The sequence below is a fragment of the Gossypium hirsutum genome, chromosome D12 (assembly GCF_007990345.1).
Source record: "Gossypium hirsutum isolate 1008001.06 chromosome D12, Gossypium_hirsutum_v2.1, whole genome shotgun sequence".
In the NCBI taxonomy this organism is placed as follows: Eukaryota; Viridiplantae; Streptophyta; class Magnoliopsida; order Malvales; family Malvaceae; genus Gossypium; species Gossypium hirsutum.
Window position 1 is genome coordinate 46,507,398 of NC_053448.1, and position 72,089 is coordinate 46,579,486.

Sequence of the window (72,089 nt, forward strand, 5' to 3'; positions counted from 1 at the left end):
CTAGATCAGATCCTAAGCAAGCATCGCTGTGATAGCCGCCATGGCCAGGAACACTGCTCATAAGACCGAAACTCTCTGTGTAACTTCTACCGCAATAACCATAAAAGCCGCCACCGTCACTGCTACCGTGAGGAAGATGTTGTTGTTTAGAAAGGTTTCCAGCAGGAACCATGATCATATCTGATAACCAAGATACCCAAACAGCCTGTTTGGACTATAACGATAAGAAAGAAGAAGAAGATGATGATGATGATAACGACTCCCCAACTTACTCTTGATCTCAGCATAAGCCATGGATGAAAAAAAGCTTTTCAATCTGTTGCTTAAATTGGATAGAAGAATCTAAGGAAATTGCCATAAGCATATTTTTGGAGTGGAGGAATCAAGAAAGCGAGAAATACCCATTAACCACAGGGGAATTGTTGTTGTCTTGTGTTTCATTGTGAACATAACAGAAGACAACAAGGAGAATAAACATTGTAAATCTCACTTTCCATTAATTCTCTTGGTTTGGAAGCTTGTGGAAATGAAATAGTTGCAGCAGGAGGAGGAGGGGAGATAAAGAAAGAGATGGTGGTCAGTCAGTCAGTCAGTCAGATTAAATAAAGTTAACAATATTGTACATTATATTCTTTTTCCTTTTTTTTTTGGGGGGGGGGGGGAGGGGCTCAAATCGCATATATACTCTTTAGGAGGTCGAACCGTAATAGTTTTTTGACTTTATTAAGACGAAAATATAATGAGAAATTAATTATTTCAAAGGGTCCCCAAGGAAAACACCTTTAGGGCATGTTCCAAGGAGAAAATGACTGTAAAGGCTCTTTCTTTTTAGAACGTCCCAAAAAGGTCCTTTTTAAGACTTAATGGGAGGTTATGGAGAATGTCTATCCATCCCTACAAATATTAACCTACAATTGGAATGTTTAGTTTAAGACAACAAAAATGCCCCATCACGTCCCCCCTTTGCTTCCATCTGCTTCACCATTTGCTTAAAACATCCCACCCTTATCATGCCTTTTTTTTTTCCTAATAAGATTTTTGGTACACCCTACCCTAGTTATTTAACTTTATTTTCTCTGTTGACAATATTGAATACCAAAACTCTTTACTAAACGTTAATCGCATCTCAAGTTTTAGATGCTCCCGATTGTAATCATTACTATTAGTTCAGAATTTTATAGTATTGGTAATTGTAACATTTTTTGCCCTAATGTCTCCAGCTATTTAATTCTCCTCGAACAAGTTACAGAAAGAAATGTGCAGCAGCAGCCAAGCGCAGGATATGGAAAACATTTCCCCTGCAAAGCCTGCTCAATTGTTTTTCTTTTAAAAACTTCAGTGTCAGGTGTGTGTTGGGAAAAACCTGATTATAATTAACAGAGTTCAAAAACATTGCATGCTAATGCGAATTGCCCTGGACATGAGACAAGTGGAGAGGATTGGCATGGCATAATGACATAACCTGTCAAATAAATAACATATTAACAACATTACAGTATGCTATCAACAGTAATTAAAGAAGCTTAACCTCAGAAAAGAAAAGAGTAAATAAAGAAACAGAAGGGGGGGGGACTTTGGCATGCATGATGGTGTTTCCCCACAACTCGAGAATCGAAACACAGCGACGTGGGCTTAGTCGGGCATTGGTTGTTAAAGCATGTGCTTCCCACCCTCCCTGCAATAACTGTACCGGGAGACCCCTCTCATTTGTCAATATGCTGCTTATGTGCTCTCTCTCTCTCACTCCATTATATTGTTATAGTATGGTCTTTCGTTTTAAAACTCCGAAGAAGTGATTTAATAATATATTCACAACAATGGCTGCAGGTAGCAGACTCATCTTTTCCTGAAAAGCTGCTACACTTTCTTTCCAGCGCATCAAACATGCCCTGTCTCTCTCTTTCTAATATAACAAGAAACTATATGACTTTTCAAAGATGAGTCAATCAACGCTTTCTCTTCATTAACATGTTCTTTTCAACGTTTACAATTCTAGCAATTAATAATATTATCATTAACATTCAATTTAAATTATTCTCATGAAAATAAATAGACATTTGTTATATAAAAGGATAATTTTTAATAGATTAATCAAAAGATAACATATTATTAAATTATTAAAAATGAAGTTGAATAAATTTAATTCTTTTTACAAATGGCTTTGGGTTTAATACATTATCTATGTACATTAATTACAAATAATATTTTAATAAAAATTCTTAACATATTTTATTATACAACTCAGAGTTAAACTTAAATTAGGATCATTGTAAATTGTCACCTTTAGACATAAAATAATAACATGTCACGTCATATTTTTTTAAAATGCATGAATAATATAACGCATCAAGAAACATTAAATCAAATTAACTCTTATTACTATTTTTAAGGAAATTATTTAGTACACTACTAATGAAGTTTTTAGACTCTACAAATAGGGTGAAGGGGTTGATAAGTATTCTATAGGGATATAGTAAAATATTTTAAAAAAGAGGCATATATTAATTTTTTAAGGCTACTTGTAGAATAAAATAAGTATATTGTCAGTATACTAAATATTCACCCCTATTTTTATAAAATTCTAATATCCTAAACTTGAAAATCTTAAACCTCTTTAAACCCTAAATCTTAATCTAACATTTTTCCTAAAATAATAAATATTAAAATTCTAGATTCTAACTGACCAATCATAAATCATAAATCTAATTGAACAAAAAAAAGTAAACATTGTATTACTATTATTATTGTTAATTTTATTTAATTTGCTTATATTAATTTCATTTATTTAATCAACACTAATTAGGGTTAAAATATTAGTGCTAAGAAGTGTATGATATTAATTAGAAATACTTTTTTAAAATTATGAAGTGGCATGTTATTATTGGGGGCCAAAAAGTGACTTTTTAGGATCATTCTAATATAATTTAAACTCTATAATTAATCGTTAGTTTGTTTAATTTTGGGTTAATGTGATTTTGGTCATGTACTTGGTAATGAAGTTCAATTTGACATATGTACCTTTTTTTTTGTCTACTTTGGTTCTTGAATTTGGTAACTAGATTCATTTGACTCCCTAATGTGTCATGAAACTTCAAAAAATATAATTTTTTTTTATATTTTAGACATGTATTTAAAATTTTTAGGGGATTGAGTAGCACAATCACATTATCACACTTTTACAAAATCCAATAGGCTCAATTGCCAAGTTCATGTACCAAAATGAATAAAGAAAGGGAACTTAATTGCAAGTTTAGGGGCCAAAAAATAAATAAACCCTTTACTTTTAGAGGGATAGGGGTAGAATTATGTAGAACAAAAATGGTACTTATGATTCCGTGGATTAATAGATAATGCATAAGTGAGAAAATATTAAATATAAAATCCTGTAAAAACGTGAATGGTTAACATATTGAAAAGGTATTGTTGGTTTTTAAGGTTATAATTAGAGGAGTTGGGAAATAGTGGGATTAACGTTCGGCATTGGCAACAGAAATGGTGGGCGAATAAAGAAATTAGAGGAGGTTGCATTCATGAGGACACAAAGTTTGATCACCAAGATTCTAGAAATGAAGTGGAGTCCCCAGTTTTCTCTCGATTTAAGTGCTCCTATTAACACAAAAACTTATTATCATTTTCGTATAGTATTAAAAGTTGCTTTTGTGTATACACACGTTTGTTTTGATGAGAATGATTTCATAATTTTCAAAACTTTTCCTCAATTTCACACCCACATGTATTAATATAATTAATTCAACCGTGCATGGTCTAGGATTGCACACATGGCTCATTTGATCATGCTATTCTTTTTTCCAATCATACTAATTATGCTCTTTAATTATATTGATAAACTGGTGTGAATATATATATGTACGTCCAAATTCCATTGTGTTATTATTTATTCCCATGTAAATCATCATCTGTTAAGTGGCTAATTTCTTCTCAATAACGTGATACGCACGTCTTTTATTTTTATAGCACCAAACTGGCAATTAATATCACCAAGTTTTGCTTTTATAAAAGAGAGTGCGTAAAAACTCTCTCATATTGTCTCAGAGAAGTGGGAATGTTTGTATGAAAGTATTGATGGCGAGGGATACTGCAAACAGAAAAACATAAAAGAGGTGAAATTTGTATGATTATGGAAATGGGGCCCTAAAGGATATGGCGAGTCCTCTGTGTATGATGAAATGCCAAACGACTCAGCCAACAGCATACCTTTTCTTTTTCTTCCTTTCACAAGGGGAGAATATAAGAAAGTAGCAAGTATTTGTGTATACGTAATAATCATGCATGGCATACCATCGCATGGGATCCTCCATCTCTCTCCAATGAACACTTTGTGATAACACACACAAAAATATTAGATAGAAAGAAAGATGATTGCATGTGTCACTTGAGGTAGGCACACTAGGTTACGGCACACATACGAAACATGGAATGTTTAAAATTTCGATATCTTATGTTCAAATCTCACTGTTTATGGAATTTTATATGAAAATATTTAAAAACAAAAACAACCCCATAATAATATAATTTACATTGTAAAAATAATGCTTAATTTTCTAACTAAGTTGGTGTCCCGATTGACTCATCACACCAACTCAATCAAATATTTAAATAATAACAAATATATTTATAAAAAATTATATAAAAAAAGGTTGAATGGTAAAGTACAAATGTTTGAAGGTTATAAAGATTTGGGTTCAAATCTTATTATATGTATACATATCTTATATAAAAAATATAAATGACAAAAACAGCCTCAAAATAATATAGTTACTTTATAAATAAAGATATTTTTGTTATTATTCAATTGAGTTGGTGCTCAATTAACCCGTGATATCAACTCAATCAATTGATTTATATATAGTATAAGATTATATATATATACACTAGTACTATTTATATTATTTTCAAATTCAATCCAAATAACTCAAACTTGTAAATAGATGTTACAAACTTGTTTACATCATTCATATTATTTTTCTAAGAAAACATGTATTTTTTTTATCTTTAATGATTTTAAGTATTTTGTTATTAAATATGAAAAAGAATAGTGTTTACATTAGATTTAATTTTTTTTTACTTGATTCATAATTTGATTTTTGAAGTAAAAGTATTACTCCATTATAGGTTTTGGTCCAATTTTATGCATTTAAAAAAAAACATTGGATGACAATTTTGGATAGTTTTAGCCAATGAAAACGCACCACCACATGAGTATCTTCTATTAAATATTTATAAACTTTCAAAAATTATAAAAATAGAAATGTATATATACTAAAGTCCATAAAATATATAAAACTAAAAAATATATAAAAACCCAACCATGCCACACAAGATCTTTATAATTAAAGATATATAAAAATCCAAAAAATGGGCATGTTTCAGAGATAAATGGGAAATTAAACCATAACGTTTATATGATGTAAATTTTATAATATATTATATAATTAAAAGAAAACTAAGTCAAGCTAAATCGGATTTAGAGTTTGAATATTAGGAACTAAGTGCTAACCCTTTTCTAATTAACACATTTTCTTTTACATAAACCATATTTGGAAGTTAGCATTTTGGACCCAAAACAAATTACCCAACTCTGGAATAGTTGTAACCAGAGTCCATGCAATAAAATGAATGTGTTGAATCACTTACTTGCGAAGTATAGGGGCCGGGGTGAAGTAACTTATCATAGCTTTTCCAACGTGCGTTGCTCGCATTAGAGAAAGTGGATGGTGGGGTTCCCCTCATGTCTCTCACCCCCACTAAATAGTTTTCCCGGAGATAATTAACATTAACAGGCTTAAGAAGTCATCAACGAATCCAATTAATTAGATTGCATGAGAAAGTGACAAATTAGTGGCATTTACGAATAAACCAAAGAGAGATGGGTGATTGCATGTGCATGTGGGATAATGAGTAGCGATGTCAGTCAATGCATGTGAAGAAGAAGTGGAAATTTGATTTGCTGAAACCAAGGCGAACAGAAAGCGAGAGAGAGACTGGAGTGCATGGTGTGGGTAGGCTTTGTCAGGATTTCAAGCACGACTTATATTGGGCTTTGAGTTTCTATGCATGTCTCCCTCTTCCTTCTTCCTTTTATATCTATTTATGATATGAATTATTCTCTCATCATACATTAAATACTAATCCTATATATATAGTTATATTATATACTGCCTGTTCTTCAGTCTTAGCCAATTATGGAATAGTCATCAACAGACTTGGAAGTTAGAACCCAGCCACGTTGCTACCTTAGTAAATTGCCATCATCAACAACTATGTCTTTCTTTCTATTAAAAACAAAGGGTAAAATGATTGTGGAGATGCGAGTTTCGGTCCCCGCACCTCTTGCATCTCTCCTGAGGTTTTGGCAAAGAATGACTTTAGCGGCGAAGGGCATGTTAATCCGGGTGGTACCCTTGGGGACCGTGCGGGATCAAAAGGGAATCATGGTTCTGGTGCATGTAGTGGATAGAGGCAGCAAAAGGATGAGGCAACTGTTTGAGGAGGATGACGATGGTGGCGACATGGTGATAAATGAACAGCAAGGAGACCAGGCATCTTTTAAGGATATTTTAACTCCTTCAAATAAGTCGTTATCACGGAAAGGAATTGAGGATGGTGATATTATTTTCAAAGAGGATGATGTGGTTATTCAGGTTGAAAACAGTGTACCGTCCATTTCCTTTTGAAAGGGTTCATATTTTGGTTAAATAGTCTGTCAAAAACAATGATTATTAAGTTGTTGGAGAGAATAATTGGCTTTAATGCATTTTGGAATGAGATTTTTCGTGTATATGGAAATCTTCACAATCTTTTTAATTGGTGGATTTGGAGAATGATTATTTTTTAGTTAAATTCCAAGTAACTGAGGATTATACTAGGACATTATCTAAAAGTTTGTGGATTATCTGTAGTCATTATTTCACCATTCAACCATGGATGAAGACAATATCTATGGTTCAAGATTATCCTTTAAATTTAGTGTCATGGATTTGGCTTCTCGGTTTGTCAAGCGCAATGTATAAGAAAAGTCATGTACGTGCTATTGGCAATGTAATTGACAAGTGGTGAAGATCGATTACAATACTAATAATGAATCTCGGGGTCGGTTTGGGAGGATGGCGGCGAATTTTGACTTGTCAAAACTGTTAGTGTCGAAGGTTATGATAGATTGGAAGTTGTAGCAAGTGGAATATGAATCATTGCCAAACATCTATTTTGAATGTGGTTGCTATGGGCATCTGAGGGAGTTATGTTCGGCAGCTCGACATAAAGGTGCTATGGATGGTAGGGAGGAAGTGGCTCCAAAACCGATGGAGAAGATGGAATCTAGAGTGATGAAAGAGGCATTCAGACGTTGGATGATTGTCTAACGAAAGAAAAAGGCTTAATAATAGGGATACACATCCCAAACAGGAAATTGATAATAATTGACCATTTTCTATATAGGTACAATTATTGTCCAATGTATTGTTGGGAAACGAGCTAATATGCAAATTGCATGAAAGATTTAGCACGAAAACTCGAGTTGGCGAACAAGATTCTTCGATTCAAATGATCATTTGCTGCGACACTTCCAGTCGACCCTTTTACTTTCTTAAGGTTTTTTTTTTTTTGGTTATGTACATTTAAGAGAGTAATAATGGGGGAGGCACTTGTAGCTCACAACGACCAAAACACCACTTTATTTCAATGAAATTCCTTTAATTATTTTTTATCTTTCTTTTGATTGTTCTTAATTTATTTTATGAATTAGTTTGATATAACTTTAGGTCAATTTTTAATCCGATTTTTGGAACTGTGACACTCAAACCATACATAAATTTCTCTATTTTGATATTTGTTATTTCTCTCGTTTAGGAGATAGACACCATTGTCTCATAAAATTGTATTGGCATCAAGCCAAAAAGAGCTCATTGGTTAGGTGTTGTGCAAAATACAGTTGGAAGAACTGATACAACCTATAATTATTGTACTCGATCTATCGAGGAACACATTGGCATGACCAACTAAGTGAGTGGTTGGATCTATCAACAAAAATAACGGTTGGATTTAAATGACCCATGTGGTTACGGTTGTTGATTCGAGCCGGGTCTTTCTAGCTCACAAGGCTATTGAAGAGTTAAATAGTTGACACATGTTTCAGGGTTGTTTTGGTCGTTGTTGGGTGTTCTCGTGATTAATTTACACATGAAAGAGCTGATGGTTTGAGGCGTCCTCGACCACTATAATCGACTTATCAATTGAATGAGAGAATTCATTGTTCGGGATCAATTCAAAATTTGAGCCTAAATTGAGCTTGAAGCTAAAGTGTCATCTTTTCAATTTATTTAATCTTACTTCGTTCTTTTTATTTTACTACAATTTTGATTTTTTTAATTTTATTCAAATTAAATCCCTTGTTAATTTTTCATACAAGTCAACACACATCGTAGGCACGGTAACTACCTACCGCACAACTTGATTAAATCGAACGATAATTTTAGATATCACTGTCCCTATGGGATTGACCTTACTCCCTATATTGTTATTTACATATTGTTTAGGTGTAGGAATATTATTTTTGGTAGATTTGACACCCATCAAATTTTGGCACCATTGTTGGGGTCTGACACTAACTAATTTTGTGTTTTATTTATGACCAAGTTTGGAGATGCCAACCCCTCAAGCACGATCTAGGAATAGAGAAGACTACTCGTGCCCAAAAAATGAAAAAAAAAGTTTATGAACAATCAAATGTATTTCACTATGGCTATGAACTATCAACCGTTGGGGTTTACGCCTGATTACATAATGAGAACAGAAGAGGTAATTGTGTCCTCCATAGAAAGTAAACTAAGTGATATTGCTAATATTGTTCATCATATTGGTGCAGGAAAATACGATGTCGATCACGGTGTGTGCTATATGTACTGCACCCAACCATGCGACAAAAATATGTCATGTTTATGAGGACGATTATCTGAGACAATTTAGCACCGTTGGAAATTTCTATGGACCACTTTAAAGGTGATACGACTCATTCTCCGAGGCATACAATTATGGGTAGAGAGATCACTCCAATTTGGGCTATGAAATGAGACCCCAATTCGATTCATATCATTATCCTAGTCCACTAATGCAACAACAATAGTTTTCAAGTATGACTTTAGAAGAACTCGCAAATACCTTAGTTGCTAACACTCTTGAATATCATTAGGAGTGAAAGAAAATAGTGAAACTGGAGAACCTAATGAGTCAGTTTACCTTCTCAAAGGGTGAATGGGACTCCTAAAAGGATTTGTCAACCCAAATTGAGCTTAACTCGAGCCAAAACATGAGTTCGATAACTCATAAAAGTGGAATAGTTTTGGATCCTCGTTTAAATAACAATCATGGAAAACAATTACGAAAGGAAAAATAAGATGACGAGCCATAAAAAAGAAGTAGAACCAACACTTCCCAAATTGGTTGTGATTCCATCTCCTTTTCCTGGAAGGTTGGTGAGAAACATAAGCGAAAAAGACAATATAGATTTCTTTTGAGATTTTCTGCAAAGACGAGGTAAACATTCCATTATTGTACACTATGAAAAATATACCTCATTTTTTCCAAAATATTATAGGAATTTTGTACCAACAAGAAGAATCCCACATATTTCAAAATGGTAAGTATGGGGAAGAATGCATCCACTCTTATTCAGAATAAGATATCCCCAAATGTGAGGACCCATGTATGATTTCAATTTCATGTAAAATAGGTAATGTAGGCATTAAGAGAACTATATGCAATTTGGATTCATCTATTAACATAATGTCATTTTACAAATCACTTAGTGTCGGTCCTTTGAAAGATATAAAGATTAGCCTCTGGTTGGCAGATAGCTTTATAGTCTACCCAGACGGAGTGTTGGAAAATATTTTGGTTAAGATCATGTAAGATGCAAAATCAGGATAAAATATGACAAAACAATGAAGGTAACATGTTAGTTTAGAAACTGAGATTAGATCATGATTAAAATCACGTATATAAACTACATTAGTAAGGGTATTATCTTTAGAATGAGAGTAGGTCCCAATATGAGTTATGAGTGCAATTTTACCATTTGGCATGTGGGCAACATTTGAGTTAGAAGAACATGCAATTTGAGATTGCAAGCTATGTAAGTCAAATAACATATGATTAATTGCTCTAGTTTCCAATTTCAAATTCAAAGAACCTAATTTAATATGACAACTAGATACTATACTTGTTAAATTCATTGTAGCATCAACTGAAGGTCTTTGATTTAATAATTCCAAAATTTATTGTTATTTTTTCATATGTAAACAAAGGAGCTTAGTGATTTGACACAATTGTATTTATATACACAAATTCTTAATTAACTGACAAGGCAGCTTGACTTGACCTTTTTTTTCTTTATAAACTTGAAATCTGCAAGATATCTAATTAACTTATAACAATTCTTTTTTATGTCCTTTGATTTTTACGATGATCACACACCCCCGTTAAACTTCTTACTTGGACCAATTTGCTGACTATTTGATGAATAAAGAGTAGTAGGTTCCAAGAATGTTGGTAAAGAACATACTAAATAAGCTCTTTGTGCCTCTTCTTGCACTAAAATAGAATATGTCTAATTAACTAATGGCAAAGATTGCATCAAGAGAACCTGACTTCTAATTGCAGAATAGGCATAATTTAACTCCATTAAGAATTGAAAAAGCCTCTATCGTGTTAAATGCTGAGTGTTTTTTTCTAGAAACCTCACAATCACAAGATGCCAAAGGGACAAGTGCATCATACTCATCCTATAATAACCTCAACTTAGTGAAATAAATTGAAACTAATGAAATACCGTACATGTGTGAAACTATTTCTTTGTGAAAAAAATACACTATTGAACCATAAACCTTATCAAATCTTTCTTTTAAATCTTGTCAAACCTAGAAAGCATTAGAAGCCAAAAAAAAATACCAGCTAAGAGTTCTTTGCAAACTGTATTCAAAATTCAAGACAACACAATTGCATTACATCGCTTCCATTGTGAATGTAATGTTGCATTGTATAAATCTTTTCTTGCAACTACCATCAACAAACCTTAGTTTGTTCTTAAACAAGAGAGCAATACGCATAGACCGAATCCAAACATTGTAATTCTTGAAACTAAGCAATTGATGTGAAACCAGCAACATACAAGGTGTATTTGAGGGATGCAAAAAAGTGGATGATTGTAATCAATGTATAATGATGGATCATTATTACAAGTTGTGTCATTATTTTGATTAGTACTAGTGCTTTGATTTGTTTCAACAATCTTTAAAGCAATAATCCATAAGCAAAAAGAACAAAAAATACCGAAAAATTACCAAGAAGAACCATTAAAGAAAAGATAACTTTAAAAACCAAACATGAACTAAGTTTACTTAAGCAAAAAAAAAACTCAACAAATAGAACAAATAAACTAGAAATAAAAATTAAAGTCATGTTAAGCTCTGATACTATGTTAAAATGACGATTAAATGATGAACAAAAAAGTAATAAACTATAGGAATAGCAGAGAAAAACATAATGTCATTAAAATGTATTAAAGTCTTTACACTCATAACTATTTATATACAAATCGATTAACTAATTAACAATATAACTAACTTTTGTTATACCTTTATTTTTAACTTCATGTTATTTGAATTGTAGAATGGTAATATTTATGTTTTTTTTATATTAAAGCGATCTCATGCAAAGATTTATAAAGTTATCTAATGATTTGTCAATACAACATCTCTTATGAGTGACAGTTCTTGTTCTTCATTTGATTCATTGAATGAAAAAGAGATTTTCCAAGCATTATTATAGCATCTTTGCTCCCTAGACCAACAAACTCAATATAGAAAAGCTATTATATCATCAATCATAAGAACCAATCAACCATAAAATGTAGAAAGCTTAACTTTTTTTTATCATTGATGGTGTCTCAGTTTCACAAAGATCTCTACACATTAAAGATAAATAGTAAATTATCATAAAATTTCTATTTGGTATTGATAAACAAGATATGTAGAAAAAAAATCATACCAATCAAAATAAAGCTTTGTTGAATGGTAAGATAGCTTGATGGATTTTGTTTCACACACTTAACACTATATCCGTTAGGAACCCACGGAAGTGCAAAACACAATCAAAATCTTTCTAGCTTCTTGAGTTTTCCATTTTTTCTAATAATGTTGTCAAACAAAAATGCTTATAATCGAAACAATATAAGTTTTTAGGTATCAGCAATAAGTTAGAATAACAAAATTATCCATAATTATTTTGGAATCTCAAAAGATATAAATGATTTGACATAAAAAAAGCCATAGAATAATAAAAATCAAACAATTCATATACATAATAATATCTAAAAACAAATAACATTGAATAAACTAGCATTTTAAAAACATGTGTATGTGTGTGATAAATAATAACCATGTTTAATTATTTAAAATAAAAATTACTTAAGATTAAGATATTTTTCTAATAAAAATGACTTGAAATTTGGTTACATCTCTTTAGAATGTATTTGGGCTCAGAGGTTGATAAATTAGACTAGGATAGATTGTGGCTTGTGAACATAATATGAATTGTAAGGTTGTTAGAGCTTGTGTTGTTGGATGCTCTTTGATACTTAAATCATTAAGGGTGGAAATGGATGAGATGAGATCCAAAATGGAAATAATACAGTGATAGACTGGAAAAATGAATCCTTACAAAATAAGTATACCTCTTTTTTCATACCTATGCTTATCGTTCATTTCTTGAGCTACTTGTAAGTTGTCCCTTTACATGAGAGTATATGGTCCTTTTTTGATTGGTTGAGGCGTCCTTATCCTATTGCCTTGCTTTCTACTTTGCACCAAAGGCTTGTCAAAGTTATGATGTTTACTTGTAGCATCAAGTGTAGCATTATGTATGTGTCAGTTGAGAGTATATGGAATTTGGGCTATTTCAATAGCTTATTCCTTGAGGCTTTAACCTTTTTATGTTAGGTTGGTATAATAATATCTCTCCCTTAAGTTTGAAAAGGATTACAAAGTGCTTTGATGAAAGACTTATATCAAAGCTCGCATAAAGAGCATTAGTTATCAATGGGAGTCAATTCCTCATGATATTTGAAGAGATATATCTCTATCATATGGCATGGGAGTAAAAAGAAACTGAACTTCCATCTAATTAACTTGAAGGTCATGAGAGAGTAGGCTTTACCACGTAGCGTGGGAACAACGAAAATAAGAGTTGATTTGAATAACTTGATAGTATCCCTAAGAGAATATGTTCTACCATGTGGCATGGGAGTTAAAAAAATGAAAGTCAATTTGTTTAGCTTGAAGGCATCCTCTGAAGGACTAAACTCTACTACATGGCGACGAAGAATAAATAAGAGTGAACCTCTCAATGTGGTCCTTAAACTTTGATTCAATTAAGATATGATAATGTAACACTTTAAAATTGTATCACACTTTAAAATTGTATCACACTTTCACATAAATTTTTTTAAAAAAATAATATTTTTGTAGTTTTAATGTTTTTTAGATTTTATACACAAAATTTTAAATTTTCAAGTGATGACATAACACTTTGAGAGATCAAATTGGGAAAACTTGTCAAGGTTTAAGACTAATGCGGACCAAAAAACTCAGGGAACAAGTTTGAAAAAAATGTCAAGCTCAGGAACTAAATGTTGTTTTATCCCTAAAATTTTTTACAATTATTTCAATAAAAAATAAATCTTAAAATTATACAAAAACTTTAGGGTAATTTACCAATAAAAGCCCTTTTTTTTCAAAATTTACCGAAATGGACCAACTATTTAACTATTTACCGGAATGGTCCATTTTCCGCGAAATCGCGTCCACGTCAGCGCGATGTCAGGGTACGCGCCAGGAAATCGCGTCCACGTCAGTGCGACTTGCTGACGTGGACGGAAATCGCGCCCTAGAGGACGCGATTTGCTGACGTGGCATGAACAGTTTATGTTTTTTAGCTTGAAAAACTTTGAAAGGCCATAACTTTTGGCTCGGTTGTCTGATTGAGACATTTTTTTTATTTTGAATAAATTTTCAAGATCTACATGCTGAAAAACTGCTTAGAGATGAATAGGGACTAATTTGTAAAGTATAATTTATTGGTTACGAGTTTAGGGACTAAAGTGTAATTATTTCAAAATTAGCATGAAATTTTTGTATTTAAGAATATTTGAATGTTTTGGAAGGATGAAATTGAATTTGAATTGAAAAACGAAGCTTAGATTTGAAAATATGACTATTTAGGTTTTAGGGACTAAATTGAATAAAATGGAAAATTTTAGGGAACTTCTCAAAAATGGAATGAGCTGACTTATACCTATAACAGGATGATATAAGACAATTCTGTAAAAAAAAGATCCGGTGTTTACTTCAAATAAATAAGGAAAATAATGATTTAAATGTTTCAAAATTCAATTTTAAACCGAAAAAATTGAAATTTAGGGGCAAAAAAGGATCTTTTTCGACGAAAACTACGGAAAACGACCTTCGACATTTTTTCAGCGCGTAGATCTCGAAAAGTTATTCGAAATAAAAAAAAATCGTCTCAATCGGACAACCGAGCAAAAAGTTATGGCCTTTCAAAGTTTTCCAAGCTTAAAAACATAAATTGTTCATCCACGTCAGCAAATCGCGTCCTCGTAGGCGCAATTTGTGTCCACGTAAGTAAATCGCGCTGACGTGGACGCAATGTCCTGACACGTACCCTGACATCGCGCTGACGTGGATGCGATTTCGCAGAAAATGGTCCATTCCGGTAAATAATAAAAAAATCGGCCCATTTCGATAAATTTTGAAAAAAAATGGCTTTTATTAGTAATTTACCCTAAACTTTAATCCAACCTGAAATGTATATATACACACATCACTTTTTTCTATTATGATAATTAAGATAAAGATAGGCATGGATTGGGATTGAATACAAGCATCTTGTCACTAGGCCTAAAAGTCATTAGCTTGTAACAAAAAAAATTATGTTGGTTCAATTCTATAAATGGAATTTTAATTTTGGTTCAATTATACACATAAACTTTGATTTTGATTCAATTGTATAAAATTTTAAAGAAACAAATACACTAGTTTGTTTTTGTATGCAATATGTAAGCGTTAAAATTGTGTTACGTTGATAATAGTGTTAGTAATTTGTAAAAATTGACTCAAATCAAATCAAAATTTCTTATATACAATTACACAAAATCAAAATTCATGCTACGTTACACATTAAACAAAAGTTTAAAAATAGTTTTGAAAATTATGAAGCTCGCATAAAGTTGTAAGTTGCAAGTAAAAAATAAAAATCAAATTTGAGAAATAAAACCAAGATTTATTTGAAATAGCAATTAGAGCTCTGGTCTAATATTTAAATAACACATTCAAATCTTACCATCCTTTTTTTAATATTGAAAAATAGAGTTAGCTTCAAAATTGCAAGGTTTGATTTTGTCACGTTTCATCAGCAATGACAAGCTTATGAAATCACATAGCATGCTCTTAGAAGCAAAAGATGTTTGCTCAAAGTGGGAACTTAGCTTCTAAAATTAGCAAACAAAAAACACAAGGCAAAAACTATAAAAGTTTACCAGAAAAAGGTCCCATCATTACCTTTTCCTTTCATTGCCCAACTCCCCCAACAGAATGCGAGATTAGTGGGCCACACTGCTTCTATCGGTGTAGCTTCAATTGCAAGTATAGCATTCCAATGTCAGTAAGATATTGAACCTGTTTTAGACTCTTGTATCTTTGGTGCTTATATGCTTAATTTAGTCGTTAGCTTGACTGGAGCTCCCTTACATTGCATGACGTAACTATATGGGTTCCGTGAATATGAGTATTATGAGAGCGCTATGAAAGGAACAAATCTACCACAAGTATTAACCTTTCCCACGGAGGACTGTTAAATTTGCATGAACATGGCCATCCATTTCAACACAGTTTTGCCAATAAGTCCGGTACAAATTTGCCTAGCCAAACACGTGCTTGGTATGCATCTGCCATTGAGGATCGCAGAGCTCTTTAATACTCCTTACAAGGGCAATAGAATTCACCCACCCCATATAATCAGACAGCGTCTAAACCACTATTGAATTATTACATTCAAGAATGATTGATTATACCTTGCACCCATGCTAAAGTAATGCCATCATACAAAGGCAGCCCAAAGCTCAGCCTAAATCGCTCTGCATATGCCTACATTTTGCTAAAACTCACAATTCACTAACCTGTACTGTCACCAATTATCTCCCACCTTCACATCTCCATCCGTATTGATTTTGATCCAACCCTCCTCAAAAGACTTCCATCCATGAGATACCACTTTGGAAACCTTGTTTCAAGGCCTACAAGCCAATGGATAGTCTCTGGTTCATAGATTCTACTAAGTGTAGGCCTCCCAAGGTAACAGAGACATGCAAACGTTTCCTTGGACCAATGAAACTGCAAAGGTGAAAGAGAGCTTGACTGTAAGACCTATTTGTAGAGCAAGGACGAAAGTCGACCTTAGTGATTCAATGGTGCACATATTACATATTTTCCTTGCTGATTGAGAGTCGTTATTAGTGGCTACTACTGTTTAACTAGTCTATTTATCCTCAATTATTGCAATTTAATCCATCTATTTAGCCTCAATAATTAGTTCTCATTGACCAGGTCTCATAGGGATCATCTAATCAATAGCAATAAGTCGTGTTTGAAGAGGCTCATAAACGAAATGTATCCAAATAATAATCTGTGATTCAAAAGCTAAAATAGCTGTTTATTAACAAATTTCCTTGTCAGCCCTGTATAAAATACTCGTTTTTTTAACTTTAATCACTCTAATTTAGTTAAACTACAATTCAAGACTGAAGGGAATGATAAAATAAGTATTAAAAAAAAACAAATCAAAAGAAATAAACCAAAAAAAATGCTTCGAAGGTTTTGCTGTAGTTTCATTTGATCAAGAAAAAACTACAAACCCCACTGAGCAAGGAAGTTATACCAAACTAACAAAACCGTTGAAACCATTTACAAGTCATTCTATTAACTAGAACAACGCCAATTCATCACATCAAATGCTAAACTGAAAGAATATTATAAGGAGGATAGAATCTAAAAGATAATCTAAAGTATCAAATTATCTTATATATTTGATTGAAAACAAAAACTCTAGCCCTCCAAGAAAGACGTACCTGAATTACCAGTAATCACCACAAGAACAAATTCCATCATGGAAGTCATGGAACCGGTTCATGTCTCTGATAATAATATCTCGCTGCACAATCTTTGATATTAATTTCATTGCAGCATGGCAATCCACACAGATTCGGAGGTTCTTTATTATACGGATTTGGCTTCCTGATGATGTCCTAAATAGTGCAAAAGCAAGAGCTAACCTTTCACTGTGAACCCACAAGAGATGCTCCTTTTCTTTAGTATCAACGTCAAGCAAAACAGCATTACAATCAGGAACAAAGCCTGCTCTCCTGGTTCTCACATTCAACCATTCCAATATCCCATTAATCACCTTCATGTCAGGATGCGAAGTGTCTCCCGCGCTGAAATAATGTACTCTTCCCTGGTTCTCAATCCAACTCAAACCGGGTTCCTTCTTCATTCCTTTCTTTTTCATGCTTTGCCTAATAGCAGTGACATTATCCCACCTCCTTGCAGTAGCATACATATTCGACAATAGTACATGGGTTGCATCATCTTCAGGTTCCATCTCAAGAATGCGCTGTGCAGACATTCTACCAAGCTCAACATTTTTATGAATAACACAAGCTCCAAGCAAGGCACGCCACACCATAACACTAGGCTTAAATGGGATCTCCTCAATCAACTTCAATGCCTTGTGAAGATGACCTGATCTCCCCAAAAGCCGGACCATGCAAGAATAATGCTCAATGCATGGCTCAATGCCATATTCCTGTAACATAGATGAAAAATAAGCTTGCCCCTCGTCTAGTAATCCTGAGTTGCTACAGGCTGATAGCACACCGACAAAAGTCAAAGTGTTTGGTTTATGCCCTCTGTCCTGCATCATCTGGAATATTTTTAAAGCTTCCATGCCAAGCCCATGCATAGAATACCCTGAGATCATAGTATTCCACGAAACTTCATCTCGTTCGTTCATCATATCGAATACCAGACGAGCATCTCTGATCCTTCCACACTTGGAATACATATCAATCAATGCATTATGAACAACAGTATTTTCAGCATAATTTGTTTTGAATGTTAAGGAGTGAATTTGAGTTCCTAGCTCCAATGCTGTCAAACCGGCAGAAGCACAAAGGACACCGGAATATGTTACTTCAGTTGCCTGTGCTCGATTTTCAAGCATTTCCAAAAACAAGCTTAATGCCTTCTCAGCATCCCCACAGTTAACATAGCCAACAATCATGGTGTTCCAAGACACATCATTCCTATTCAATGACTTCTCAAACAGCTCCAAAGAATCCTCAATCCTTCCACACTTAGCATAGACATCCATAAGGGCATTTGATACAAATACATCAGCATCAAGACGAACCTTGAGCACAAGGCTATGCATTTGCTTACCTAAATCAAGATCTCCTAAAGTTGCACAAGCTTGAAGTGCACTAGCAAACGTGTATTGATTAGGGACCACAAAAGATTGCCTCATACGACCAAACAAATTAACAGCCTTTTCACTCTGGTCACTCTGTGCAAACCGTGAAATCATGAAACTCCATGGAATAACATCTGTTTTAGGTATCTCCTCAAAAATCTGTTGAACATCGCCAATGTCCCCGCACTTGGTATACAATTCAAGCAATGCAACCCCTACATAAAGATCATACTCATAACGAGTTTTTAAAACACAGCCATGAACACCTTTTGCTATATCTAAAGCTTCAAGTCCGATACAAGCCTTAAAAACACCGGTAAAAGTAAAATTATTTGGCTTAAAACCGACTAACCTCATTTGAGAAAAGGCCTCTAATGCCTCTTGAAAAAAGTGGTTCTCCGCATAACAAGCTACCATTCCTGTCCAAGTAACCATATCCTTGCATCTAATACCGTCAAAAACTTCTCTTGCGAAGTCAACACACCCACAAACAGAATATGCATCAATTAAAGCAGTTCCAATGAAGGCATTAGACTCATGGCCAAGCTTATAAATGCAAGCATGTAAGTTCCAACCCAACTCAGCGCATTCCATACTGACAAGCACCTTCAATATGGAAGTAAAAACAAATGGGTTAAGCTCATGACCTTCCCTATGTAGCCTAGTAAACAACCCCACGGCTTCAGAAAACTGCAAACACTGCGCATATCCTTGGACTAAAGTAACAAAAGAAACTGTGTTTCTCTCGGGCATTACATCGAACAGAATTTCAGCCTCGGACAATAATTCAGCTTTTACGTACACATTCAAGAGAATGTTTGTAGCAAATAAGTCTAAGCAGTTACCCCTTTTTAGGATCTTACAGTGAAGACCCATAGCTGAAATGGGGTCATCGTTTTGGAGACAACGTTGAAGCAAGGCACCATACATGTGAGAATCGAAATGTGAAGACGGTCTGTTTATGGAACTCGGGTTTTGCTGGGTCTGGTTTGCTGCTTGGGCTGAGAATCCACATAATGAAGAGCAAACAAAAGAGTTAATCTTTTGGTGCACAGCAGAAATATTAGACGGCCGCGGTGCTCTAGTGGTTAACAATCGGATCATGCAAGCGCCACTGCCCTGAAAGCAATGAGGAAGAAAGCGAAACGAGAAGAAAGAAGCAAATAGACGAATGTAATGTTATAATTTAACAACCTACGAGCTTTCAAGGAAAAAGAAGCAGAGTTGTTGAATCAAATGTGTGCATCTGACACTCGCCCTCAAAAACAGAACAAGTCTACTACTACTATACTGCAGGATGGTGGGTGAACCGGTGCGTTTCAAATTCAAAACATAAATGTTGTTGAAACGGCACCGAGCTAAAACGGCGTCACTTCAATCGTTCCGTGGCAAATGGCAATTAGGGTTTCCAAGGCCCATTGTGCACTATATATACGGTGCTAATGGCGCTGCTGTTCTTCAACTTCAACCGTTGCTCTTTCTTTCTTTTTGCTTTGTGCTTGATGGATGGAGAACTAGAGATCTGAGCAAATGATGAATATGTTTATTATGTGCTGATACTCATCCGTGAGGCTTCATAATCGAGCTTTTTAAAACTGATGCTCAGATTTCTCTTGTCCTCTCCTATCTCAACTCAACAAATCCAGTCTGTTTTTAGCTTTGAAAATGATCTCAAATTTCTGTAAAAATAGAAATATAGTTGAAATCGTTCGGATTTGTTTGAAGTCTTGATGCGTAAGGTACCAAGTATTTGGGTTTGTTCTTTGATTTTGGAATGTAAAATGAGAAAGGAGTTTGCTTTTCACGTACTCAAAAAATTGTAATTTAATTCATGAATGGGATTGTTGCATCTCCAGACACCATTGAAGTCGGATTTCCACTATTAATTCAACCAATTTGTGAAAGAAAAGAAAAGCTTGTTGGTATAAATTCATATATTTTTAAACCCTAATTGAATCAATACAAATTTCTGATTTCTCATTCTTTTTATTCAACAAATGTAATTTTTAAAATTAAAAAAAGAATGGAAAGTATAGTTGAAGATTGTTGAACCTGACTGCTTATTCACATGTCTAATAATGGACGTAATTATCATATGAAAAAGTAAATACATTAACATTAAGGTTTAAATACTTTTTGGATCTGAATTCTACAATTGGTTTCATTTTTTTCTTAAGTTAAAAGAGTTTAAAAAAAGAAAACTCATACAGTTGCTGGTCAAATTCAAACATCAATATGGGTAAAAATAAATTAAAAATATTGGCCAAAATGGGAACTCCATCGAGATTCCATGTGTTGCGGATGGAGAAGTTCTCGAACAACAATGGGAAGAGTGTCCCAAATTCCTAGATGATGTTATTGCCAATGAAAATAGAGAAACGAGAAGAGTGGGTTGTTGAAGCTAACATTATTTCTTTTCAAACAAATGTTTTGGGCATATATGTTGACCATGGGTTTTTTTAACTTTTATGGACAAAGTTTAAAATGCTACCAGAAAAAGTTGATGGTGATCATAATTAGATTAACATTGTTAATGAATTTACTAATTATTATTAATTTAACTTTTTTTCTTTTTTTTTAAAAAAAATTAAAATAAGTATCACATCATCACCTCATTTTTAAATATATATTAAAATTATATGTCCAAAATAAATCTAGATAATCAACATTTCCAAATTTATTTTGAATATAATAACTATATATTTTATTATTTCAGAAGATAATAATTTCAAAAGAAATTTTCAACTTTAGTTTTTCCTTTTTCGAATTTTGATGAATGATCCTAGATGTGCATAGTCCGAAGTTCATTTTTATGTTCATTTTGTAGCAGTGTTTTTTAAATTTTTCAAAAAATTATGAAATTTATAAAAATATATGTTTAAAATGAACCTGAACAAATACATCAATTTTAGAAAAGAAAAAAGCTAAAGATTGTGAAGTTATTTTGAAATTATAAAAACAATTAAAAATTACGTTCAAACAAGCAGGATGTCTAGATTCAAATGATATTGGACTCCAGATTCATTCAGAACAAATATTTTTAAATAATTTTAAAAAACTTTAAGGCATTCTCATCATCTTTTATTGATGTTAAAAAAGAAAAACCAAAATTTTTGATAGAATCTAAATTTGGTAAAATATAGAACGGATGTTTTGATGGTGAATGGGCCCAAACTGGAGCAAATCAAGCACTTAGTTTAGGCCCATGTGAAGTTGAATAAACAATTGGATTTAATTAAGGTAGGCGGAGAGAGAGAAAATAGTAAAGAATAGAAGGCAACTGCATTGGGAGACCGCAAGTGCAGGCCAGGGAATGAATTGGGAAATTAAACAAACTACAACAAGTAGTGCCACAAATTTTAAATATTACGCTATTGAGTCTTTATATTTCTTTTTTTTTTAAATTCATCCCTCTGTTAAAAGCTAATCATCTTTTTTGAAGTAAAATAAGTTTGATCAATTTAATCCTTACCCTTTAAAGATATATAACAATTATTTCTATTTCAAATAAAAACATAAAAAGTATCATTTTTATTTAAAAATATAAAAAAATTAAAATTCAATTTTATTTAAATCGAATAAAAAGTAAAAAAAATATAAATTGAATTTTTAAATTTTAAAGGAGTATATTTAAACTGAAAAGAAAAGAAGTGAAAGTAAATCCCAAGAACCATAAGTGGGAAAGACAGAAGAAAAGAGAATATAAGTGCAGCGGGGAAAGAGAGAGAGAAGGGAGGGGGTGTCAGGGAGGGACTGAAGAGATTCCGCATCAGAGAAATTAGGATAGATAAGTGAGCCTGTCCTCTCTCTACTCGCTACTTCTACAACTATTATTCCTATTCCAACACACCACTCGACATCCATTTCCATCTCGTGAAGTTTACTCTACAGTAATACGTGCCCAATCTGCTCCTTTCCTTTATATAAAAACAACAACAAAAGTCAAGTCCCCCCTTCCAAACAAAATATCTATCTGCTTTTCTTTTTTATAACTATGATTTCATAATAATTATCATGGTTTATTAGAATTCTAAGTAAATTTAGACTAAACATCCAAATAAGATCTTGGCAATCCTATTATTAATATTAAGATGCATTTTTAAGGTTTGTAACAACCATGCTAAATTTGATTTAAAACAATAGTTTAATATAAACAAATAATTAGCTACCCAAGATGTGTATTTTTGTTTTGAAATAAGATATTTAAATGATTGCTTTTAATTTTTATCCTAACGATCCAAAATGGCATATCAAATAATATAATTAATGTACCAACAGTTTTACAACATATATACATGAACCATTATTATGTAAGAAATTTAGAAAGTGGGGCATTTGTCTTTTAAAAATGGTTTGACTTTGGGTGAATGTTACCATAACAAAAATATTAATAATGTGTTGTGAGATTTACAAATTGGGTGCGACTAGAAATAGATAATTAGAGGACTCAACTTCATCACCATTTCTCATCCTAATCTCGTAAGCCCCACCATTAAAAAAATGATATTATTTATTAAAGATAGATTTCAAATTAAATTTTGGTTCAGTTTAGTAAATAAATAAAAATAAACACCAAAAAACACAAGGGTGTAATTCAGTTCAAGTCTATATTACTCGAGGGAAATTCTAATTATAGAGGTTGTCTGAAGCTGTAGTGAAGAGCAGAAAGGACATTGCGCGCCCAAAAAGCGAGTGAGGAACACCGGCATTCCAACCAATCTCTTTTCTTTTGGATCTAGCATTCCACCCAATCTCAATTTAGAGCTTCATCCTCACCTTCTCAAACCCTAAAAACAACCCCAAAGTCACTAAAATTTCGTAATCAGCGGAGGAGGAGTATACCTCTTTTGCATCACGCGTCTCCACTGCGTGTGTGAGCTGTTACATGCCAATACATAGACGTGAGAGACAAAATGCAAGCCGCAGTGATTCCCTGGTGGTGGCAGATGTGGGCCAACCCAGGGGTTATTCGCTAAACACCCACGCGCATTAATTTACGGAGGGGGAGCATGAGGCTTTTGTGTTTCTAGTTTTACCCACCCAAAAACAATTTCTTATTAAGTATATCATCTCTCAAACACTCGCTAAAACGCCTTCTTTCCCCTTCCCGGCCCCTCCCTTGGTTTTATGCTTCTCCATTTCGAATCCCTTTTAAGCTCCCACAGCCCTAATCTCTTTATTTCCTTTTTTTTTTCTGCACTTGTTTGAATTGGTAATCGTTTCATTAAATTGGGTTATCGATGAGAGCACCAAACATGGCAACGATCACAGAATCATTGGAGAGGTCCTTACAGAACTTTTCTTTGAACCATGAAAGAAGCAACGAAGGTGGGGCTGAAGAAGGGATAATAGGGAGGTCTTCCACATCAGGTGACAACAACAACCTTCCAAACACCGTTTCTGACACTAGCTTGGAGCTCAACTCTCATCTCTCTCTTCCTTACCATTGGGAACAATGCCTTGATCTCAAGGTTCGTTCTTTTTTTTCTCTTGTTACTATATGTATTTTTTACTTCTATCTGTCTTGTGAAATGGTTACAACAGTTTATAGTCCCTTTCGTGTTTCAGACGCAATTAATGCGAAACTCATGGCAGATCTTGGTCTTTCCTTTGTTGTGTATTTTTGGTTTTTGTTCTTTAATGGCTTTTTCTTCCCTGTTCTTTGTATTTATTGCTGGCTTCGCTGTTGGTCTCCCTTTCTCCCACACGCATGCTAAGCCTAGGGTTTCAGACCATAACCCTAAATATACAAAATTAAAAAAAAAAAGCCTTTCTTCCGCTATTCTCTTTTGGCATTTCCTTCATCTCTTTCAGTTTACAGTTAATCCCTGGTTGGTTTAGAGCCCAGATAAGTTCCATCTATTTTGATTCAAAAGCATCAAACTAGCACTGTCTTTCCGGGTTTTTTTATTATTAAAATCATAAATATAAAAAGAAGGATTTAAGCTGGCTTGGGGGTTTTGGTTGTAAATTTTGAAAAATTCATGCGAATATGTGATTTCTTTGTTTAATATATGTAAATACATATCGTGGTATAGCAGTCATCCTAGTTGGTGTGATTGGGAATGGTAGAGTTTAGGTATGCGGGTAGTTTTAACAAGCCTAAAACATGAAAGGGTCGTGCACTTGGGTCTAGTTTACTGATGCAATAGTGTTACTGTTACTGTTTGATGGGGGGTAATTGGCAGACAGGGGAGATTTACTACGTAAACTGGAGGAACGGAATGAAAGCAAGTGTGGATCCAAGGACAGCAGCTGAATATAGTGGAGATTATTACTCGGAAGAGGAAGAAGAAGAAGAAAACGATGATAGTTTGTATGACAGTGAAGAGCTATCATCGGAGTCATCACCTTCTTCTTCAAGAGAGAGAGGGCATTATAATAACAACAGCAGCAGCAGCAACCACCAAGGAGTAGAGAAAGAGAAAGATAATGTTTTGGTTGTAGCTGGTTGCAAGAGCTGTCTTATGTATTTCATGGTCCCCAAGCAAGTTGAAGATTGCCCTAAATGTAACGAGCAACTTCTTCACTTGGATCGATCCCAAACTGGCTTTCCATAAACCCACATTTGTCTTTTCTTCTTTAGTATGGTTGGTTTTGGGGGTTAAAAGGAGGAGTTTTAGACAAATGAATTAGTGGTTCAAGCTGTGATTCTTCTTCCACTTCTTTTCCAGGCATGGTGTTTGGGGTTTGTTTTGAAGTCGCAGCCAGAGACGAGTCTACCCGTACCGTGCTGTGCTGTGCTGTGCTGGTGACTGTGTCAATGGTTAAACAATGAATAATATTATTTGCAATGACTGCGACATCTGGCTTTCCTTTTATTTGTATTTTTGTTTTAGTTTCCCTAGACATTCTTTATTTTAGACATCCTCTCTCTCTCTCTCTCTCTCTCTCTCTCTCTCTCCACCTGCTGTTGCCCAGACTAATTTTTCTGTATTAGTTTTATGACAGATGTGCATTATTCTTTTCTTTCAGTTTCTCCTCCAATCCTATCACGTTAAGAATGTCAGTTTTCAAAGTTATTTCAATCATAGTATTGTAAGCATTAATTAATCAGCTGCTTAAGCCCCTTGTTTCTATATCTTTTGCTACTATTTTCCATATTTGGGAGGAAATAAATGTTTCAGACCAAAATTAAAGATAATGGGGAGCAATTTTTTGCCTTTTTTCTCTTCTGCTAATGCTGGTTTTTAGATTTGGCAACTTCAAATATGGTGAAAGTATGTAGATTGTCGTAGTGTTAAGCATAATAATCACGAAACTAAAAAAAATGGAATTAATGAGAATTCAGCAACTTTGAAAAGGTAGTCCTCCAATCATCACGGGGAACAATTGCATTTCTGATGATGTCATATGAAGATGAACTTTTTAACATAGAGAAGTGAAGCAATCAAAACTCTGGAGATTAGCCAACTTTGGGTTGAGGATGACCAGGAAATCAGTAAGAACACGTTCCAACTCTTCATTTATCCATTTTTCTTCAACTACTAATACTCTCCCACAAGCCTTCGTTTTGAAAACACCCTTTATTCCATATAGATATTAACACCGGACTAACTAATACTCTCCCATGTGGTCTTTGTATATAACAAGCTGCATGCTAATATGCCAAATCATTGGATCAATCTAGTTTTCCTTCAATGTAAGCCAAACCCTGCATCTTTGGGTTTCATTATCATAATATAGACTGCTCCAATCCCATTACTAATGCTAAAAGTTAACACATCCACAGGTGATTTTTTAAGCAATTTTATTTATAAAAAATAATATTTTTTATAATGATTACTTCTATTTTAAGTAAAAAGTGTAGGTAATTTTAATTTATTTATTTTTCGTGTAAATAAGAAAAAGGGTTAATCTCTTTATCCTATAACAATTTTATTGTTTATTAAACCTTATTCTGTGAATGTGTTGAAATTAGTGATCAGAGTTATAATGAGAGTATAAAAACGAAGGCTACTACAGGTTTGTATGTTATGGAAAGCCGTTTATTAATGTTGTTATTTAAGCGGGAGCCGGGAGGTGGAACACTGCTCATTGTGGTTGTGCTGAGGTGAGGTGCAGCCTTTGCAAATTTGTCTCCCTATTTAACCCCACAATGCCAACTTGGAAAGATAGGGTGGTTTGTTTGCATTCTGCTTTCACTACCTGCTTAATACGTGACAACTCACAGTACCAGGGCCCCCCAAATTTACCAAAGTTGATATTACAAATTATGAAATCAAGAAATATTGTATACTTTGTCCCCTAAATTTAGCTCATACTTAAAATTCTATTTTTAGATTTAATTGATATTTAACTTTGGATTTCGCCACACTGTTAGCATTAGCAATCAATAATACACTATTCCCAACTTTGTATTATGACACATGGAAAACTTTATAATATCTTTAAAATATATAATTTTATATATATAAAAAAAAGCATAATGATAATTTTAACCTCTAATATTTATACATTTTTGTCACTTTAGCCCTAATTCTTTTTTATCACTTTGGCCTCTTAACCTTTAAAATTTAGTCAAATTGCTTTTTGTTGGACAGAAAAGCTAATTGAGCTTTAAAAATTTAACAATACTGATGTGACAACTTACATGATAGTCAATGTGTATAATATACTTTATAAAATTTCAAAAAAAAGAATAAAAATCAACAAATTTAAAATGTTAATAAAATTTTAAACAAAAATCACGTTAACAATGAAGTGCATGTGGATTGCCACACAAGCTAACACATCAATGATGTTAAAATTTTAACAACTCGATTAATTGTATTGTCCCACAAAAAGCAATTTGACTAAATTTGAACATTCAGGGGAAAAATGAGAAAAAAAAATTAGGCCAAAATGATGAAATAGATATGTTAAGAGCTAAATTTATCATTATGTCTAAAAAGATAATAAAAATTATTTCACATCCAAAATGAATCTGGACAAAAAAGATGTCTAGATTCAAATGAATGTAGACATCATTTTGTCTAGTTTAATTCCTAACGTGTTTTTAGTGACATTATCTATTTTAACTATTTTACAAAATAATAAATTTTCTTAAATTATTATTTTAAAATTAAAAATATATAAAATCTAAAAAATCTAAAAGGTTTATAAAAATTATTTCATACCCAGAATGAACTCGGGTAAATGAATTTGAAAACTAATTTGTTTGTATTTATTTTGTATGTATTTTTTAGCATATATAACTAGTTTTTTATCTCGTGTGATCCATGGGCTAGGTTGCATGTATCAATTCAAAGATTGTGGCTAGCATTTACTCCTTCAATTGGATTACAGAACGTAGAAGATTAATTATTTAGCTTGCTCTAGTGAATATATTAGGAAACCAAAAATTCAAAAATTATAATAATTAATATAATATTAGTTACCATAAATTCAAAAGTGAATATAAATAAAATTGTTTAATACAAATAAATGCAATATGGAAGTAATTAATATAACTAAAAAAGTGAACATTTTGGAACTCAACTCAAAGTTTTCATATATGCTCTCATATATTCTTTTACATATTATATACTAGTTTTTTTTTTATTTCGTGCGATGTACGAATTGTTTTTATGTTTATAAATTAAAATATATTTAATAATTTTAAAAAATTTTAGATAAAGTTTTAAAAAAAAATTTAAAATTTCACTTAAATGAAGTTTTAAATGAAATTTTTATTTAATTAAAGTACAATAAAAAATATTTAATTTGTAAACATGTTTAATTAACAAGTCGTAATTTGTTTTAACATATTTTACCCAAATTTTAAATGTTTATATTTTTTTATAAAATTTGAAAATTTAAACCATTTATTTTAAAATATGTATATTAAATCATTAATTAAAAATATTTATTCTTTAAAAAATAATTATGTGATTTCATAAAAGCATGATATTAGTAATTAAAAATGAAAACGACGTGATTAAAGTTAATTATTATTGAAAAATTTATTATTATTATTATTATTATTATTGGCAAGTAAACTATATTTAAAATTTAATTTAAAAATGAAACCCAGTTTAAACATAATTAAAAAAAAGGAAGTGTGTTGTAACTCAAAGAGCTAATCCGGATCTCAAAGTTTCCATTTTTGCTTCCGTACATTTTATAATATATATGATGAGTTAATGCATCATTATACTTGTTTAAACAATCAAAAAAATTTGATCATATTTTCAGTTATGTATGTTTGACAAGTTATAAAACTTGTAGTTATAGGGTAATAAATTTTTATCTTGTAATTATATATATTTTGAAAAGATTTTGTAATTATATTTGATTGATAGGTTAAGAAATATAAAATCAATGATAATTAATTGATAATGATATATTGTATTAGTTGCAATTTTAAACCCTTTATACATCGTTATTATCATATGATGTTTAATAGTCGTGTTGGTTAATGAGAACCTTTTTAAGAAAAAAAATTATAATGTTCATATATTATCAATAAAGCAAATATATTTATCATTATTGGTTGTTGTGTTATTACATCATTAATAAAACAAATATAATTATAAATTTAAAATTAATATATTTTAATGTCTACACTATCATTAAAAAGTATAAAAAATTTCTAATTAAAAATAGTAAAAAATCATATTTAAAACTTAATTATAAAATCAATATCCATTTAAATATAAAAACATTTTAAAATTCAAACAACTAACTCAAAATGTACCATGTTTTATATTATATATAAAATATATAAGTGTATAAAATCCAACACTTGACAAAACTCCAAGAATTTTTTTTTAAATGACATAATACAGTAATAAACGGTTTTCTTAAATATTTCTCCCACAAACTAATGATAACCGATTAAAACCAAAAATTTACTTAAACCAAAAAAATGAACAATTAGTGAAGAAAAAAAAAAGGGCATATCAACAAGGTGGATTAAAATTACAAATGATTTATCTATTTAGTGTTGTTGAGTAATATTTTTCGTATCTTTTATTGATATGAGTATCAGGGTATTTATACATGTTGTTGCTGGTACTATTACAGCTCATGATAGGGTCCCACTATTTTGTCTTTACTCTGTTGCCTCCAATATTGACATTTTTTTCCCTTAGTACTGATATTCTCCATGAACTTTAGACTTACTGGGCACGTGCTTACGGAGTACGCGGTCCTTTCTGCTATTGGAGTGGCGTTGTGGGCGAGCTTTGTACCTACTAGGCATGTGTCTGAGTGGCCTGTGGAGCACGTGGCACTTCCTACGAGTTCCTTGGATACATGCGAAGTGAGACTGCGACCTTCGCTAGGTCCCCGCGAGCTGGGTCTATAACCTTATCTCGCAAGTTGAGTCTATGAGTTGTACTTGTGATCCTGCCTTATGAGCTCATGCAAGGTTCATGCGACCTGGGTCTGTACCTTTGCCTTATAATCGGGTTCACATTGTTGTCCTCTCGTGTTCGGGTCATGGGTCAGATGTTCGAATCTTTTCTAGGGTTTAGGTCGCAAGTTATTAACGTATAACAATCTACTCCCACCCTAAAATGGGCCTAAGGGGTATCATAAAGTGTCTCTCCTTAGGTCCATCATATCAGTATTAAATGCAGCTTACTGGGCACGCTTACGAGCGGTTCTTGCGCGTGCGTATCTGGTCATTGAAAATTGAACTATTTTTGTCCATTCGTATTTGGGCCGTTGATTTCTTTTGGTCACACAAATCATCTAACAGGAAGGAAAGGAACTTCTTCTCTAAAAGGATGTCTCTTTGAACCCTAAATCATTCATCTTCAGCATTTTCTAGAATCAAGACAAAGGTAATTTTTTAGGAACCTTGCTTTTTCTTTTAAAATTTATGTTTTCTTCTTTTACTTGAGTTATGGTGAAGATGAGGGGCATCAGTAATCGAATAGTTCAACCCCATTTGTCACGAGAATGGTCGTCTCCGGTTTTAGTAACGAATAAACTCTACTTCTGTACCACCAAGTCAGAGGATTTACGACTAGTGTTGGCCATCCGAGGGATGAAACTTCATAATTTCGCATACGAAGTATCCATTCCAGGAGGGTTGCATCAGTTGTGCGAGACCACTGAAGATAGTTTCCTACTCCATTTCCATGTGCTTGAGGCTAGGTTGCACTTGCTGTTACATCCCTTCTCTTTTACTCTGCTCAAGGACTACAACTTTGCCCCTAGTCAGCTCTCGGGCTTCACTTGGTGGATAGTCATGGCATACTTTATCAACTGCTCTCAATGCGGCAATGTTCCCTTACTCACAGTTTTTCAGCATATATATTAGTTGAAAGGCCATAATTAGGAGAACTCGTTGGGGTTCTACTATTTCTCTCATCACAAGCAGGTGAAGACTATCATTGTGAACCATTGTTCGAACCTTCATCCAAATTGGGGAAAGTATATCCAAGTTCGCAGTAAACTTGGAGAGGATTTTAGGTTCCCGATAAGGTGGTCTTCGTCAAGTCAAGATATGTCTCGTTCTAGCAGAGTCTCCCCTCGAATGAAGTGGTGGCTCAGTTCCAAAGACTTTGTGCTAGACGCCTATTGGTTTTAAAAGATCTGATCATGTAACACCCCTAACCCGTATATGTCGATAAATTAGGGTTACGAGGCGTTACTTGACAAAACACAACTTAACACAGACATTCAGTAGAATTCAAAAATTTTACATCTATGTTAAATTATTCAAATATTAAGTAATTATAATTATAAATTCTACTTTAACCTTTTATAACAAAACATAACATTTCTGTTCAGTTAAACCATAAGAAAAATAAGCTAATTTCGTATGGCTATTAATTATATATATACAGTACATTAAAGTACAACTCCCAAAATATTATCTAGCCTATACATGCCATAAGTTAAAATTTAAACATTTCAATACTGAGACAGTAGATAGAGTGATGATCTTCGCTAACGATCCCCGAGTCTACAGCTTGATTTTTATCTATAAAACAAATGGACAAAAACAATCAAAGTAAGCTTTTATAGCTTAGTAAGTTTATAGCATATCTAAAATACATAAAAACTAACATATGTATAAACATTATATGTTATAAATCAAGTTACAAACATAATCATTAATTGCATATACTGATTGCTAGTATACTTATCATTTGCATTTCATCGAATGCATATCTATGATCTTTCAAATACATATGTCAAAAGCTTATATTGTTACTTATCAACTACATGAGCCAAATGCACATCTATACTTATAATCCACATATGCCGAATGTATACATATATTCAAAAATTTTCATAACAACCAATATATGTGCCTACTAACTAAACACAAAGATCCAAACGTTTATATGCCCATCAAATACATATAAACAAATGTTCATATACTTATCCATTACATATAACCAAAATCATATATATATCAAATGCATATAATCACTTAATTTAACAGATTCACCGGCACTTAGCCTGCTAGGCTTATAGCCTGATTTAGATCATCGACACTTAGCCTGCTAGGTTTATAACCTGATTCAGATCACCAGCACTTAGTCTGCTAGGTTTATAACCTGATTCAGATCACCGGCACTTAGCCTGCTAGACGTATAGTCTGAATAATTTCACTGGCAATAAATCCGATTGGTACTGAGCTTTAACAAAAGAATCTCAATTCACAGAAGTTGTATCTCATATTTGTATATAAAATCCACATAAAATCCAGCTCAATATTCATAACTTATATCTTTAAAACACATGGATATATATATATAAATCCCAATCATCAAATCTAACTTAAATAATTCAATAATTCAACCGAAACACATTTATATATATATAACCTCATACTTTAGATTCCACTACTAATATCATAAGATTTAACTTATAATATAATATGTACTTTTAACATTTGAATTCCATATATATCTATATAATTTCATATACCATTTCAATACAAGATCTTATACATGTACATATATACATATTCGAATCTAACAAATATATATTACTCTATGCTTATATTCGAAACAAGAACATATACCTATATACTCATACATAATCAAATTTAACATATATATATGTATAAATATAATTTCATACTTATACTCAATATAAATATTTATTCATAAGTATACATGCTTATTTGCTCCAACTTATACAAATATTTTATACTAAATTCACACCTTATTCACACATACATGCATATGTTCGAATATATCTCATACCTTTGTAATTTCATACCTAAATTCAATACAACAAAATTTACATGTATACATATGTATATTCGAATATAATTTATACATGCATATATGTTCATACCTAAATTTATTACAAGGACATTTATATGCATATTTGCATATTTATAGTCATTCAAACCTATCACACACACACATATATATAATTTCATACTTTCAATTCGAATTTTATACTTTTAAATTTAACTCAACAAAAATAAAATTGATGTACATACACATATACTAATTTAATAAAATTAAATAGCTAATAGACTTACCTCGGATATCAGCGAACACGATCGACTATTCAACTACTTTCGTTTTTCCCCGATCCAAATTCGTTTTCTTCGTTTCTCGATCTAAACATATTCAAATTTAACTTTTTTTTATTCATCAAAATATTCAATTAAATCCAAAAATACATAAATGGGCAAATTACCATTTTACCCTTGATATTTTACACTTTTTACAATTTAGTCCTTTTTGCACAAAACACAAAATACACAAAATTGGCCCACACTAAGCTAGGGCCGAATGTTCCTATACTTTATACAAGTCCACACATTTCTTTTATTTCACATTTTAGTCCCCCAAAAATTTATTTTCACAATTTAACCCTATATATTCAATTTCACCAAAAATTCAAAGATAAAACATATTAATCTAACACCTATATTTCATATTTCATCAACTAATATCATAAAACTCAAACATTCATCAATGGCATATTCCAAAATCATCATCAATTCACAAAATTGAAACATGGGTTTTGAAGAACACAAAGCAACGATTCCAAAAACGTAAAAATTATCAAAAACCGAACAAAGAACTAACCTCAATTAAGCTTCAATATTGCCGAATAGAACTATGTTTTTCTTTATTTTTCTCTTGTTTAGTTTCGGCTAAGGAAGAAAAATAATAACCATGGCTTTGTTTAATTTTATTATAACATATATATTAACAATTTATTAGTTTACTAACTTAACCTTTAATATAAAATATATATAACATATGATTCAAGGTCCTTATTGACCATTGTCACCCACTACCAATAAAATGGTCTAATTGCCACATAAAGCCTCCATTTTATAAAGTCAACAACAATTAAGTACTTTCTTATTTAACCATCAAATTTTCAGTTTACACGATTAAGCCCTTTTTATCGAATTGAACATCCAAACGATTAAATTTCCACACGAATTTTTCACACCTATAACTTAACATATAATAAACACTAAAAGTAATATTAAAATATTTTTTGATTCGGATTTGTGGTCCCAAAACTACTATTCCGATTAGGGTCAAAACCGGGTTGTTACAGATCATGACGAGAAATGTCTTCCAGTAATATTTAGAGGGTTACAGCCCTAACGGGTGGAGACCTAGTGGTAGAGAGAAAGTTGCCCTTTCTGTTGGTAAATTTCCTGAGTAACGCACATGGCCTCACTACTCTTGTGATGAGTTAGGTCTAATATTGACGAGTCACCCAGAAGAACTAATAATTTTATTATTATTATTGTGAGAAGAAGCTGCACCCATTCACTCTTGCGAAGTCTTCGCATGTGAAAGGTGGTAGTCAATAGGTTAATTTGTTAGTTGCTCCTATTGATCATTAGGGTTATTACTGGTGTAAGGGTTGGTCAAGGCTCAAAGGATACTTCAATCTAGACCGATAGCATTTCTCGCGAGCTCAACGAGGCTATAGACATTGATTCGTTGGTTACTGAGGCGCGTAAGAAGTGCAAGACCACCGCGAGGGCTGTGTGCATCAGTTCTGCGATTGAGGAGGAGAGAGGCAACGCAAGGTTGGAGCGTCAAATTGAAAGAATGTCAGATTCTATTAGTATTTTTCCACCGTCGATGGGACTCCAAGTCCTCGCAACTCTCTGCGGAAGAGCTCGTTAGTTATTCCCCTTGTGAGCTCATCGATCGCCATAAATGAAGATACCCATCTAGCTATCTCTAAGTAGCACCCTCGACAATGAGTCTTTTTTTGTCTTTGTAATTCTTACTGTCTGAAGCTAACACAATTGTACTAAAGTATTAAGAAGTTCGTTAGAATGAGCTCGCCGAGATTAAAGTGGAGTTTATAATGCGATAAGATGATGGAGGAGAATGTGATTATTAATAAGCAAAACGTGGATCTTAAGGAGTGTTTGTTCATCATGGAGGTTAAAGATGAGGGGTTGGAATAGGAGTTGATTGCTAAAAAGGAGAGTAATGAAGCTCTGCAGGCTGAGCTAGCTAGGGCTGCAAAAGAGCACACTGTCGAAAAAGACATGATTATTCAGGAGTGTCATGACTAAGTGGACAGCACAATCAATGAACAATATCGGGTCTTGTAGGATTTTAAGAAGAAGACAATTGAGAATATTATAAGTTCTATTTCTAAGCTGCAACTAAATACACTGCTCCATGCCCAAGTCGCTACTAGTCCCTTTGATGTTCGCAAAGTGGATCTCGAGGCTCTCGATGAGGTGGATATGAGCAAGTTGGGTTTCGATGTGTTATGCCCCTTGAGTGCTGCATGGATTCTTTTGTGTCAACTTGGAAGAATTCTCCAAATTTCTACTTAGAGGAGGATCCACTAATGCGAACATGACCCCTTCTACGAATAGTTATGCTACCCCTGTTGATAATGTGAACCAAGGTGTTAGTGGGGAAGACAATGTATTCTAAGTGTGTTATAATTTGTTTTCCTCTTTTTATTTTCTTTAATTAAACAAGAGTTTACTTTGAGGAAATCTGTCTTTTGCGAACTTGTTATACTCGTCACATAATTACATAATTATATGGACTTTAAGTAAATCTTCAAAAATCATCAGCTGCAAATATAGATTCGCGAGCTGTTTTGTACTTGGGAAAATTTTGTAAAGTAATAAGCTTGGAATGCGACTCCGCGAACTTTTTTATACTTGGAAAATTTTCTAAAGTAACAAGTTGGGAATGTGAAGTTGCGAACTTTTTATACTAGTAGAATTTTAGAGGATTGTAAAGCTGTGAGATTTTAACTCTAGGTGATTGTGCTGATGGTTGCGATTTTTCACCTGCTAGCATTAATGTGGTAGTTAGAAGCTTTGCTCTCGTTGACTACGTTTGAGGCTGCGGCTCTTCGCCTACAAGCGTCAGTATGACAACATTCTCACTAACTGTGTTGGGCGATGTGGATCTTTGCATACGAGCCTTAATATGACAGTTGGGAGCTTTTCTCTCGCTAACTATTTTGGAGGCTGCGACTTTTCGCTTGTGAGCCTTAGTGTGATAGTTGGAAGCTTTGCTCTCGTTAACTGTACTGGAGACTGCGGCTCTTCGCCTGCGAGCCATAGTGTGACAGCTGAGAGCTTTGCTCTCGCTAACTGTGCTGGAGGTTGCAGCTCTTCGCCTGCAAGCCATAGTGTGATAGTTGGGAGCTTTGCTCTCGCTAACTGTGTTAGAGGTTACGACTCTTCGCCTGCAAGCCTTAGTGTGACAGCTGAGAACTTTGCTCTCGTTAACTATTTTGAAAGTTGCAGTTTTTCGCCTGCGAGCCTTAGTGTGACAGTTGAGAGCTTTGCTCTAGTTAATTGTGTTGGAGACTGTAGCTCTTCACCTGTGAGCCTTAGTTTAATAGTTGGGAGCTTTACTTTCGCTAATTGTTTTGAAGGTTGCAGCTTTTCGCTTACGAGCTTTAGTATGACAGAAATGCTAGTTGAAAAATATTGTTATTCATAGGGAAAAGAGTCATACATAGTATTTTTTGAGATGTCAGGCATTCCAGGTTCATGGTATTTATTGATATGGGTATCATGGTATTTATACATGTTGTTATTAGTACCATTACAGCTCATGATAGGGTCCCACTATTTTATCTTTACTCTGCTGCCTCTAGTAATGACATTCTCTGTCCTTAGTACTGACATTCTCTACGAACTCCAGGCTTGCTGGGCACATGTCTATAGAATACGTAGTCCTTTCTGCTACTGGAACTGGCATTTTGGGCAAGCTCCGTACCTACTGGGCACGTGTCTGGGTGGCCTGTGGAGCACGTGGCACTTCCTACGAGTTCTTGGGGTATATGCGAAGTGAGACTACGACCTTCCCTAGGTCTCCGTGAGCTGGGTCTGTAACCTTATCTCGTGAGTTGGTTCTGTGAACTGTACTTGCGATCCTGCCTTATGAACTCACACAAGGTTCCTGCAAGATGAGTATTGCTAGATGAGTCTATAGCTTTACCTTACGATCGGGTTCAACTTGTTGTCCTCTCGTGGTCGGGTCACGGGTTGGAGGTTTGGATCTTTTTTAGGGTTCAGGTCTCAAGTTATTGATGTATAACAAGTGTATAAAAAAGGAGTAAGGATAAAGAGAAGATATCTTAGTAAAATTGAAGCAAAGTCTATGGCTTTGTTGAAAATGAAATATTTTAGCTCCAAAAAATTATATTTTAGCTACTAACATTATCAATATTTGATATGTTTGTCACTCAATTAATGGAATGCTAATGTGGCATTTCTTTTATTAGCATAATAACAAATTTAGTCCTCCAATATTTACAGATTCTTTAGTTCTAATTCTAAAAAATTAAAAAACTTTAAAAAATAGAATTTTTTTAAAAAAAATTCAATAAAAATATTAAAATTTTATAAAAAAATACTTAGAGATTTCAAAAAATTATAAAAATATTTAAATATATTTGGAAACTAATATCAAATTCAGTAAAACCCTTTTTGAAAAAGAAAATCAAATAACAAAGTTAAGTGGGAAAAAATAAGATGAAAGGAAAAAAATAGTGGAAGGTAAGTGATATTTTTTTATAAAAAAGAGTGAGGTTTTTACTTTAAAAAAGTTAAAATAATCCACAATTTAACTTAAAACATCAAAAGAACTTGAAATAGAAACCCCAAAATAAAAAGTCCATCTATTAATTTTAAAATATTATGTTATTTTTGTTGATTTGGAATTGTCACGTCAACAAGCAACGTTGATGTGTCGTTTGTTAATGGTTATATTAGAGTTGCCGTTAAATATTAATGATCAACGTTAATCAGTGGGCATATTTGACTAGTTTTGTTAGTTTAGGTACTCAATTGGGCACAAAAAGTTCGAAAGGGTTTCATTGATTTTTTTTAAAGTTTAAGGGCTTATAATACCATTAAACCATAATTTCAAGACATAGAAAAAAATGAAACAAGAATAATGTTAAATAATATTAAAACATAAAGGATAATATATGTAACATTGCTAACACCCCTGAAATGAGAACAGTGTCAATTCGAGTTTACATGTGTTAGAATTTTTTGAAGTAGATAAAATAAAAATTTTTAAAATTTTTGTAAAAGGTAATTGGATCTTATAAGAAATTAAAAAGGCTTTTGGATTTAGAGAAAATAAATTGAGGTATTAACTAAATCGTAAATGTGTGAGAAGTGTTGGCCAATAATGTAAAAATTAGAAATAAGAAAATACTAGATTAGATGGATAGGAAAAAGATCAAAGGACTTGAAAAGTAATTTGACCAATGAAGTATAAGAAGTTATGGATGAAATTGAAGTGTAAGTGAATCACATATATGGTATGATATGATTTGATTTGATTTGATTTGATTAAATATTATTAAAAAATTAAAATAAAAGAAAATGGAATAGATTATTAAAAAAAAGAGTGGAATAGATATTTTATTAGAAAGATGTAGAAAAGCTAATATCATCATCTTCATCTTATCACTCTCATGTCTCCCTCATCTCACTTTTAGCTCATTTTTTTCATTTCTTTCATTTTAGTCCCTATCTTCTATTTCTAACCGTTTTAAGCTTTAAACTTCAAATTTCCTTTATAAATCTTTAGTGAAATCACAAGGGGTAACTCCTTAGCAAGCTAAGTTTTATGTGAACTTAGCTAGAATACATATTTAAGGAGAGAGAAAAGAGAAGTTATGGATTGAGAAAGGTTAAGGTAAAGATGATGAGATTTTCTTAAGGTATTTCATATTTATCTCATTTGAAATACATGGAAATGGTATGTGATTATTGTATTGATGTTTAAATATTGTGTATATGTGCTATGTTTATGAAGGGAAAGAAAAATGAAGGGAAGAACAAGTTGGGGATAAAGGAAAAGGAGTGGCAAATGAGTGAAGAAAGGGGGGAAGAGCTCATTCTAAGCATTTTATTGCAAGTATATCAAGAATTTTACTTTGCCTAAGTAAAACCCTAAATGAAAACTTGATAAATTATTTTAGAAATATTTATGGGATTTATGTGTATATGAACATGATGATTTGAATTATGAAAATTATTTGAAAGTGAAGTTGAATTCTTATAATGAATTGAAATATGTGTATGTGTAGCGGATTTGGAGAAAAAAGACTAAATTGAAAAGAGTGTAAAATTTAGATAGGTGAAATAAGTATTATTATTATGAAATATTTAAGTGAAATGTTAAATGTGGATAAAATAAATGTGAAGTGAAATTTTGATGTTTGTTAATTATATTTAGATAATGACTAAATTGTAAAAAAGTAATGTTTGAATTGTTTTATTTGTTGAGTAAATGTAGTAAAATTGTATAATTTAAATGCTTATGTAGACAAAATGAGAACTAATAGGATATAAATGGCATGCCATTAGGAAATAAAATTTTCTATGCGCACAAGTGATAATATCACTATAATGCAAGTGATGTTTGAAAAAACCCGGTTCAAAAACATTTTTCTTGCACAATAGAAAATTAAAAATTTGAAAATCAAGCCAATTTGTGATATTTATAGCAATAAACCCTTTATCGAAATCGCATATGTGTTGTAACGCCCCAAAAATTTAAATGTCTGACTATTGAATTTTGTTGTAATTAAACCCGTTGTATTTGTGGTTATGTGATTTGTGTATGTGTTTGAGGTTAGGGGTTCGACTCACATCTTTGGAAAATTTTGCTATTTTATTCTAAGTTAATCTTTATCCTTGAACTATCAACATAAGTTTAATTCTTTATGAATTGATGTTAAGAATGAGCTTGCTGATTTACTAGTTAAGCTTCTATATTCTATTTGGTCTTATGTTCAAGTGTTGGTGTATACGTTCAGGAATATTTTTGCTAAATGTTAGAAATCTTATCGATAGTTAAAATAGAAATTTAATGCTCTCCTTATCTCTTTCCCTTTTCCATTTTCTTTTCTTTCTTCCTCTTTTTCGGTTCTTATTTCCTTTTACTTTTCTTTTTGATTACGTCTGTAAAGTGGCTACCGTGACTAATTGAGGGTTTTGCGTTGTTCGTTGCATCGTTGGAAGATCTCTATGTAAGTTCTGTCGTAAATTCTTTTTGTTTTTGCTAGTTTCTGGTTGTTTTTGTTCTTTTGTCGAAATTGTTTTACTACTCAAATTTCTGTTTCAATCGTACATTTGGCTCCCTTTTTAGGCAAGGATCTTGCAAGAACCATTTCACTAACACGTTCATTCCATTTTTGCGATTGCGTGCAAGGTGAGTGTTGAAATCCGAGTGGGCAGGTTGTGTTGAAGTTTTTCAACATAAGAGTTAGTTTTGTACGTTAATTCTTGTGTTTGTTGAGAATAATTGTTGAATTGGTTATTGGATGGTCATTCTAGGGTTCAAAGGTTCTTTTGCGTTGCTCCTATATCAAAAACTACATCAAGTGCGTACCAAAAACTCGAGTTTTTACTAATTTCAAACACCAGAAAACATGATTGCCGCTGCCACACGATCGTGTGGTAGGCTGTGTGGCAAGCCGTATAACTCACTATCTACCAAGTAAGAGCCACACGGGCAAGGGACACGGGTGTGTGTCTAGACCATGTATGGCCATGTTAGTGCAGGGTGTACACGGGCGTGTCTAGGCCATGTAACTCATTGAATACAAAATAAGGTCATAGAGGCGTGTGTCCAGGTTGTGTGACTCACTGATTACAAAATAAGGATCACACGAGCGAAAGACACGGCCGTGTGGGGCCACACGGACCAGTTACCTTGGTCGTGTGAGACCACACGGGTGTGTGGGTCAGTTTACGAAATTTTTCCATATTCTGAGCATCGCGCAAACTGAATACAAGCCTTTTGTGAGGCCATTTAAACTGGATTTAACTGCATATACTGATATTCTGTGATCTGAAACTTGAATATTGATTATCAATGTGTGTATTGTGTTTGACTAAAATTACTATAATTCATCTACTGCGTACGAGTATGAGTTGTATTTGAATATTCGTATAAAACTCTATATTAACTGTTATATGAAGTATGAATATGCATTGGATAGGAATTGAATCAGGAGGAAGTATTATGTTCTGAACCAGTGGTTAAATCTCTGGTATTCGTATACTAATCTGACAGCTTGTTTGCAATCTCTGAAATGTGTCAGACCGACACTAAGTGGTGTGTAGGGTTGGATGGGTAATGAATACCCTATTTGGTGTGTTGGGTTGGTTAGAGATGGTGTGTAGCGGTTGGTGTTAAGTGATTGCATCTGTTATGTTCTGTCTTACATCTGATTATAGCCTGATTTGTTATCCGTATGTATAACCCTGATCTATAACTGAATGAAATGTTTCCTGATTCTGGGTCAACATTTGCACTTGGATATCCTGGTTTTACTGATAATCTATTGTATATGTAAATAGTTGGGTCCTTTCTGGTATATTAACTCCGTTATTGTTGAATGAATTTTAGGTAAATCATAGACTTGATTAGGCCGGTGGATGGGGAGCTCGGTTATGTGTTTATACCGTTTAGCACTATGAACCATGCTAGTTATTTTCGTAGTTTCAGTTAGTTGAAAGATAATCCCTAGATACCGAGTTGTCTTTATTAAACTTTATTAGACTTAAAAGGTGTGTTATTATAAATTGCAGAATGTGTTTTGATTATCATTTGTTGTAACTCTTCAGGCTTGACCTTGTCGTCTAGGCCGGGTATGGGGTGTTACATATGCTTTGGACTAGAGGAATCCTTATTTGTAACAGGCCGTTTTCAGTGAAATCGAAATAGTAGTTTCAGGACCACAAATCTGAAGTCGTAAAATTTATTTTAATATTATTTTGAGGTCTACAGCATGATAATATGATAGTGTAAAATATTCGTTAAGAAATTTTACCGTTTGTATACTTAGTTTATGAAAACGAACTAAATCGCGTAAAGTGCAAAAGTTGTGTTCTATTAGCTAAAGGTGTTAAATAGCTATAGAACCTTAAAGTAGAAGTCCTTATGTGGTAATTAGACCATTAAATGAGTTAGTGGATGTGCATGGCTTGGTAATTGAGTAATTTTGAAAGTTAGGTAAGGGTAATATAGTAATTAGGCAATTAAATGAAAAAAATAAACAAAACAAAGGCTAGCTATCATATTTTCCTATTTCTTTCTTCTTCAACTGAAAAACACAAAGAAAATGGGAGTTTTGAAGCTTGAAATTCGGCTAGGCTAAATCCATTGTATGTAAGTGAAGTTTTGGTCCGTTTTTAATGATTTTTATGTTTTCGGGGTCGTTGTAACTTAAGCTAGCTAAATATGGGACTAATTTGCAATATGATTAAAAGTCTAGGGTTTTTACATGTGAGCATTCTAGTTGTTCTTGAAGTTTAATGAAAGAATATGAATCCTTATTGTTAAATAAACAATTTTTGTTAAGTGATTTTTAATGAAATTGTCAAATAGGGATTAAATTGAGAAATATGAAAATTATGTGTTAAATATGTAAAATTGTGAAATGTATGAGCTGCTATATGCACATATAAAATTCGGCTAGGCTTATATAGGGATGAAATTTCATAAATTTCATTTTACGAGCCTAGGGACTAAATTGTAAAAAGGTCAAAAAGTATAGGGGAAAAATAGTAATTTTGCCAAAACATGAATTTTGGATTGAATTGAATAGAATTGTGATTAAAGTAGTTAAATTTGATTATATAGATCAAGAAAAGCAATAAATGGAATTAGATCGAGAAAATGACAAAGTTATCGAATAAACGATCATTTTCCATCATACAAGTTCGAGGTAAGTTCATGTAATTAAATTGAGTATTTATATGCTTTAAATAGAAATATATGTATGTGAATGATTTAATTTTTATGTATAATTATCGAGAGCATAATCGACGATGTACAAAGAATACCGAGCCCCATTTGAAGCTTAGGAATTTGTAGGATACAAATGACATGTCATTAGAGTTACCATTTTGGTTGAGGTCTTGGATTTGTTGCGGACTCACCGCAGCACGTATGAGCTTACTGATTTGCAGCTCGTGAGAGCTTACCGATACTTAGCTCGTATGATCTTACCGATATTCAACTCGGAAGAGTTTACCAATTATCACTTGTAGGAGCATATATGTACTAGAATTGATGGGTTACAGTTCTGTACACCTCATGTGTACCACCCGCGTATCTAACCGATATTCTAAGTGGTTCAACGGGCATAGTGTTATTATGAGATTATACAAGTTCGATATGAACAAGTATAGGTATTTACATGGAAATGGTTGATATTTGATATATGTTTACATGGCTTAGATGTTACAAGTACATGGAATTCAATTAATTGATAAATTCATATATGATTCTCGATTTTATGTGAATATATGACTAACATGATTATGAATTATATGATAGACTTTGGCCAAATTGAATTGTGCCTTGCTTTGAGTTGCTTACTTAAATGGTAGTCAAATGGTAAGTCTAATTTAGTATCACACGAACTTACTAAGTTTGATTGCTTACTCTGTTTATTTTTCTATGTCTTATAGTGTTTCAGTAGTTCGCTTAGATTGGAAGTTGTCAGAGGTTGCATCACACTATCAAACGTTATTTTGGTACTTATGACTTTATATTTTGGGTTAAATGGCATGTATAGGTCATTTTGGCTAATGGTAGCCTTTATGTTTTATTGTGTATTTAGCCATTTGATTTGACTTGAATTTGATATATTTTGTTATGTAAATATGTAAATGGCCTTATTGTATATAATGTATGGTCATCATGTAATGCCTTGTTTGTGAATTGGTATTAGGGTACCAAATGGTTGAAGTTAAAATGTGGTATGCATGTTGAATTTAGGCACTAGATCTCATAGGTGAGGTTGACCATTTAGGTATACTTTGGAAGTATATTTGGTATGTTTTAAAGTGATAATTTGATTGTGTTTATGGATATCATGTTGTATGTGTGAAAGTACATCTTATAAACTTGATATTGGTTAGTTTTAAGTGCCTAATTATGCATTGGTTCTATACAAATTGATGTGTATAGATTGGTATCAATGTGGGTGAGGAATATGGCTTGGAAAATAACCTATTTTTGTCCATACGGGCAAAGACAAAGGTGTGTGTCTTAGCCATATGTAACATACGGCCAGGTGACATAGCCATGTATCCCTTGGTGCTTCTATAGAAATTAAGTCAGTAGCTTCACACGGCCGAGCACACGAGATTATGGTTTGGCCGTGTGACACAAGTCAGTATACTCTCCAGTTTTCACACGGGCGTGTGAGGTCATTTCGAAAGGTACACGGCCTGACACATGGGTGTGTGGTTGGCCGTGTGACCCAAGTTAGTGAGTTACACAGGGTCAAACACGGGTTGGGACACGACCATGTGATCCCATTTCGAATTCTCACACGGCTTGGTCACACTGGCGTGTGTCCCCTGCACTTTGAAAAATTTTCCATGTTTTTCTAAAAATTCCTTAAGTACTCGGTTTAGTCTCGAACCACTTTTAATGTCTATTTAGGGCCTCGAGGGCTCTTATTGGGGACTATATGATTGAATTTGAATGACTTTTGTTTACAATGAGAAATGAACATGAATTGCATGATTGTATGAGTTATAAGTTCGGTAATGCTCTATAACCCTGTTTTGGCATCGGATACAAGTTAGGGGTGTTACATTATTGTTCCCAGCTTTCAATCGAATGACCATTTTTGCTATTCTCGTACAATAAACTGCTTCGAGTTTAGGCTCAAACACTTTTGAATCAAACACAGAACAAAAAAATATTTACTTTTTTTTTAATGGGAAATCAAATCCCTCTTCAATAAAAACTGGTAGAATTGTTATTTCGAAAAATAAAATTTATACTTAGAAAATAAATTCTCACTATTTTTGGGCAGAATAACAATATCTTAAAGTTGTGTATTTAGCTCTACTGGTGTCATCTATTTATAGGGGGAGAAGTTAAACCCTTATTGAATTAAAAGTCTATTTCAATAGAAAAACAAAATCATAATCTAATACTTGTTAAATCTATTTATAGAGAGAGGGGCGAAAACCCTAGTTAAATCTACTTGGGTTTGTTGTCCCATGTATTTGTCATGAGGGTCTTTTGATCCTCTCTCGTATCGGGTCCAATTATAAATATTTTCTGGACTTTTAACACAGTACTTTATAATTCAATCCAACCCGATACTTTTTTTTATTTCCCAAAATAAATATCATAAATTAATTTAAATAAATAAAATTTCCAATTAAATAATTTACTCAACCTGATTCTGATTCCGTTAAAATCAGTAAGATTGTGTCATATATAAAAAATAATAATTTTTAAGTGATAACATAGCAAAATATCAAAGTATTGTATCATCATATAAATCAAAAGAGGAAAAAATTGCTAAGTTCCATGACTAATATGGTCAAACAAAATTTAGGGACTAAGTTGAAAAAGGTTGTCAATTGAGGGGACTAAATGTTACTTTATCCCTTTAATTAAGTGATACCTAGAAGTTATGCGGTAGGAACGGACGCGTGGTATAATTTTTCCTCCAAGGTTTGACTTAAGAGTTAAGACACAGCTTACGAACAATAAGACGATTAGAGGAATCCGGGATTAGTAGTACTAGACATTTTCAATTCGGCCTCTTTGCCAAACCCCAAAAGGAACAAGGAATGCCCAAGACAGAGCAGCCGGCGATGGGAGTTCCATACCATGTGGGGATAAATCCGTACCAGGCGGGAATGATACCGCCGAACGCCATATACGGTGATCCCAAGGGAATTCCGATTCAGCAAACCATGTATCGGGATACCCCTGCTCCTTTTAACTGCCCATTTTGTGGTAATTCCGGACTCACTCTGGTCAGGTATGATAAACTCTCTTGCCTTTTGCTCCCTTATGATTTGTTTTCTTTAAATCGGACAACTTCCTGTTGATCGATTTAAGGATGTTGCTGGTTTATGTTTTTGTGAGTGTATGTTCAGATGTAATGGCGGATTACATTCAGTTTAATGTGTGTTATTCAGATCTAAACCTAGCCTGGCAGCGGTTGTTGGATGCATGATGCCATTTATGCTTGGAATCTGCTTCCTTTGCCCTTCAATGGACTGCCTTTGGCATAAGTATCATTATTGCCCCAAATGCACTGAACAGGTGAGTCTGGGTACTTAAATTTAGGATGAGCTATAAAAAGGAAGATAGCTCTCATCTCTTCTCCCCCTAAAATATTCCAAATCCTTAACGAGTGAGGAGACTCATTGGCAGGCTTTATCCCACCTTAATTTCAATCATTTTTCTTGTTTGCTGATATTCTCTTGTAGGTTGCTAATTTCGAGAAATCAGATCCGTGCGCAGTGGTGGACATGCCGCAATGGGTGCAGGAGAGTTTTGGTGTGCCTGCATGATAACCCTACGACAAGCATTTTGCGACGCTGCTTTAACCATTTCTATGTGCTTTTATCGCTTTACGGATGACTCTGTAGTCCATACAAGTACCCGAAAAAGAGAATCAATGGTTTTAGTATATATATTTTGAATTGTCATGCCGCTACTTTGTGGTATTGGAGTCATTCGGAAGGCTGTTGTGAATATTGTTGTTTCCCACATCACCATAATACGTTTAGGAAATAACATGGATGATGCTTCTGAACCTTAATGATTTTTTTTTTAATCTTAAAAGAACATCCTATACTACTAGCAAATAAATTTTGGGAGCCCTAGATCCCAATAGCCCATTTTATTTTCCATTTAATGTTTGGATATATAGCAGAGAAGAAATAAAGCTAATGGAAATGGAGTACTCGATATTTGTGGAGAAACCTTGGAATTGGAAAACTGCTTCAACAGTTTTATTCATGCACTCATGTTTGACACCTGCAGAATCTTTCAAATACATAAAAAAACTCCTTAGAAAAAAATCCAACATATCCATACCTGAATGTGTAACATAGCTTTCCACTACGAATTACTCTACACCTTCACTATAATACAAAAGAAATTGCAAATAAGAATATTTGATTAAACAGGAGCTAGTTAAAAGAAAAAAGAGAAATAAAACAGATCCGAACAAGATGAAATGGGCCTTGAATCAAAATCCAATCCTCAAATTCAACCGGATATGACCGTATGTAATCATTATCTTCTGCATTAAACAGCTAAAGTTTGCAACCAAAGGAACCTTATTCGTCTAGCAATGGCAAGACAGAACTGGGCAGAAAAAAATATAGCAGACATCTGGGGAAAGGCAGTTCAGAACTAGATGAATGACTCATAACTTTAATGTTAGGTGAACTTGAGGAGAACGCCAAATATGATCATGTTCAATCCTTTTCAAAAGATTTCATATCTTTAGAGGGCAGACTCTATCGAAGTTCTTCATATATGTCAAGCATAAGTATTTCAAGAAAAATGTAAAGTCGGAAAAACTTAATCATAAACTCGTGAAAATAAGATAACCATAAGACAAACCAATCCACCTATACTGCTAAATAGTATTTAGTATAGTAATTTGCATAGAGTAAAATAATTCAATTGTCTATTAATGCCCTGGAGAAGATACAAAATTTCTCAAAACTTGGAAAACACGGCAAGCATCCATGCCAAGCATTCATTGTAATAGACGAGAAGTGCTAAAATATATAACAATGATTATAGGAAATATTAATTGACAATATGCACAGCTACACGTGTTCAATATAGGAGTCACAAATCTTACCTGTGGGTCAGGAATGAAATCAGTACTACAATTAGTTTTAATCAACCATTTCCTGCATTAATCACATACCAACAGTCAGAAATAGAAAAGGATATAAAGAATGCTCCATCTAATGTTGAATATAGCATTTCTATGCTACTGAATATAGATCTTGCATAATAGGGGATGATACCAAAGAAGAAGACCACTGATGATTCAATCTAACCCAACCAATGTTTCTAAAAATGTTGATTGTTTGAAAAAAGGGGGGAACAAGCCACTGCCAACCACTGTAGAATATTGTGATGCATTTACTTTTTATTCACAACCTTCATACTGAAAACAGAAATGCTCAAAGTTCTCACATTTCAAGGCATATTCAGTTTCTATTAAGTATTGAAAAGTTAATATATGTATATATTGAGAAAAAAATTAGCACAACCAATTATCTATCAACTGGTGAAGGCATCTCATCACAGTGTTCCCCAGATAGGACCAACCAACTTACTGAATTTTCATAATTTTAGTGCAAGATTTTCTAAATGGATTTTGATTACCTATCAACAGTCAGCGAACAAGTTGATGATGGCCAGATTCAAGATAAAGATATTGGTGTCAAAGGAGGTGAGGCAACATCTTGAGACATCCCTGAACTGATGGCAGTTTCCAGTGGATTGGACACAGGTAATGACACCACTCTATGAGTGCTTGAGGGTATGGAGAAACTGCGAGTAACAACCTGCGGAGGTTGTGGCAGTGGAGAGGCAGCTCTTGACATCACCGATGTATTTGTAGCAGAGAGCCCATGACCTCTAGGCATCAAGGGACCTGAATAACCTACAAAGCCTAAAGGTCTTGAAGACTTCGCGGCTGGACTGGCTGGCGGTCTAGGAAGTTCATGAAGCTCACTTATTTTAGGTGAGGAAATAAAAGTAGGGGAAGCACTTGGTGATGCTTTTGGAGATGCTGCTGATCGTTGAGGCATTGGATTTCTCAAAATTGACCCAGAGAACAACTGGGGCTGTTCCACTGAAACAGTTTTGGTAGGCCATGGTTTACTGGTCAATGGACCAGAAAAGGATTGCCATTTGATTTTCTTAGAATAAGCAGCAGTTGGATTAACTCGAGGGGGTAGTCGAGTTGAAGAGGCAGGACTATTGCTCTCTCTGAGAAAAGACTGTGCATTTATAACTGCAGATCCAGAAACTTTCTCATCTCCCAAAATCATCTCATGTTTCTTATGTTCAAGTGGAGATGAATGCCATGAATTGTTTGATTGCTCATTCAAACTTGCTTTTGAAGATTGGGGAGCTGGATTACCTAATCCAATAGAACTTTCTGTAGCAACTGGTGTCGGTAATACATATGAGCTAAACTTTCGTGCTGATAACGGTTGAATTTTCTCACAAGGGTCAGATTTATTCTCAGAAAAAAGTGGAGCTGATTGGCTGCTGGTCCTTATTTCCCCTCTAAATGAAAAAGAATGGCGACGGCCTTTTTCTAGATTTTCCTGTAACATAAAGAACAGTAAATTATCTCCCAACAGAGTAGATATTTGCTGCAAACACAAGTTTGGGGGGGGGGGTAACCATATAAAATTTGAGACTATAAAGTTGCTTCAGTAGAAGCATAACAGATGTGTTCAGAAAAAATCAATGGATATAAATCAGTTGACCAATAATACTCAGATATTGAACTCGTATAGTTCATCGTATATCCAGTGAAACAAGATATGTACTAGAAGGGGTGTAGGGAGGAGGCAGGGCCCCTTCCCGTCCATATTATTTTTATTTTTTTATTAGATTTTTAGTATTTATATACTTCAAAAATTGTAAAAGAAATATTTTGCTCCCATAAAATTTATAATATGATCATTTTTTATCCTATCCCCCCGATTTAGAATTCTTGGCTTTGCCCCAATGTACTTGGATGATTAGTTTCTAAATATTTGATGGTAATTACTAAATAGAATGCGTGGGAGATAAAAATGTTATATTAAAAATCAATATCATTACTATGCAGATCAAGGATACATAATATGAAATACAATCAACGAAATTCATTATTATTAGGAACTGCTTACATGAAAGCTCTATGCGCATATACATACCCCAAATTTGCAAAATCTAGCCTCATATTGCGAACTATAATTAATAACACAATAAGCTCTTTACCTTTGCAGCCTCCACCATGGCAACTTGGGGAAATGCTACCTGATCCAACTGCAAAAATTCACATGGAAGCCATTCTACAATTAATAAAATTAGAGGTGCAAATTACTTCTTGTGTTTTGCATGTGAACCCTGTGTGAGGTCCATTGAAGTTTCTTTATAACACTAGGGAGAATGAAATCCATTCCATACAAAAGAAGAAACAATTGTGTTTCCGCAAGGAAAAAGTGAGTTAGCTTTTTTAGCCAGAAATAGCATGTTAAGTAGTCACCTCCATTGAATGCCGTGATGCAAAAAACATGTTCTGATCTTGGTCATTTTGTCTATAATCAAAGCTCAATTCACCATCATTGTGGTCCTCAGCATCATCCTCATAGTTGTCGTCATCACTCTCATCATCATCGTTTTCATAATTTTCCTCAGGATCACCATTTTCTGCTTCAGAATCTTCAAGTCCATGAAAGTGGTAATCAATATGCTGCTTTTCAGTGATCTTCTGCACATATGGCTCTACTTCTTCAAGAGATTTAAGAGCCTTCTTAAAAAAGTTCAGCTGATTTCAAGCAAAAGGAAATGGGTCAATAACCAACAGTAATAAAGATTAAAAATAAAATAAATAATAAAAGAAGTTCAACAAAGAAGAAAAACAGAAAAGAAACCTGAGCAGCATGGTGTCTTGCTGCTTGCGTAAGAAGGCTTCTTGATTGTCCTTGCTTTAGAGATTTCAATCGGAAAAAAAGTAAAGTTGCTTCCTCCTGATATTCGTCATGTGCTACTTGTAAATGTTGTACGGAGAAATTCTCCCCTTTCCCACTTTTTGATCTTCCTTTTTCTTTGTGTCTCATTGCCATGTACTCGTATACATTTCTGTATATAATGCATCGAACATCAGAAGCCATTATCCTTGAAAAATGAACTTTGTGTCTGGTTATTTTTTAAAAGTTAAATAAAAGTTGGACCTTTTCTCATCGCATTGTCGCTTCATCTCCTGTATCAACAGAGGGGGGGGGGAGTCAATATTACATCATATAAATGCTTAACCGGCTCTATAATATGTAGTGCAGTAATTTGTGTAACTAAAGAAAGTGATTCAACTACAAAAATTTAAGCTTGGTAAACAATATGAACATAATACCCAAGAAAATGGTTATATCTTAATTCTTTTGAGGGGAAATACACACACATGCACACATAACAGATTTGAGATATCAAGAGAAGCCCACAAGAAATCATTTATCCAATGTCAGATTCTTATCTGAGCCCTTAAGATGCTACAATGTACTTCACCAAAAGTGATTAAAATATTATGCTAAAAAAGCCAAAACAATAAATAAAGCAAGTTCCCTAGGGGTAGGCCTTTTGAGAACATTTTGCATATCATCCGAAGGGGTTCATATATTTTAAGAACAACATGAAGTGGGAGGCATTTCTTGGCATTGATTGGCGAATTCTATCACTTGAAAGAAGTAATAAACAAACAAATATGATAAAGGCTTCTTTTCCCCACAGTTGTTCACTCTTTCAGACAATTTCCAGGTTCCAAACTTTCAAAATTGTTCATATTAAGAGAACAAAAGAGGGTTAATAAATCTTAAAAGAATATCTAATCCTAATCACTTTATCTTGAAGTGTTAGTCTCATCACTAGCCATCATCTTGGAATGTACATGTCCAGAAATTAGAAAAGTAAAGAACATTTAAAAGAAGAACGATAGAATCACATAATGGAGCACTAAATCAACATTAAGAGATAAAAAGGCAAACTGGAGGTGACAATCCTCACATGATATAATGATGAGAAATAGCTTTGCACAGCAAAAGACCAAACAGAAGTAGACAAAACTGGATGAAATAGTCCCTATGAACTAACCTCAACTGTTCGAAGTTCATTAAGAAGGGACTCTGATGGGCTTGTGATTGTCTGGATTATATGAGATCGCTGAAGGATGCAAAGTAATAATAATTATTAGAACAGTAAGTAAGATATAACATTTTGCAAGAGCTTTCAGATTGTAACCCCTCCCCCAGACCTTAAAGAAGAAGAGAGACTCACATAGCCGTCAACAAGTTTCTGGAGTCCAAACTGTACTTTTCCGAGCATTGATAATACTTTACCTGCATAAAAGCAGCTTATTTTAATACATCCTTTTGCACAATGGTTAGCTGCTACATATAACAACTGTGATGCACCTAGAACCAAATACTATACCATCTGAATGTGCCAAACTGGGTAAAAATAGCATCTATGCTATTTTAAAAAAATTGCATCCTTCTAGAACTTAAGATATTGAATGTAAAAACAAAAAGGAATATTCCACATGTCAGATATACTGGAAGTGAATCAAAGATTTCACTTGATTCATCTCTTAAATCCAAGATGACAACTAAAACACAAGTACTTTCGAAGTGGCATTTTATAGTAAAAAAACCTTATTTAAGGGCAAGGAAATCAGTTCGAATGTAAAGTCTTACACAGAAAGTTATATGCTATTTGTTCAAGTAAATGGCAACATTGGGCATAATAGTAGAATAATATATATCTGCTTACCACTTTCTTCATCATCATTTACTGCAGTTTTTCCAAGACAATCACCCATTTCCTGCAATGACTCCGAGAATTCTGAGAAAAAAAGGACTACACGAGTGATTTCAAGATTGGCATGGCAAACAAAATCTTCCACACCAAAAATTCAAGACCAGATAATTAATGTTTGATCATCATGCTTGTGCTTGAGCCAATATATAAACTACCATCGATGAACCAATACCATCATTCTTACAGCATGGCTGTATGGGTAGATATATAATGTAGTCAATCTCTAGGGCTAGGACTTGAAAAGAAAATAAAAGAACACTTAAGTTCATCATGCAGAAACAAGCATTTAAAACTAGTGGATGATAATAATGCTAGGTCATGCCTGGCCCGGTGGTCAAGTGGTTACATGTTATCCCTTAGTCACGAAATTAAATCCAAGAAAGTCTCTCTATATAAAAGAGGACAGCTACAAACTGTGGGACTTTCTCCTGAGCCTGCTCATAGCAGAACACTTGTGCACTGCATACGGATTTTGGATGATGATGAAGCTAGAGCTTAACTCAATGAATTAATTACAGTTAAAACAACCAAATCAAATCATGCCTTGTGTATTGGGCACAATTTTTAGATAATAATGCTAGAGCTGAAATCAGTGTATTAAATTAACATGAAAAAAATTAAACCATTGCATCGTGGAAAGAGCTTGAAATAATTTAATGATAGCTATACAAGTGTAACATGGATAATCGACCGAACTCACAGCGGATATCAAAATGATCATCCCTCGAAAAGCATAACAAGAAAGAAGATTCATAACAAACTTAAATGAATTTCATAAAAAGGTCCATTTCAGTTGCACAAATAAGAAATACAGCAAATTCAGAATAACAGAGGAAACATATCAATAAATTACCGAAAGCACTATTTGCAGCTGCTGCAGCTGCAGACAGTAAGCTGTCGTAGCAATCTCTCATATCCTGCATATCCTGCACATTATACAAAACCATAGATAAATCACGTTTGCCCTAACGACATAATCACTTCGGTTCAATTATTTACCGAACAACTTTAGGAGAATCGAAATTCGAAGCCACAATTTTGAGTGAATGAAATTGAATAGAAAAACACAAGCTCTCTATTCAAAAAAAAAAAGAAGAAAAAAGATAATAAGATAATGCATTGATATTTCACTAAAATTAAAAAAAAATCTCTTAATTATAAAAAGAGCTCCCAAAGCAGAAAGAAAACGCTAAGAGAACATTTGAAAAAAAAGAAAAGAGAAAAGAAAACTAGAAAATGATTCAAAAAGAAAATGAAAAGAGAAATGTCAGGAAGCAGAGAAAGAGAAAGACCTGAGAAGCCTGATCGAGCTCGTCAAATTGAGGCAAAGGCGGAGGATCTTGTTGGTCATTGGTTTCCCCACCGTGCCTGTGAAGTGCAATATTTCGCAATCTTCTCAGAGAAGTCTTCATTTTATTTTGCAAAAATCCTCTCTATCTCTCTACTTCTCAATATAAATATATAGTTTACGCAATTTCAATTTCGGAAATTGAAGGAGTTGCAAAACAAAATCCCCTCCTCCTCCCTTCTGTTCTTTCAACTTTGCTCTTTGCAGTATTATTATTTTATTTATTTATTTTCTCATATCACCCATATAGACAAGTTTTTTTAAGAAAAATATTTATTATATAAATGATTTTCGTATCTAATAATGTTGAATTCTTTTTTATTATAAATATATACTCTCAATGTGGATTGAAATTTAGTTTAGTTAGCACGGTTGTTTCTTAACGTGGATTAAATTTTACTTTAGTTGGCACGGTTGATTCTCAATGTGGATTAAATTTTAGTTTAGTTAACACGTTTGTTATTATACTAACTAATTAGAAGGATGTGAGTTTAAATAGATTTACTTACTTATTTTCTTTCGAATAAATGTATATTATCTAATTTATGGGTTAAAAGTAAGAATTAATATAAGTTTTGACCGAAGTAATATTATATCATCTTATCAAATCAATTAAAATAATTGGATTGTTATTAATTAGATGTTAAGTGATTAATCTTCTCTCTAAAAGCATCACTCTCCTTATCGAGGATGTTCATCTAAACACCCTAGTTTTACCTTAAAGTTTCAAGTCCTAGCTTTTATCTCTAATTGCTTTTGGTTCCTTTATGGTTCATTGCTAGTTCAAAATCAAGAAATTGCTTGGTTGTTAGATGTGTTGAGGCAAGTTGTGAAGTAATATTTCGAGTGGTACTTGGTAGTGCCCATTGCAATCCTTCACATTAAGGTAGTGAAACAAAACTTGCTATATTTGAATTACCAATTTAATGAAGCAAAATCTTTGGGCTATTAAATAAGTTAATACCTTGGAGATGTAGAAGCTGATCTATGGAAACCAATCTATTGCTTATGGAGATTGGATTGGTTTGAATTGAGACACCCCTTGAATTGTGGAGATTTATGTGGATCGAATTGTTTTGCTAGAAGACTATATCTTCATCAAAGTGTGTTTAATTGGACTTTAATACTATATTATCTTTGGTATTTTGTAGCTGCTCAATTTAAGGAGTTGTTTTGTCTTCAATCATTAGTATATTAGTAGGCCAAAACCTAGTATATATATTTCGAGGCTTGTATAAGTTATGTAACGAGAGCATAAGAGAGAGTTTGTTATTGTTCATTGAGGAACCTATTATGTAAGTGCAATTGAATTGTAAACCTTAGGTGTTTACAACCTAAATTCTTAGGGGGAGGATTTAGAGGTGAGTGATCAGTCTTTAGGTATAAAGGTGAGATCTTTATACCGTGGGAGTGATAGATTGTGATTTACTTGTTGTACTGGTGGTTAAAGATAGGGAATTACTCACTAAGCCAGGCTCCACAAACATACAAAAATTTACTTGTTGTACTGGTGATTTAGAGGGGGCTCTTTGCACATTTTGACAAAAAGAGAGTAGAAGTTACTAATGTTTGTTGGTTACTTTTTAAAGCTTCAAGTTTCTTATCTTCTAGGAAGGATGAATAAAGTGCTCATGTTAAACCTTTTTGCCTCGAAACTATGCACGTTTTGAATTTTCTAAGTTTTTCTTTTATATTTTATTGAAAGATTTTATTCTCAAGTGCAAGCTTTGTTTTTCGAAGTATATATTCCATTATTGTGTCATTACCTTCAACTGTCTTAAGAATTGTTGCATACTATGGGGGAGTTCTTTAGCTTTGTTTCATTATTGGTTGTTTATTAATTATTTAGCCACATATCATTTTTCTATTTTAGCCCCTATTAACCGATCTCAAACTGAAGGAAGAATACACGAATCTATCCTCTAACACTCCAGATTATGCTCATGACCCTCATGGAATTAGAGCTAATGATATGTTATTGATTATCAAGGAATTAGAGAACTCTCCCACCCTCAGAGAACACGGGAGTCAAATAAAATGTGCTCAGCACTTAAACTTTCTCTGACACAAATGAATCCTATAGCATTCCAATTATATTCAAAACTCTATTTGACATCGTTTAATAGCGTAATCTCATTATCATTTATTTTCGAAACACAATTCAATATAGTTTTTATCAAGAATCATCACATAGTAATATATACATATTGTAACAACTCGTTTTTCAGTGGTGTCGGAGACAGTGGTTTCTGGGCCACAAAATTTGAGGAGTGAGCTCATAAATGTTATTAAAATAATAATATTTACGAGCCGAATATAGTGTTATATTAAAGTTTGATTGGATAATTTTTGTTAATTGAACGAATAGTTAAGTACAAGTGATTTGCCCCTAAAGTAAGTGGTTTTGGAAAATAAGGTATCGAGACCTCGTTTCTGTAAATCAAGCTCGTAAATATTTTTATTAAATATTTACGGATTTATTATATTGGTATGTGAACATTTGGTTCAGGAATTTTAGTGTTTAGCTAATTAATTAAAGAAAAAAGAATTAAATCGTAAAAGATGTAAAACTTAATCACTATTGAAATTTATTAGTTAAATGGCCCAATCAATAAATGTGTAAGGGTTTATGATATAATTTGTCCAAAATTAGGTTTATTGGATGGTTGGTGGAGATTTTTGGTTGAAATTTAATTAAAAAAAATTGTAAATTAAATTAAATAAAGTAATTAAAAAACTTAAAAATGAAAACCATCATCTTCCACTTAGCATTCAACCACCGAAATAAGAGAAATAAAAGCTTGAGAAGCCATTGTTGATAGCTTAAGGTTCGGCCAACATTTGATTCATGCATATAAGTGTATTTTTATTTCGTTTCTTGTAAATTTTATGTTTTTGAGATCGTTGTAGCTTAATTTAGCTAACCCAAGGACTATTTCATAAAACTGTTAAAGATTTTATGATTTTTCATTAATGAATTTTAGTTATTTTTTATGTTAGATAAAAGATTTAAAATCTTGGTTGTTGTTTAGAACTATTTTGTAAAAGAATTTTTGTTAGTTTTAAACCTAAGGGCTAATATGAAATTTTGTAAAAATTTAGCATTCTAAATTATAAATTTTTGAATGATTAAAGGTTGTATAGGGGTTTTATTAAATTTGATTGAGAGTATTAGGGGTTAAAAATGAAAATTTAAATATTTTTTGTGTTAATGGCTAAATTAAATAAAGTGTAAAAGTTTAGAAAAAAATTATAAAATAAAATTGAAAGGTCACATGCATAGAAATAAGATTGATAATGTATTTGAATTTGATAAGCAAATCTAATCATTATATAGATCAAGAATGAAACCTATGGAGGATAACCGGGGAAAAGGGAAAATCGTGGATTAGTCCCTACGAGTCAACCGATAGCGTATCTTAGGTAAGTTCATAGTATAGATGAACAAGTTTATATATTTGTAATTTATGTTGTTTTGAATTATTTTGAATTGAAATGTTGCTGAATATTTGACATTGGAATGTTAATTATAATTTGTTACCAATAAGTATAAGGTAATTAAGTGTGTATTTATTTGGGAAATGGTTATGAATATGAGTTATTTGATCTTGGAATGGACATAATGGATTTACAGTATGTGTACAGATATTATGGAAGTGCCTCTGATTGATTAATATGATGAAGTCAATTAAAATGCTCGTCTGAATGTGGTAAACAATTAGAATACGATTGACATGCCAATAGGGTTAGAATGCACGCTTGTACGGGTTTGCACTTCGGTGCCTCTGTTAGCATTTCAATGCTCTATGCTGTGTTTTGGGGAAACCCGAGTATTCGATTCATGTTGCTATAGTTCAACGGGCCATGAAATTATATGATTAAGACTTAAAACTATTCGATAAATCTGAATTATATTTATTGAAATATTGTATCAAGAATGATCAAGCACGTATGTTACATTATAACATTGTTATAATGAAAATTAGAGATGTATATATATTTAAATGTATGAAATGTTGTGGTTTGAACCATTGTGGGATATGAATTATACGATGAAATGTTTCAATACTAATGTTATGTGATCTTGTAAACGGTTGTCAGGGTTAAATAATTTAAGCTCTTTTTAGTATTCAAATATTAAAAGTTTATTTGAATTTTAGCTATGGACTTACTAAGCTTCTTAAGCTTACTCATTTTATTCTTGTTTTTTGTAGTTAACATTTTGCGGAACTGGTCGGATGGATCAATTTCAGAGCTCACACTATCTAACCTTTGTTTGATAGTTTTTGATTTGGTTAATTCGGTTTGTGGCATGTATATAGGGTTTTAAAGTTGTCAAATTTTAAAGTTATAGTTGAAAATTTTAAATTAAGTGAATGTTGTTACATGATGTTAAGTGTATGTTTCATGTTGATCTTGTGATTAATGTGAAGTAAATAGTTGAATTATCATGTTGATCTTATTTGGTATGATGGTTTGTGCCATTTGATTTGGTAGGCATGACTGGGTAAATGGTGAAATAAAATGGTAGTTAGTTTTAGAGTCTTGCTTGTGAATAGATTTAGAAATGGTCATTTTGATTTGGTAAATCATAGTTTTGGGAATGACTATGTTGGAAATTGAAAGGCGGTATAAAGGATTGGTTTTGGTATATGGTAATTGAAACTTTGTTGATGATTGAATGAGACTATCATGTTGTTTATGTCTTTGGTGTGTAAGGTTGTTGCATATGTTTTAATTTGTGGTGTCAGTGAGAGCATATTGGTTAGGCATATAGGTTGAGTGATTTTGGTAGGTTTTAGGTATGTTTATATGTGTTTTAAATATGTGAATGTGGTTGGAAATGGTATGGCTTGGTATCTAAGAAATAGTTGGTGAATTGGCTTGTTTAGGAAGTGATTTTGGTTGCACAAGTGTGTGTAACAACTTGATTTTTCAGTGGTGTCGGAAACAGTGGTTTTAGGTCACCAAATCCGGTGAGTAAGCTAGTAAATTTTATGTGTGAGTAAGCTCATAAATTTTACTAATTAATATTTACGAGTCAGATATGGTTTTAAAAAGATTTTTGGAATTAGTAATTTATGTTTTATAATGATTTATTAGGTTTGAAGGGCGAAATCCAAGGTCAAGTGGTTTTAGAAAATGAGGTATCAGACCTCGTTTTTATAAATCGAGCCATAAATATTTTTATAAATATTTACGGTGTGTCAATAAGGTGGTATTAAAGTTTTGTTGAAAAATTTTAACGTTTTGATAGTTAATTAATTAAAAAATACTAAATTGAAAATAGTTTAAAACTTGCTAATTATAATAATTGAGTGATTAAATGGCATGATTAATAAATAAAGAAGGACATAGGTGGTAAATATGCCTAAACTAATATAGTTGGACGGCAACTTGAATGGAAATGATAAAATAATATAAAACCAATGACAATTTTGTAATTAAATGGAAATTAACATAAATTAAAATGAAAGTAAAACATTTTTATATCATTTCTTCTCCAACATTCCAGCGAACACCATAGCCATGGGGAGGATTCTGTTTTTGGCTTTATTCCTTTACATGTAAGTATAATCGATCCTATTTCTTGTAATTTTTATGTTTTTGAGATTGTTACAATTAGGTCTAGCTAACTCGTACATTCGATTTTGAAACTATTAAAGTTTTTGGATGTTGTCATTGATGAATCTATATGATTTTTTTATGTTAAATGATGAATTTGAGATATTAGTTGTTATTTAAAAGTATTTTGTTAAGTGATTTTGATGAATTATTCGATTAGGGATTAATTTGTTAAATTAATAAAAGTACAAGAATTTAATGTGAAATTGTTGCATAAATGGGATTTTTTGAATACTATGAACATTTGTCTAGCTTGTTTTTGTATTAAAAATGGTTAATTTGCATGTTTTAGGCTCAGGGACTAAATTGTATAAAAGTAAAACTTTAGGGGTAATTTGGTAAAAATGTAAAAAATGACCAAATTGCATGAAATGAATTGTTTTATTGTATAAATTAATATGTTGAATGAAATTATTAATTCAGATCAAGATCAAGTAGAAAATTGAGGAAAATGGAAAATTACCAAAATACCCCTGTACTTTGACATTTCTGCAATTTAGCCAGGTAAGTTCGTATGGTTAAAATTTAATGCTTAATTATTAAATTGATGAATGGTATTATGTATTTATTCATATCTATTGTTGATAGTAAAATATTGTTAAAATTATGAAATTTGAATTGAATGATCGAAATGAATGGAACGTGGGATTTGAGTACAATCGTTCTGTGGCAAAGGATGAATTGACTGTAAATGCAAAGGATGAATTGACAACAAATTACCCAACTAAACCGAGGTTCAGCATTTGTTGCGAACACTCGTGTTTATTTTTCGTTTAGCTCTTAAGAGCTTTTGTTAACTCATATGAGTTCCTGTTTAACCCTAATGGGTTTTCGTTCAGCTCTTTTGAGCTTCAGTTTAACCCTTATGGGTTTCCGTTCAGCTCTTATGAGCTTTCATTCAACCCTTATGGGTTTTTGTTTAGCACTTATGTGCTTCTATTCAGCCTTTAAGCTTATGAAAACGACGTACTTTTATCCGTAAGTCGTTCTTCGATATGAGAAAACCTCGGTAAGGTGATTTATTTATGGAATTTGAAAGATATATATTTATTTTGTACCGACTCGAAAATGGATGATATATGTACATGAAGAAACGGTAAGAGATTGATTTGCATCATGATATGTATATATATTAATATCTTTGATATGTTGATACATAGAAATTATGTAAGTTGAGATGAGTAATAAACTCAGGTGTGACATGTTGAGATAATAAGGATATTGATGTTGAATTTATATGAAATATGTTCAAGTACGCTAACAAGTGTTGTTGTTTGATGCTTAGGCAAGTGCCAAGCTATTGATTGAATGATAATATGTTTAATTATAAGATGCATTGAAAAGGTAAGTGCTCAAATGAAAATATGCTTGTGCTCATGAAGGAGTGGTAAATTTTAAGTTATGCAATTTCTTATGAAATAGCTTATCATGTGATTAATTTGAAAAGGGCTATGTTTAAATGCACTAGCTTGTGGCTATGGTGATATGATATGCTTATGACTTGTGTGTTGTACACATGGATTGGGTATGAAAAGTAAAGAAATACAAATGAGAATAAAGAAATTTGGAAGAGTATAAAGTTGTAGGAAACTCCACTATTTTAAGGATAATATGTATAAGTAAGGCTGTGGATTTATTCACCTTGTAAGTTGATGATTATAGCTTCATGAGTATTGCAGTATCAATATTAGATTATTCTTGATATGTATAAATTTCATAATGAAATGGATTGACATGATTAAAGTTTATACGAGCTTACTAAGCATACATTGCTTACGTATTTGTTTTCCTTTACTTTTCAGATTATCGAAAGCTCAATCGGTTGGAAGCTTGTCGGAGATTTATCACACTATCCATCAATTCTATCGGTACTTTTGGATGTTTTTTATTTTGGTTATAATAGCATGTATATGTATTTTAGTTAATGTTGGCCTATATGAGTTTTGTTAATATTAGCTACTTATTTGGCTTGTGTTTTGGCACATTTTGGATTGGTGCATATTTATCTTATATGTTTGATGTGTGGTTTGGTTTATGGTTGTATGGTTAAAGGTAAAATGTTTGCTAAAAGTGCATTTATGTACATGTGTTTTGGGATGCAATGAATTGATCATGAATCAGTACCTTGATATATAAAGTATATATAACTAAATATGTTAGTATTTGAAATACATTTTGGTATCAAATGGTAAGATTTGGTAGATAAGTGATTTGGTTAGAAATCATGCAAATTAGCTTGGTAAATCTTAGGTACAAATATGCATATAAGTTAGTTATACATAAAAACATATTGAATACATGAATATACCAATACCTGTTATAATCTGTCTTTTGAAATGCCTAAAGTCATATTGATTATAAGTAACGATATTATATGTTTAAACTTGATCTTAGCTTGATTTGAATGCCTCGTTATAACTTATTGTAATGTAAAAATGTTGAGTTAGGTTGATGACCAATTGAGTGAGAAATGTAGCTTGAAAAATAGCCTATTTTTGTCCACACGGGCAGAGACACGGGTGTGTCTTAGCCATGTGTGACACATGGCCAGGTGACACAATCGTGTGTCCTCTGTATTTTTTTTTAAAAATGCAAGTCAATGAGTTACACAGCTTAGACACAAGCGTGTCTCTTGACCGTGTGAGTCACACGGCCTGGCCACACGGCCATGTGACCCCTACAGTGTGTAAAATTTTAAATATTTCTGAAAAATTCTCTGAGTTTTCGATTTAGTCCCGACTTATTTCTAATATGTATTTCGAGTCTTGAAGACTCGTCTAAGGGACAATATATATTTTTAATTGGTTTTATTATGAGTATTGATATGTAATGAAATGTTTGAAATTTCTGTCTGATTGACCCGTAAACCTTGGTAATGCTCTATAACCCTGTTCTAGCGACGGATATGGGTTAAGGGTGTTATAGTGTGCCACACACGGCCACCCCACCCGACCATGTGTTTTATTGATTTTTCGATGCAGAAATTTTCACATGACATCAGTCTGTTACATGGCCTAGCGACGCAACCATGTGACCTTATTTCGAAGTATACATATGGGCATGTGGAATAGACACACAACCATATTTGAGGCCACACAGGTGTGATCCCTGTTTTTAGTTTTTACCTTATTTTCATGTTTTGATTCGATTTAATCCTTTATTATTTCTAAACCATTTTTTAATGCCTTCTATGCTTGAATTAAGCCCCGTTTATGTTTGAACGACATGTTTATTAAATGAAATTATTGTTGATTGATTTACAAAAAAAAAAAGAATGAAATGAAATATTCTACTTGTGTTCCGTTATTTATTGTAACTTCATGTAACCTTAATCCGGTGACGGAGACGGGTGAGGGGTGTTAATCATATCATTTTTAGTTTACCACTATTTTAAACAACACATACTAATTCTTTCATACCTTATAGCTAATCAAAACATCATCAAATCAAGACAACACCATTTCATAATATCACATGAATCATTATGACTCATCATAATATCATAACTAATCACACATCTAGTTAATTATCATCATACGAACCATATTCAAACCATCAAAACTTAGTGGCATATTTCATACTTTTAGTCATTATTAATAATAACTTAAGCTTAATTACTTAACAAGCTTATGTAAAGAAAACAAATTATATTAGCACAAACTAATATCGTCACTTGTCTACCACCTTTTTCCTTTCTTTTGTCTTTCGAAATCTCACCTCGTCTTTAGCTACGTTTGATATTCAAGCAAAAACAATATTAGATTCCATATTCACACATAGAAATCATTGAAATCAAACATGTTATGCATAGTCTCAACTTCACTCTTTAGAACCTTATTGTTTGAAATTCATGTAACTCAAAATTCTCTCTTTTGAATCGAATTTTGACTTTAGAACTATAATTTAGGGACCTCAAGCTATCCAAAAACATAACTTTTATTCAAAGTTTTCATTATTCTCTCTCTAGTTCCTAAGTATTCATCAATGATAACTTAGATAAAACCTTAACAATTTCTAATTCTAATAAATGGACTTAGCTTATCTATCATCTTAAAATAAAATTCCAATTAGAATTGTAAGAAAAAGTCTTCTTACCTTGGAAGATGGCTCATAGTTATGGAGGATAATAACTTGAAAGTTCTTTTTTTTTCTTTTTTCTTGTTTTCGTTTGATGAAGATGAAAATGGCCACTAACATGTTTTATCTTTTCTTTTATTATTATTATTATTATTAAGCTTAACTAAACTTAATCTAATGGCTATCATTTTAATTAAAAAGTGTTTAGTGGAATTTAATGACAAGGATCATCTCTTTCCCTTATCTTAATCTTAGTAATCGTTTTATTGCTCACAAGTCCTTGGTGTAATTGTCACGGGGCTAGACCTTTCGTCTGGCAAACCGTGCGAACTTAGGCGATCCGTTTGCTCCAAACTCGCCTAAGTCAGCCTTTACGCCCAAAAGTGAGGATTCCTTAGAACTCCTCCAAGGCACCAATTTGTATAGCGGAAGCGATTGTGCCAAAAGAAGCTACAAAAGAACAACAGAAAGCCAAAGAAAGAAGGCACACTAAGTGTTTGAGTAAATGCTCAAGAATTATATTACTCTTAAGAATTCAAGTTACAATGGATGCATACAAATGAGGGGGAGGCTCTCTATTTATAGTTGAGCTCCCCCTAAACCGACGGTCAAGATACATTTACATCGACGGATGAGATTCACTATATCCCTTGATTTTAGGGATTTACAAGATTTGCCATATCAAATCTAATCTAATCTTTACAAGATATGATTCTCTCTATCTTCTAAGATTAGTTACTAAAATTAGCCTAAGTTGTCATGTCTTCATCATCGGGCCAACCAGGCTTTAATCTGACAGGCTTGTCCAATAGTTCTTTGAATCGGGCCAGTTCTCGTGGGCTAAATGTTCCCCATCTAATCGATAGACCTCCATGGGGTGCTTCTTGTGGCATGGTCATGGGCTTTGTACTTTGGCCCGTGACATAATAACACACTAAGGATTTTCTTAATCTCTCACCTGGTTCCTTAAATTCTAGTTATGTTGCAATTTAGTCATTATGCTTTAATTACTAAATCATCTAACTAATTAATAAATAATTCTATCTTCTAATTTTGTATTCGTCTTGTAAACTCCTCAATTAAAATTTTTGGACCAACTTAGTTTAAGAAATTCAGCCCCGAAATTGAATTTACCAACACCAATGAAAATTCAAGTTATTACATTGTTGAAATATTTGAAGTGCTGCAATTTACCAATGGAAGTTCCCACTTCCATCACCACCATGACAAACAACAACTTACCTTATTTGAAAGATTAACAATTTATTGAAAAAAATCTTTAGGTTGTGATAATATCGTGGAATGATTCAAGCCCATCAATGAAGATCAATTCACTTAGAGAAACATGTCTTCAGGATAGGATCAGACTGATGTACCAAATCCCTTGGATCAAGGACATTGGGTCGAGACAGAAACTTGAAGACTTATCTACCAATAGTCTATATTACATTGGTTGTTAATATTATATTGTATTTAGCTATTTTAGTTGTTGTTTAGAAGAGAGTTATGATTGATCTTTTAGTGTGCTAGAAAGTCTAAAAAATCTCTATATTTTTAAGGGACTTGTATAGGTTTATGTACTAAATATGGAGAGCACTTAGTGTTGAAAAAATCCGATTAAGAAAATGGTTTTAATAGTTACGATGAAAGTTTAAAAAATTTCAAAATTGGGCTACTTTGTGATATCTATAGTAATAAACCTTTACCAAAAAGTACTTGTGCTTTGGGCAAGATAGATTCGAATCGATACTGACTTTCAACGAACAACCTTATACGTTATCCCTGTACCTTGAATCGAACCGAATGGAGGCTAAAGTAACATGAACCAGACACATAAAAAGAAACGATGTAATTACTTTTAGTAGGAAAGTAATTTCTCTCAATAGAAACCGACAAGCATCGTAATTCCCCAAAAAAATAGAATTTATTCTTAGGTACTAAATTCCCACCATTTTCTGGCAGAATAACAGCATGTCAAACTTATGATTTTAGGTCAATCGATGACATCTATTTATAGGAAGAGATACTAGAATCTTGGTTGAATAAGTCATTATAAAATAATGTTATTTAAATAGAAAACACTCTTCTAGTCTAATTAGGAGAGAGGTAGGCGGCACCCCTTAGTAAATATTACTGGGGTTGTTGACCCTTCATGTACATGAGGGGTAGTATTTGGCATTTTATGTATTGGATCCAATTATATATGCTTCATTGACTTTTGATCTAACACTTTATAATTTAATTCAACCCAATACTTGTTTTCTATTTCAAAAATAAATATTATTTATTTAAATAATTTAATTAACTAAATCAATTTCGTAATTAAATAATTTTCCCAACCTAATTCTAATTCTGTTAAAGTTATAACAATTTTACCGTAAAAGAATCTATAATTAATTAATTTAATTCCATTTTTGAATAATTAAATAATAATTTGAAAAACCTTAAATTAATTTTAAGTCATTTTTGTACTTAGTGAGAAAACACATTCATTTCTGGATGCGACCCATTTCTCTTCATCATTTCTATTCATTTGGTTTTACATACAATCCATTTCTAATTTCAACGAGCTAGTAGAAGGGCCGATTGGACATAAATAATTAGGGGTCAAATAATTTATAATTAAGTTCCAACTTTTCGCCTGTTAATTATAAACTTATTTAATCACAAAATTATTCCACTATAGTATCATAATTGAGCTCTCCCTAGTTACATCTGTAACACCCCTTACCCGTAGTCAACACCGAAATAGGGTACGAGGCATTACCAGAACCCATACGCTTGTAAACGTATTTAACCGAGTTATAAATTTCATCTAAATTTAAATTTTCAAAATTATTAACATGCTTTTATAATTTTTCATAATATATCCTCAAAATATTATGATCATAATAATTAGGACCTACGAAACCCGATACATACTCATGCAATTTAATGCTTCATTTCCATTTCATTATTTCGATAATTCAGGTGCCATCATTTTCATGAATTTTGTACATACCAGTAATAGTTCATTTCAAATTCATGTTATCTCACTTCAAAACTTTACCCGTTATATCATTTAAATATCAATAGTTACATTTATTTCAGATCAATACCAATAATAATTCAATTCCATATTTTCTAATACCCTTATTATTTTCCATATTTATCCCGTTGAATTTCTAAGAATTTCGATGAATTTTTAGAGGTACACTTTTAGTGTACAATTCCGGGTCCGTCAATTCATATTCATGTGCGCACATTTCCATTTCAGAGAGCACACTCCCGCGAACCTCATCCTTACAGCGGGATTACCAGTCCAGGCTAAATCCCCTGCAAGATAGCACACTCCCGCGAACCTCATCCTTACAGCGGGATTACCAGTCCAGGCTAAATCCCCTGTAATATAAACTCATAGAGTATTGTCGGGATTACCAGTCCAGGCTAAATCCTCTGCAACGACAATTACTCTAATGAGCTTTGATCTGAATTACCAGTCCAGGCTAAATTCAGACCCTAATTCGGATTACCCGTCCGGACTAAATCCATTTTCCACATATTCTTCGGGAGGGCTATATCAAGATCACCTGTCCGGGCTAGATCTTTTTCACACATATTCTTCGGGAGGGCTATATCAGGATAGGATCACCCGTCCGGGCTAGATCCTTTTTACCGTCAATTCCTTTTCAGAGATCCATCGAATTTTCCTTTCATTCAACCGGGATTTATTTTCTCTTTTCATCAAAAATATCAATACTTCATCAATTATCATACAATAAACATCCAAATCATATTCACATCAATAAAAATACATTTCAAGCATTTAAGCATATAATTCAAGTTACACGAACTTACCGAGCTAAATTGTAAAAATACTAAAATACAAGAGCATTTTGGTAATTTTCCATTTTCTCGATTTTCTACCCGATCTTGATCTAAATTATTTTTTCATTTTAATAAAACAACTCATTTCATGCAAATTGGTTTTGACATTTTTCCAAAATTGCCCCTAAAGTTTTACTTTTATTCAATTTAATCCTTGAACCCAAATCATGCAAATTAACCATTTGTAATGCAAATCCATGATAGCATAATATTCATACATTTATTTTCCTCCTCCTCCTCTCCATTCCACATCCTTAATTTATATAACATGCTTATAAGTAATATTGTCTATAATTTTCACTATTTTCTTGTAAATTTATTCAAAACTGTCCATTTGAGTCATAGTCACTAAATTATTTTTATCTTGAACTACAGAAGTACAAATTAGGATCTGTTAATTTTTCCTGAAACTAGAATCACATATCTTCTTGCCATAAAATTTTCAAAAATTTTGATTTAGCCAAATGGTACAGTTTATTCTTTAAAGTTTCCCCTGTTTCACTGTCTAGCAGTTCCGACCACTCTTCACTAAAAATGAATTATCTAATTGTACAAAATTTGGATGATGTTTCCGTTTGTTTTATTTGAAAATATACTAATCAAATATTCTATGAATATAAATTTTATCCCATAATTATTTTTTTACAATTTTTAATGATTTTCCAAAGTCAGAACAGGGGAACTCGAAATCATTCTGACCTTATCTCACATAACCTATTATATCTCATAGTTTATAATTTCATTGCTTACACTGTTTTTTCTATGTGAAACTAGACTCAATAAGATTTAATTTCATATTTTATTCATCCTATAATTCGATTTCCACAATTTATGGTGATTTTTCAAATTTAACCTACTGCTGCTGTCCAAAACTGCTTTAGTGCAGAATATTGATTACTAAGTCTATAACACTCTTATTTTCTTTTTTTTTTTTACACTATTTCTCAACACTTTCTCTTATTTTATCTTCACTAACATATCAAGAACATATAACTTTATATAATAAAACCCTACATTAACATCAATCTCACACTTTTTTTCAATAATATCAAACTCAAAAATATATTGAAATCATGATGTTCTTACCTTGCTCAATTGACTTCAATCTTTAACTTGATTTCCTCTCTCCTCCAGCCTCTATTTCTTGAATCTAACTTGATATTATAGCTCCCCATAGTCTCTTTGTCAATTTTCTCTCTTGGTGGCAATGGAAATTTATTTGATTTCTAAGTAAAAATGGTGGATTTTTGGTGAAATGACCAAATTGTAAAGAAAGCTTTCTTTCTTCCCCTCTTCTTCTCACGTTAATGCATGCAAAAATGGTGGGGATGGCTACTTTTCATCCTTCTTTCCACATATATATACTAAATAAATTAATAATAAAATAATATCATTTTAAAAAAATCAAATTAAAATATTAATAAACTAATGTTTATTTATTTATTAATCTAAAATATCTCCAACATCATCATTATCTTCTAGATTTCTCTCTCTTCTAATTGACCATTTTGCCCTTTATGATCTTTTAAAATTCCATCCTTGAGTCATCACTTAATTTGGTAAAATTGTGATTTAGTCCCTCAAACTTCTTCACCTTTTTCAATTTGGTCCTAATCCATCCATTTTTCTTAGTTTCTAGATTATTCCACCCTTAAAATATTAACACCATTGGTCCTTCAACTTTTTCATATTTACACTTTAACCCCTCAACTTTTAAGTATTTACTCTTAGGTAACAAAACTTTTCTCAGTTTTGCAATTTAATCCTTTCTTGAATTAATATGTTATAATTTACTTCCCAATATTGTCATAACTCAAAATTACCCCTTTTTATCACTTTATTTCCTTATTTTACTATATCAGAGATATTATCTTACTTTCCTTACTATAGAAATTTTCAGGGTATTACAACATCTCATTATGAAAGCTACTTAATAAGTGCTTGTCCAATGACCTTGTCATAAGTGTGTTACCCTCATAGGATATCCTTAATCTCTTTGGATAAATTTGTTCTCCCAATATGATCCTATTTTATCTTATGATAACCATTACATCTTCCTTCATGAAAAGTCAATTACTATAAAATAATATCAAGTCATTTATCACAAAGAAAAACGACTTGTGGTCATGCTTACTTTTCATTTATCATGTAATGCAAATGAGAAGATATGATTTATCCTTGGGCTATGAATTCCACCATTGTGAATAATGCTACATATTGCAGAAGTCATATACCCAACGCACCAACTTTCAGTTCCTTATCTATTTAAACTTAGACTTTTACTTACATCAAAGTATACAAGTCACGCATACATAGTCCATCATCCACTTGGAATTAAGGCATGTCACACTATAAACATCACAAGTGAATAAATCTATAAATGAATCTAAGATCTATTTTAACTTGGGTTTTGTTTAATGTATTCTCAATATAGTCTGTCACATCTATGTTTCTATCTTTTAGGAGTCGTTCGCATCGATGCTCCAGATAAAGCATCTCCCCAATTGGACTTTATAGACAATATATTAGTCTTTCAATCAGTTTGCTCGTTTCTGATTAGAGTAAGGACATGTTCAGATTATCTACTAGTGCAAATTATTTTTTCGTATTATGATCCGACCACGTAATACTGCTTAGAATTAATTAAACGTTAGATAATTAGTGAGTTAATATATGTTTCCATTTTGCTTTGCATGCAAAAACCATTGAGGACAATTTACAAAGAATATTAATGTAATAAATGGATATTTTACAAAACCAATTTATTCAAAAAATACAAGTATACATAGATGAAAGTACTACACTAAAAGCACTAGATCTAACACTTATCAATTCCTCAAGGAACATTATTTGTGAGAGTGCCTTTGTGAAAGTAAAGCATTTGTGATTGGTTTTACAAGCTAAGTTCTTAGGAGGAGAATTTAGTTGTGAGAGGTCTAGTCTTTGAGTACAAGAGTGACAATTTTTCGTCGGGGTGTGTTAGAACTAGGTTGGTTGTATTTGTTTCAAAGACAGTAGATTCTTCTCACTAAGCTAGGCTCCATAGATATAGGGAAATCGAACTGCGTAGCAATTTTATTATGATTGTCTCAATTTGATCAAAAATGCCTAATTTCGCTGTCACTTTTACTCATACTCTATTCTTATAGTTTAACAACTAGTTAGTTCAGATTAACAAGTTAGAAATAAGTAATAATAATAGTGAAATCAATACTTCTAACTGATTTAAACAAAAAATATATATCATTCAATCGGAATATGTATGTATGTATGTATGATGCAGAGCTATATTATTTAACCCAAACTTGATCTCCTAGCTTCTAACAAGTTTAGAGCTCTTAGAACCCGTACTAAATAATTTGTAAAATGTAAAGGAGGAATCAACGTATCATAGCTTAAAGCATATTCTCACACACCTTAAGGATCAAATATCATTTTTTAATATATGATATAAATCATTTAAGAACATTTGTGAAATCATATTATCAAAGCCATTAAAGATATTTAAGGATTAATATCATATATTCATAAGAAAAAAAATATGGATACCTTCACAAATTCATTAATCAACTTCAAATATAAATCATTCTTGATATAACATATCATACATATCAGTTTTGATCATAAAATATTCATTATCATTGACTGTTGTCATTGTTATAATCAACATCTAGAGTCATATTAATTATCTTGTTTTCATAATCCTTACTAATAATTAGTTTGTTTTTGTTTTTTAAATCAAAACAACTTGATTTCTTTAAGATATTTTCTCACGTGTTAAATAATGAATATATAATAGTATGAACTTTGCATAGAAGTAAATTAAAAATGCTTGGGTATATAAAATATGCAATACAAAAGGCATAGAGTCAATATAAGAAAGCAGTCATCTCTTTGAATGGCATTGTCTCAATGCAAACTAGCTCTAGCAAGGAATCAAAACCATATATTAGAAACTTATCAATATTGCTAAACTAAAATACATATGCGAGAGTCACTAAGTCAAAAGTTTCAATCAACTGAAATAAAACTAAAGCAAAAACAAAAGCAAAAGCTTATGAGTGAAAGTTGAAAGTCAATAATGACAATGATTCGCAAAGAAAGAGAGAAGAACACATAAAATTTTACGTGAAAACCCTTTCGGGAAAAAACTAGGGGTAGAGGAAAAGAAAATTCACTATGTCGAAATTCGAATGATACAAGAGGAGTATAAACTACCTATTTATAGCTTTGTAAAACCAAAGTCAAATAAAAGTAATGCAGTAATGTTAAAACACTTTATTCTAATCAATATCAAATAAATGAAATAAACTTTTATACAAATTTTACTTATGCACCCCTGGTTGCGACCCTAGTCCAATATTTAGCTTATTGGGGATCTATAATGAGTTGCAGCCTTCGCCCTTATAGGTCCCCTATCTTGCCATTTATATTTTATTTTAACAAGAATTTAGGTCACACAATTTGTAACACTATGCCAAAGATTATCAGCATCTAATATATAATAAGATCAACCAATAAAAATAAAACACAATATGGATAAATTTATACCATGATAAAAAAAAATCAATCGTAAGTCATTTATAATGAAATACATTTCAAAAGACGTTATCATTTATATCCCATGATAACATAAAACGTATCAACTTACAAATGCTTTATTATTATGCATGAAAATTCCTAGACATATATGCCATCCTATTGATAAAGAGAAGTTGGCGTAACAATAGTGTGAAAAAATTACTTTTAAA

The 72,089-nt window shown here is 32.5% G+C and overlaps 5 protein-coding genes and 1 non-coding gene across 11 annotated transcripts in view; 3 read left to right on the forward strand and 3 right to left on the reverse strand.

Annotated features, from left to right (window-relative positions):
- The window catches only part of LOC107946191 (protein LAX PANICLE 2), a 6,841-nt gene extending 6,212 nt beyond the window's left edge, over positions 1-629 (reverse strand). The window contains exon 1 of the mRNA XM_016880420.2: positions 1-629. This exon is cut by the window's left edge and continues 559 nt beyond it. Within this exon, the coding sequence (XP_016735909.1) occupies positions 1-178 (178 nt within the window). The 5' untranslated portion in view covers positions 179-629.
- A 14,923-nt stretch (positions 630-15,552) lies between these two features.
- Positions 15,553-20,597, reverse strand: LOC107946192 (putative pentatricopeptide repeat-containing protein At5g13230, mitochondrial). Its single transcript, XM_016880421.2, has 2 exons — positions 17,213-20,597; positions 15,553-16,478 (listed from the first exon to the last, which is right to left on the reverse strand). The coding sequence occupies exon 1, from the start codon at positions 19,717-19,719 to the stop codon at positions 17,218-17,220; it is 2,502 nt and encodes an 833-aa protein (XP_016735910.1). The 5' UTR covers positions 19,720-20,597; the 3' UTR covers positions 15,553-16,478; positions 17,213-17,217.
- On the forward strand, positions 20,140-20,220 carry LOC121224718 (small nucleolar RNA SNORD36). Its single transcript, XR_005922463.1, has one exon. It is a non-coding gene; the product is annotated as a small nucleolar RNA SNORD36 (small nucleolar RNA).
- Positions 20,598-23,216: 2,619 nt separating the features above from the next.
- Positions 23,217-25,589, forward strand: LOC107946193 (uncharacterized). Its single transcript, XM_016880422.2, has 2 exons — positions 23,217-24,086; positions 24,804-25,589. The coding sequence occupies exons 1-2, from the start codon at positions 23,856-23,858 to the stop codon at positions 25,173-25,175; spliced, it is 603 nt and encodes a 200-aa protein (XP_016735911.1). The 5' UTR covers positions 23,217-23,855; the 3' UTR covers positions 25,176-25,589.
- A 19,911-nt stretch (positions 25,590-45,500) lies between these two features.
- Positions 45,501-46,617, forward strand: LOC107946196 (GSH-induced LITAF domain protein). Its single transcript, XM_016880424.2, has 3 exons — positions 45,501-45,828; positions 45,989-46,115; positions 46,283-46,617. The coding sequence occupies exons 1-3, from the start codon at positions 45,635-45,637 to the stop codon at positions 46,364-46,366; spliced, it is 405 nt and encodes a 134-aa protein (XP_016735913.1). The 5' UTR covers positions 45,501-45,634; the 3' UTR covers positions 46,367-46,617.
- Positions 46,618-46,634: 17 nt separating this feature from the next.
- LOC107946195 (uncharacterized protein At2g33490) lies at positions 46,635-53,996 on the reverse strand. 6 transcript variants are annotated; one of them, XR_001696865.2, is made up of 12 exons: positions 53,714-53,996; positions 53,275-53,347; positions 52,374-52,445; positions 51,879-51,940; positions 51,696-51,764; positions 50,786-50,814; positions 50,486-50,693; positions 50,098-50,379; positions 49,830-49,877; positions 48,213-49,165; positions 47,677-47,728; positions 46,635-46,942 (listed from the first exon to the last, which is right to left on the reverse strand). XR_001696865.2 is itself a non-coding variant. In XM_041106894.1 (11 exons), the coding sequence occupies exons 1-10, from the start codon at positions 53,831-53,833 to the stop codon at positions 48,251-48,253; spliced, it is 1,893 nt and encodes a 630-aa protein (XP_040962828.1). In that variant the 5' UTR covers positions 53,834-53,996; the 3' UTR covers positions 47,409-47,728; positions 48,213-48,250. The 6 variants fall into 6 exon arrangements, 3 of the variants coding, with proteins under 3 accessions (XP_040962828.1, XP_016735912.1, XP_040962829.1); XR_005921711.1 differs by having other exon boundaries at positions 46,635-46,844; positions 52,374-52,460; XR_005921712.1 differs by having other exon boundaries at positions 52,374-52,460.
- Between the last annotated feature and the right edge of the window lie 18,093 nt (positions 53,997-72,089).

Coding starts and splice junctions, on each gene's coding strand:
- LOC107946192 (XM_016880421.2), bottom strand. CDS start 19,719: ATGATCCGATTGTTAACCACTAGAGCACCGCGGCCGTCTAATATTTCT.
- LOC107946193 (XM_016880422.2), top strand. CDS start 23,856: ATGAGAGCACCAAACATGGCAACGATCACAGAATCATTGGAGAGGTCC. Junction 24,087..24,803: donor AACAATGCCTTGATCTCAAG/GTTCGTTCTTTT, acceptor GGTAATTGGCAG/ACAGGGGAGATTTACTACGT.
- LOC107946196 (XM_016880424.2), top strand. CDS start 45,635: ATGCCCAAGACAGAGCAGCCGGCGATGGGAGTTCCATACCATGTGGGG. Junction 45,829..45,988: donor TCCGGACTCACTCTGGTCAG/GTATGATAAACT, acceptor TGTGTTATTCAG/ATCTAAACCTAGCCTGGCAG. Junction 46,116..46,282: donor GCCCCAAATGCACTGAACAG/GTGAGTCTGGGT, acceptor ATTCTCTTGTAG/GTTGCTAATTTCGAGAAATC.
- LOC107946195 (XM_041106894.1), bottom strand. CDS start 53,833: ATGAAGACTTCTCTGAGAAGATTGCGAAATATTGCACTTCACAGGCAC. Junction 53,348..53,713: donor AGCTCGATCAGGCTTCTCAG/GTCTTTCTCTTT, acceptor TATAATGTGCAG/GATATGCAGGATATGAGAGA. Junction 50,380..50,485: donor CAAGACACCATGCTGCTCAG/GTTTCTTTTCTG, acceptor GCTTGAAATCAG/CTGAACTTTTTTAAGAAGGC.